This window comes from Paralichthys olivaceus, chromosome 15, assembly GCF_024713975.1.
Source record: "Paralichthys olivaceus isolate ysfri-2021 chromosome 15, ASM2471397v2, whole genome shotgun sequence".
In the NCBI taxonomy this organism is placed as follows: domain Eukaryota; kingdom Metazoa; phylum Chordata; class Actinopteri; order Pleuronectiformes; family Paralichthyidae; genus Paralichthys; species Paralichthys olivaceus.
The window spans coordinates 23,672,961-23,745,049 of NC_091107.1; the positions used below are offsets into that span (position 1 = coordinate 23,672,961).

At 42.2% G+C, this 72,089-nt stretch overlaps 2 protein-coding genes across 2 annotated transcripts; both read left to right on the top strand.

Moving 5' to 3' along the window:
- Nucleotides 1-535: 535 nt before the first annotated feature.
- On the top strand, nt 536-4,486 carry LOC138404894 (uncharacterized). The gene is made up of 2 exons (XM_069510272.1): nt 536-3,361; nt 3,623-4,486. The coding sequence occupies exons 1-2, from the start codon at nt 1,139-1,141 to the stop codon at nt 3,953-3,955; spliced, it is 2,556 nt and encodes an 851-aa protein (XP_069366373.1). The 5' UTR covers nt 536-1,138; the 3' UTR covers nt 3,956-4,486.
- Nucleotides 4,487-32,058: 27,572 nt separating this feature from the next.
- LOC138413837 (golgin subfamily A member 6-like protein 25) lies at nt 32,059-34,182 on the top strand. Its single transcript, XM_069539985.1, has 2 exons — nt 32,059-32,544; nt 32,624-34,182. Exons 1-2 carry the CDS (start codon nt 32,533-32,535, stop codon nt 33,764-33,766), a joined length of 1,155 nt encoding a protein of 384 aa, XP_069396086.1. The 5' UTR covers nt 32,059-32,532; the 3' UTR covers nt 33,767-34,182.
- Nucleotides 34,183-72,089: the final 37,907 nt, after the last annotated feature.

The following is a 72,089-nucleotide window of genomic DNA, read 5'->3' on the forward strand; positions in this document are numbered from 1 at the left end:
AAAGCATAAAATATCTTGGGGTAACCCTAACAAAACAGATAAGCCATCTTCAGAAGATAAATCCAGCCATGTTTTCATTGTGATCAGATTCATATACAAATTAAGAGGATATTGAGAAATGGTCGACCATTTCACTGGAGTTCAGTTCAAAGATTGACATTTTCCTGAGGCTGTTGTATTTCCTGAGGCTGTTGTATTTCTTGCAATCCCTTACTGTCAAGATACCGTTAGAAAGATTTAAAACCTGGGACAAATTCATATCGAGGTTCATTTGGAGTGGTAAAAAACCAAGAATAAAATATAGCATGCTGCAACTGGCTAAGAATCGGGGGGGTATGGCACTCCCAAATTTAAAGGATTATTATGAGGCAGCACAACTTGGTCAAGTGATGTGACAAGCATTATAACTCCAAATGGAAAGAGATTGAGATGAGGGTGGCTAACAAACCAGTGCAATCCCTTTTGGGCAACATTACATTGATAAAAACTACTCAAAGGTTCAATAGATCCAATAACTTCCCACACACTGACTGTCACAAAGTCCAAGGCTGAGATCTCCAAAGAGGAAACTCTAAAGATGGAGATGTGAGCACCTCCCACTGTTCCTCCCACTTTACAAATAGAGGCCCAGTTGAGGCCTTCCCCCTTTTCCTTTGTCTCCAGACTCTGTGTGTGTGCTGGTGGTGCTCACCTGAGTTTGCCATGCGTGTTTGACTTCATCTCATTGTAAGTAAATCTAAACTTATTTCAATGCATTAAGGTTAAGGTCAATGTCTAAGTTTCAAGTATTTTAACATGCCTAAGTTTAACGAGAATCTTTTGGTTTGATGTGTTAATGGATGATGAACTTAAAAGATTGATTGATTGTAGCCTATTCTAATTTAATAGTATTTCGTCATATTTATCAGGCATGAATTACTTTGTTTCCTTTCTTTCTTTCTTTGTTTAGAACCATGGCACTCGGTGACACCACCCCCCTCAATTCAAACGACAAACTAATAAACAGAGATTAAATACAAGCAACTTCTGTGTCCTGGTGGTTTGTGTGGCTCCAGTCTGAACCTTCATAACAAAATTTGGTCCTTCGAGCCGGAGACTGAGCCACACTCCACATGTCCACAGACTAGAGCAACTTCAAATGGCTGATTCAGCTGATTCAAAGGCTGTTGGCATTAACCCGGTTGATGGGCTGATCACTGATGAAGCGCAGGCTTCTCCTGAATTCACGGATGAACACCAAGGTGGACAAGACATAACCCAGCCTAACATGGATAAGGCTCCCCCTGTAATGTCTCAAACATCACCTCGGCCATCCTCATCCACTCAACACATAGAGCCTGCCCTTCCACCTGAACCATCAATTCCCCCTTTGCCATCAGCATCCTACACAATCCCTGAGAACCCACTCACAGAGCCCAGCGGCCAAGAGAGACCCAGGAGGCATAGACGCCCCCCTGACTATTACGGAGTCCATGTACTGCCACAACAAACATCTATAAAGTCCAATGGCCCACGCAGTGGTGCTTATAGTAAGACTGGCTCCAAGTCAGTTTCCAGTCTCCCCTCAGCCTCTCGAATTAGTAGGTTTTCCAGAGGAGACCCCAAAGAACTGACATTAGGTCTCCAATGGAACTGCCTGACAGACATGCTGAGCTACAAAACTAAATCAATCACCTACCATCAACCTACAATAAGGAATATATACAGAGTGCTGGCAAGTCAATATGATCCTCTGGGCTATCTGACTCCCTTCATAACCCGAGCAAAGATCCTGGTTCAAGACCTATGGAAACAGGAAAGAGGATGGGATAACATCATCAAAACAGAAAGCCTGTTGAAGCAATGGCAAGCATGGGAGCTGGAACTGAATAATCTCCCTGACATTCACTTCCCCCGCTGTTATCTACCCACCTGCATCAACTCGGCCACATCAGATTCCCAAATGCATGTGTTCTGCGACGCTTCAGAGCGCGTCTATGGCGCAGTTGCCTACCTTCGGGTTGAGGACAATGTTGAGAACATTCATGTCAGCTTCATCATGGCCAGGTCTCGCATAGCCCCTAAACGCCAGCTTTCCATCCCTCGTCTTGAACTGTGTGCAGCTCTAGCAGGTGCCCAGCTGGCTCATCTTCTCAGTGCTGAGCTCACTATTCCCCAACAGTCTGTGACACTCTGGACTGATTCAACAACAGTCTTGTCCTGGTTGACCTCTGACTCCTGCCGTTACAAGGTGTTTGTTGGGACCAGAATAGCTGAGATTCAGACCCTGACTGACACCAGGAGCTGGAGGTATGTTGACTCAAAGAATAACCCAGCTGATGATGTAACACGGGGTAAAACCCTCCTGGAGCTCTCTCAGCAACACAGATGGAGTCAAGGCCCACCATTCCTCATCTTAACTGCTGACTGCTGGCCAACCAGTCCACTTGTACCAGCTGAACCAGAACCAGTTGAGGAAATAAGGAAGTCAATGTTCTGTGGAACAATGATGTCAACTGGCATAAACCTTCCTGATTTTAAGAAGTATGGCAGCTGGGATGACTTAATAGAGGAAACAAAGACTATGCTTTATGGGGCGGCGGATCACAGTTCAAACATAGCCCAATGTTACATCGACTCAGAGAAGCACCTTCTGCAAAGAGCTCAATCAGAGTGTTTCCCCGAGGAGATAAACGCCCTTAAAGGTGGGAAATCTATTCCAAGGAATAGCAAACTACTCCCCCTGTCTCCTGAATATGACCGTGAACTCGGCCTAATCCGAGTGGGAGGCCGACTCCGAAGAGCAGAAACCCTTGACCACGACACCATTCACCCAATTGTCTTAGATCCCAGACATTATGTCACAAGACTCATTATTAAGCATTATGATGAAAAACTACTGCACCCAGGCCCTGAGCGCGTCCTGGGAGAAATGAGACGGAGGTACTGGATTCTGCGTGGTCGTCAAGCCATTCGCCAGCATCAACATCAATGTCAAGACTGTCAGAAATGGAGAGCCAAACCAGTTATTCCCAAAATGGCCGATCTTCCTCCAGCCCGCCTTCGATTGTCAAAGCCCCCATTCTGGTCCACAGGCATGGACTGTTTTGGGCCTTTCACAGTAAAAATCGGCCGCCGCACAGAAAAAAGGTGGGGCATACTCTTTAAATGTTTAACAACACGCTGTGTACATCTTGAGCTACTTAACAGTATGGATGCAGATACATTTCTGATGGCCTTCAGAAGATTTGTCTCACGCAGGGGAAAACCCTTTGAACTCCTCTCTGATTGTGGAACAAATTTCAGAGCAGGAGAGTCAGAGCTAAGAAATGCTTTCCAGGCTATGGCGTCGGATTTGAGGCAGAAATTAGCCCACACACAGGTGAGATTCCAATTCAATCCTCCATCTGCCCCACATTTTGGTGGGAGCTGGGAACGTGAAATAAGATCAGTTAAAACAGCCCTCTATGTTGCATTGGGGAAGCAAACAACAACAGACACAGTCCTGCACACAGTACTGGTTGAAGTTGAAGGCATCCTTAATTCAAAGCCCCTTGGATACGTCTCCTCTGACCTTGCCGATCCAGATCCAGTAACACCAAATATGTTGCTCATGGGGCGGCTTGACTCCTCTCTTCCTCAGGCAATCTACTGCTCAAGTGAACTCCTTGGCCGAAGGACATGGCGTCACAGCCAGATCTTGGCAGATCGTTTCTGGACAACATTCATTCACTACTATCTCCCTACATTACAGACCAGACAAAAATGGAAGTCGGACAAGGACAACCTGGATTTAGGTCAGGTCGTACTGATTGTTGACCCCCAATACCCTCGAGCATCATGGCCCGTAGGAAGAATAACTGAAGTGTACCCTGGACAGGATGGTAAGGTTCGCAGCGCCAAGGTCAGGATGCAGGGAAGAGAATACGTACGACCTGTTGCTAGATTGATCCCACTTCCCGGGATCACAGATTGAAGAAAATGTACGTATTTGCTGCACAAATACGGGGGCGGCTGTCACAAAGTCCAAGGCTGAGATCTCCAAAGAGGAAACTCTAAAGATGGAGATGTGAGCACCTCCCACTGTTCCTCCCACTTTACAAATAGAGGCCCAGTTGAGGCCTTCCCCCTTTTCCTTTGTCTCCAGACTCTGTGTGTGTGCTGGTGGTGCTCACCTGAGTTTGCCATGCGTGTTTGACTTCATCTCATTGTAAGTAAATCTAAACTTATTTCAATGCATTAAGGTTAAGGTCAATGTCTAAGTTTCAAGTATTTTAACATGCCTAAGTTTAACGAGAATCTTTTGGTTTGATGTGTTAATGGATGATGAACTTAAAAGATTGATTGATTGTAGCCTATTCTAATTTAATAGTATTTCGTCATATTTATCAGGCATGAATTACTTTGTTTCCTTTCTTTCTTTCTTTGTTTAGAACCATGGCACTCGGTGACACCACCCCCCTCAATTCAAACGACAAACTAATAAACAGAGATTAAATACAAGCAACTTCTGTGTCCTGGTGGTTTGTGTGGCTCCAGTCTGAACCTTCATAACACTGACTATCTGGGCTGATTTCAATAAAAGGCATAGATTGGAAAAGAAAGTGAGATTGTTGAGCTGGATTGCATATGATGAAAGATTCAAGCCAAACTTGAGTGACCTGACGTAAAGGAACTGGGAGAGGAAGGGAATCACTGCCATGTGTACAATACTAAAGAATGGAAACATAATGTCTTTTCAGGACCTTAGAGAAATGTATGGATTAAAAAATTAGGATTTTTTTTTTAAAGATAACTACAGCTAAGGGATTATATTATAAGGGAAATAGAGAGCGCAAAAATATTAAACGGAGTGATAGATGTACTAATGCGAGTATATAATGGGTCAAAAATCAAGGTGGTATCTGTGTTATATAAAAACCTCAGAGACTGTACAAGTGCTTCAACTGATTACATTAGGGCTAGATGGGAGACGGAGCTGGTCCTGCAGTCAGGCCCCAAGTTCAGCCAGGCAGGGCCTCACAACCAGACACAGGTTAGGTACTAACTATAGGTTAGAGAGCGATTCAGAGGAACTTTATCAATACCTGTATCAAGAAAGATACTTATTAATGGAGGAGGTCGTAATTCATGATTACTCAGAGTAGTGAACCTGACTGAGTATAGAGACTTATTATAATGGCCCAGAAAAGTATATGAGTTGCTTATGGGCTAGGCAGTTATGTGATCCTGTAAGATAACTATAGAATAGATGTTTTTATTTGTATCTGAAAGAACATAGTTCCAAAGAAATCAGGTGTAATGATGACAGTGGATGTATAGTATAGAGTATATAGAAGCATAGGAAGTGTCCATATCTCCATTTAGCTCAAATAACAGTGAAAAAATATCACAACAAAACAGCTTCTAAATAAAAGTATTAGATTCTTGTGTAACCCAGGTTAAAAATCTGTATTAAAAACAATAAATTTGTTGATTGAATGAAGAAAAGTGAAATTCATGGTGGAAAAATCAATTCATTAAATACTACGTTTTGGTTAATAATAAAAAACAGATGTTTATCTAAAAGGAGAGATAGAACCATAATAAAATAATTTATAGAGAGTTTTAGTTTGAAGGAGACGGGTTGGAGACGGTCTGTCACCCAATCAGAAAAGAAGCCCCGCCCATTGAGCTGATCGGAGCAGGTTCACTTCCTCTGAAGATGCCGGGAAGAGAGAGAGCAAGGCGCATTAAACAGACACTCACCATAGGAAGATAAAACAAGAAAAGTGGATCAGACTCGGAAAAGCTGCCGAAGAAATCTCCCGGGACGACCAGGACCTGTGTGAGCACCGTCGGAGGAACCTCTCGGGAAGAGAAACGCATCGGTGAGCGGCCGTCTTGATGTGCTAGGCTAATAGCTAATGCAACGAGTTAAACCGTTAGCATAGGAGCTAACATCAGAGCACTAGCTCCGGTGCTGATTGGCGCGAGAGAGACACACTACGACACACCACACATTAATGCTGAAGCCCTGATCCGACATTTTAAAGGTGCAATGTGAGACATTTGTTTGCTCCTTTGTTGCACATAGAGCTGTATTATGTGTGTGTTTAGCACCTTATTTGTGCATTCTAAGCTCATCCAGCCATATTTTATTAGCTGTGCACATTACATGTTTTTCTTTCTAGATGATTGATATTGTTTTATGTGCTAATTACGATGTAAAGAGCACAGGATATTTTGATACTGTTGACTTGGAGTGAGGAAGATTATTCAATAACATAATCTGATATTTTGAGTGTTGCTTATTTTATTACTGAACATTGTGATAGCATGTTGCAACAGTAATTGAGTAAAATTGTTATTCTCTATTAGGCCTGGGACGATAACAAATTTAGCTGGACTATATATTGTCCCACGAATTATTGCCGATAAATGAAATGATTGTCAACATGATAATATATCATAATAATGCACACCCTTTCAAATACAATAAACTTTTATTTTTCAGTAATTTTTTACCATCGTAATTGTAATTTCAGGAATGTTGAAATATCCTAAATAAATAAAACAAACAAAGAATAAAATGGACTCTCAGTCTCTGTTAGCAAAAACAGCACTCAAATATAAAACCACACACAACCAAGACAATAAATAAAATGGCTTATCAAGTCTCGATTAACAAAATTGCACTTCAATAAATACTGAACATTTAGGCTGTTTGTGACATGTATTTTCTCGCAGGCAATTCGTTCTGTCTGTCAAACGTTTGCAGCATCTCTCTCAATGCTCGTTTTTCAACTGTACTAAAGGGCAGCATTTCTTTTGCGATGCAGCGAACTACCATTTTTGCTCCATTTATATTTACTTTGTCGACCAAACGCCTCAGTGAGTGTTGACTTTCGGGACGAAGGCTCTGCATCTTGAGGTGCACTTTTTTTCCCCCAGCTGGGAACACTGGGTTGGGTGGTTGTGCTTTAGGTGGGCATGCGAGTTTGTTGTGTTGCTTTTTTTTGTTGCCACCACTTTTGAACTGGCTCGTCCATGTTGATGGGCTCACCTTGCTCATTCGGTTATTACAGATGTGGTAGAAAGACATTTTTTTGTACAATGTTTATTTTTTTTAGTACATCAGTTTGGCTGAAATCTGTGGTGCTTCCACCTGCTGAACACAGAATAAACTATAAGTACCAGTCTTGGCTGCTTAACACAGCTGATATTACATGTGTAAAAAATATTGTAGGCTATTGTATTGTACAGTATCTGTAAATAATCGTGTTTCTCCTCTGTTCCTTAATATCTACAGATATGACAATGATTTCAGCATAAAATATCCTTTAACGTGACTTTTTTCATTTCATTACATGAAGCACTGCAACACCTGATGTCCTCTGAATCCACTGTGGCAGCAGCAACAAGGTGGAGATCGGCAGCTTCATGCTGGTCAACATGTTAATAATATTGAGTCAATTTCTATATCCATTATGGTTGGTAAAATGAACACTGTTATCACAACAATGTTCATCTTTTACTTTCTGATTTGATAAACTTTAGATAAAAAGTCTTTTCTTTTTTGTCATAAGAGACAGAACACGGTCAGCACAGCTGTGTCCCTCAGGTTCGTCCGTCCCTAATAAAATGACAGGAAACATAAAAGTATGGCATTATTGCCGAGATAAGTGTTACTTTCAAACAAAGTCTATGTCCTTACATTCTGTGGATATTCAACTATTTATTTGAATATGGTTTGGGATTAAACAGTGTACTACAATGAATGTGCAGTATGGAGTTCTTTCACATTAAAAGTATTGCATTTATAATGTAATGCATCATGTGCAATCATTTGCTTTAATTGTTAGTAAGTTATGAAAACAGGTCTATACCTGGTAGGTAAACTGTTCATTCATAAATAAAGTCCAGCTCAACAAGTTTCACACTGCAGCAGCTGCACTAACGTTATTTCTGAACCAATAATCTAATAAAACATTATTACTGAAGTTACCCACAGTAACATAGTCAAGCCAAATAGGTTGGGGAGCTGAACAACTTTACATAACGTTAAATATCTTACTTGGTGGAGCATTCACTAAACACACAGTCGCCTTCAGTTTAAAAGATTTATCACCATAAACTCTAACGCTCCTCTCTCCGCTGTGTGAACCGCTTCATGTCATGCCGCTTCATGTCATGCCGCTTCATGTCATGCCGCTCCCGTTAGCATTGCCATTACTGCTGGTATGTTGCCTGGAGGTTAGCGGAGCTAAGCTAACCAGCCAGGTACAGAGACAATGATACCTGCTCATCACTACTGACACGTAAATAAAAGGCAGTACTTTACACACCACAGACACTTCTCCGTCAGGACAATCAGCCGAACAACAAACGATAATATTCACATGTGAGTGAAAACTCCTCCCCAGACCCGGTCGCGTTCGGTGACGGTGATTAGCCTGTTAGCTCAGGTGAAGCCGAGCAGACCACAGGCTAACAGCCAGAGTGACGAGCTAACGGTGACGTCACGTGTCAATCAAGTGATAATTATTCACAATTTCAAACCTCTGTATTATCTAAACAGATAATACATAGTTGTCATGAAGGAAGAACTTACTGATTGAGTCTAAAACCGTATTTTGAACCAGGCTGTAAACAGGTTTAATTCTGCTCTAAAGTCTGGCGTTTTAACATGGGAGTCAATTCCCATTGACTCCCTCTTGGAGCCAGCCTCAAGTGGCCACCCAGTGAACTGCAGTTTTTTGCACTTCCGCAGTGGCCTCAGCGCTCAGCCCGGGATGTTGCCGCTTGGTGTGGAGCCAATGCTAGCGGCCCTGCCTCCCCCCACAGAGACAAAGAGACTGGATGACTGACAAGAGGGTTCACTCTGTTCATTCCGCTATGGAACAAACGCCCCCAGGTGCTGAGACCGAGCTCAGAGTGAACCCTCTTGTCATCCAGCCTGCTTGGAGGCGAGAGAAGAGGAAAACAAACGCGCATGCACATGGCAATAAATCGAGGCGGGAAAAATTATCGAGTTCATTTTAATTTATCGTGCGATTAATTGATTTATTGATTATCGGCCCAGGCCTATTCTCTATTGATAAAGAGTTTATGTAGATTTAACATGATTAATGTACTATAATTCATTTTTTGAGATTTGAGAAAATTAAGATGAATGCTCTGATCCAACTTATCGTAGGTCAGGTTTTTTGATGGACCCATTGAGAGTTTGACCTACCTGGATGTTGGAGCCAGTCAAAGTTTGATGGCGAGCCAGACCCCGGAGGATACTTAGAGATACTACGCCGTGGAACCTGAATCCTTTTACACTTTACATACACACACACCATCCACGCAACAGTGCGGTGGGACTGATTTTCCACCTTCACGGTGTTGACTGAACAGTGACTGAAAACAGGTGAACTGAACTTTAGAAAAAACGCAGCTGTAAAACTTTATTTTATTTTCTATACTTACCCGGGTAAGAGTTGTGATAATTTGTCTGATTGATGTTTTTATTCATCCTTCCCATCCTGTAATAAATAGGGAAGCGTTATTGTTTCTTAAGGAGTATACTGAGTTTGTCTCATTCCTGCGTCATCGTTTGATCAATCCTGGGCTCCATAGTCGATCTTAGAACTTCTGATTTCACTGGTTATTGAACCTAGTTACTATTTTTCAGTACTATTCTCTTTTCCTCTCAGAAGGGTTACACTTGTTTAGTTTTATTTCATAATACATTGGTTCATTCATTTGTATTTATCAGCATGTAAGCTTGTTGCAGTGTCTCAAACCCAGTTTTTCATCAATGTCACAGAAGAACAACAATGAAATGGACGGCTACACACCAGAATTGTATGGACCTGAGGGCAGAAAGTGACCTTACTTTGGAGGAGATGGACAACAAGGAGTTGTTGGACATGATCTGGGCAGTGGTCAACAAACTGTCAGAGGACACAAATAACCATCCACTTCCTCAAGATGTCCCTGCTCAGGAATGGCATGACTTGTTCAACTGGACTGGTTCTGATGACGACCCCCCCCCCCCCCAATAGCATCACCTCTCAGCTTGGAGCAGCATCCTCCTGAAACCCAATGGTGAACTGTCTGCTGCCATAAACCACCAGCAGCTAAGTGTCCTGCAGTCAGGCCCTGTGTTCAGCCAGGCAGGGCCTCACATCCAGACACAGGTAAGGTACTAACTATAGGTTAGAGAGCGATTCAGAGGAACTTTATCAATACCTGTATCAAGAAAGATACTTATTAATGGAGGAGGGGGTAATTCATGAGTACTCAGAGTAGTGAACCTGACTGAGTATAGAGACGTTTACATTGGTAGAAACCTCCCGTTTGGCACGAAGAAATTCTTCTTTCATTAAATTGTAAAAACTGTGCATGATTGATTTCTTCTGTGATTGATTAAAGAATCAGTGGTGTCAGTGATAGTGCTGTGCTTTAGAGTTCTGGGAAACACCACAGAGCAACTACAGGTTACAGATATTATTCATCTTTGGTTCATCATGTTCAGGAGGACAATATTAAGATCAGGACAGAGATTATACAAGGCTGGGTTAGGTATAAATGTGTGTGGTGGTGGTTTTAACTCTCTGACACCAAGGGGACAGATGACACAGAGGATGCAGGTTGTCTTATCTCTTATTTTGTGTCTGTTCTTGTCTCCAGTTCAACAATGTGCCATCAGGGAAGCTGACCAAACACCTGGAGGTGAGGCTGGCTCCTGTTGGATTATTGTAAGTATCGTACACATTAATGCAAACACACACAAACACACCTCTGAGCTACTGTTTCTATTTGTCTTCTTATGTGTCTGATTGTGTTTATGTAGCAAAGGAAAGGGGGTTTACGGGGCTCCAGGAGACAGACTTCCTTTTCCCGTGAACAACCGCCACTCACAGTAAGTCTGCCTGACTAGTTCACAGTCACCTTTTCTGTCATGAATTTATATTTCTTTGATTGAGATGCTTTCATGTTCTTTTCTTTCCTCACAGTTTTAAACATTGGTAATTCATGCTTTCTGTGTTTTTTCTGTTTTTCCACAGAAAGAGAAAATGTGAGAGCTAGCAGGATGATGACATGCCGTATGTCAAGCTTTCGAAGACGGAACAGACACTAAACGCTGTTGCTGAGCTCGAAACTCCTGACTGTGCAGTCGTTGAGCCCAACGTTGAAAAGAGAGTATGTGTCTTTGCTTTGTAGGTTTGAGACTCTGTGTCACACAAACCTCATCCAGCTGTGTCTATGACCACACTTCTAAAACTGTTCTCTAACTATAATTCTTGACATCATGACACATCTATATATCCAGATTTAACTTGTGCAAAACAAGAAAGACACCAGTTCATTGTTGATATGCATTATGATACATACCAAATAGATATTATAAATATAATAAAACAAATGATTTACCAAAATAAAATTAAAATCGCATTTATAAAAATACTATATATATTTATATATATATATACATACATACATATACATACATACATACAGATATACATGCAGATATACATGCATTTATACTTCTGACCAAATGTATTTATGCAAATATTTTAATGACCTATTTTTCTTATAGTAGAGTAGGTTTTAATAATGTGACTTTACTTTTACTTTTGTTAATATAAAGTATTCTGTTACATTTCATTACTGGATGAATAAGAAGTATTTAAGTGGGCAGAGAAGAGACGGGGACTTTGATACTGATTATAAAGGCTCGGTATAGTGTATGACTTGCTTATGAATGAGGCACTGATACAATCCTGAAAACTATTATAACTAACAGGTTGTGGTTTTAACTCTCTGACACCAAGGGGACAGATGACACAGATGATGCAGGTTGTCTTATCTCTTATTTTGTGTCTGTTCTTGTCTCCAGTTCAACAATGTGCCATCAGGGAAGCTGACCAAACACCTGGAGGTGAGGCTGGCTCCTGTTGGATTATTGTAAGTATCACACACATTAATGCAAACACACACACACACACACCTACCTCTGAGCCTCCGTTTGTATCTGTCTTCTAATGTGTCTGATTGTGTTCATGTAGCAAAGGAAAGGTGATTTACGGGGCTTCAGGAGACAGAGTTCCTTCTCCCTGTCCAGACACAGGAGGCTCTGGAAGAGATGGCAGCTGACATTGTCGCTGCTGTCCAGACACAGGAGGCTCTGGAAGAGATGGCAGCTGACACTGTCGCTGCTGTCCAGACACAGGAGGCTCTGGAAGAGATGGCAGCTGCCGTTGCTGTCGAGGCACAGGGGGCTCAGGAGAAGATGGCAATGGAATTGAATGCTGCAAGAAACAGCTCTCTGTCAGCTCTCCTGTTTTCTACTATGGATTATCCAATGCATCTAGTTGAGGACAATCTTCTTCTCCAAAATTCAGTTAAAATAAAAAAAAAAAGATTACAATGGTACTTCAAGCTCCTGAAGTTTGTTACATTCTCCTATTTGTTTTAACCTGTAATGGAAATTACATTTAATTGCATGAGCGGACAATGGTTGACCAAATTGTTAATCTAAAAAGGGTAACCTTAAGGTTTATGATGGTGGCTTAAGAGACACAGAAATTGCCACCACAATATCCAACCAGATGTTTTTTCATTTATCCGACCACCTCTCGTTTATTCGACCGGACGTCGTTGCTCCGGTCAGGTTTCTCATTTATCCAATCACATGTTGTATATCCAACCAGATATTTTGTCATTTATCTGACCACCTCTCGTTTAAAAAAATGAGAAACCTTGGTGAGACAAACAAGGGGTGTTTGGATAAATTTATGAAGTGGGATGATTCAGATCTGTACGGACATTTTAAGGTCCTCATCAGTGCATAAAAGCAGAAGAGATCATTCTGTGCTTGGTTTCTCCTCAGAAACAGATCTCTGTCTGCTCGACAAGCTTTAAAATGATGGAGTACATGACAGTGGTTGTCCGATGGTGCCGTGTGCCCCAGCCTCACATCAATTAACCCACATCAGGTCTTGGTGGTACATGAGCAGGTGGAACTGTACAGAAAATGAGACCCAGCATTTGAGAGTTATTTGCGCTTACCTATCCAGCGCTGGTGTTTGGAGTTATATAGCCAAACTGTTCTCTACAATGAAGAAGCTATGGGCAGACCCAAGGTTTAATCTATTGGGCTCTGGAGCTTTTGAGTTATTGTTGACAGATAAACAACCATTGACTGAAATTGTCAACCAATATATTGTCACATACACTGAGATTCAGCCAGGAGTTAGCTTCTACGAAAATGTCATTAAGACAGTAGCATTGGTGAAAGCGTGCAGTCGGACCCTAAGAAAAGAGCTGACCGTTGCAGACCATAGGATGATGTTTAAGCTATCCTGCAGACATGTAAGTACTGAGCACATCCTCTCTTAAACTTTTTTTTTCTCAAAAAAAAAAAGAAAAGTTTATATACTCCTTTTCCACAAATCGTTTGTTTGTTTCATGTCACCCTGACAGGAACCCCACAGCCTGGTAGTATTGCCACCTGGGTCTGCCACCAACATGATCACAGTGCGATGCACTAAGCCCCAGACGATATATGACCTTATGCCGAAGCATGGCTTACATTGCTCCTGTAATGGAAATTTTTACATTTGTGTATGTTTAATTGCATGATGTATGTATGTGAATGACTGACCAAAGAGTTGACCAAATTGTTAATCTAAAAGGGTAACCGTAAGGATTATGATGGTGGCTTAAGAGACTTGAGTTTTATGGCCTCGAGAAACCACAACTTTATGGTATCTCTTGGTATCTCTGATTGGGATCTCACACTGAACACTGATTCTCCTATGTTCTTTGCTCATTTGTGCATGTCATTCAGATGATGTGTACTGATGAGTCCATCTGCAGATGCTGAATTAAACTTTCAGAAAGAAGTGTTTGACTTTGTGCTTGTTTCACAGAAATTGCCACCACAATTTTGGTGTTGTCGGCAGGATCACTCTTGTGAGAAGACACTCTGGATCTCAGGGCTGAAAGGTAAAACTGCGCAGGGAGTCTGGGACTCTGACCTCAACCTCCCTGAGAAAAGAAGGTAGAGACGTGAGGGCCTGATGCCTGAAAACCAAAGAGTGCTCTCACTGCTGTGATCCAGTGGACCACTTAGCACAAAGACACTGTCTTTCTGGGAAGACAAATTCAGAAGGGAAACGGTTCTCTCACAGGGTGAGTGACAGACGTGTCGGCATGGCAAGGTTTGGAACCGATGTAGAATCAAGGAAGCTCCAGGTGATCTTGGAGATCACGGGTGGTCTTGGAGACCACAGAGTTAATATAGAATAAGCCTGTTGGTGATCTTAGAGAAGGTCACATAGTTAATTGGGAACTAATGAGTATGGTATTAGAATAAGCAGGTTGGTGATCCGAGAGGAGGTCACAGAGTTAAGGAGTATTGATATATACAAGATATAATAATAGGAATATACGGAGTGTTTGTTGATTTTAATAAACTTGTTATATTGGGTTCTGACGTCGAGTTCATGATTTAACAAACTATGATATAATATAGTAAATAGAGTTTTGCACTGGAGATGGGACTGAGACCTGAGCCAGGATCATCTCGACACTGCGATGAATCTGCTTTAAGAGAAGTTCTCAACCCCCAAAGGTAAGTAAAGGTAAGTACATTTAAGTAAACTTAAGTATATTATGGGTCTAATTGGCTTTTTGAGGTTATGTCACGCACACTGGTGCTGGCAAGGGAGAACCCAAAAGCACGCCAACAGACAGTCTTAGTGTGGGCAACGTGGTTTATTCACCGACAGGCAGAGAAAAGACAGGCAGAGGTCAAAACCAGGATATCAGTCAGTACAGCAAACAAATCCGAAGGGGCAGGCAAGAAGGGAATCCAAAAATCCAAGCAGGGTAGCAGTCAGGTCAGGAACAGGCAGGCAAGAACACAGAATATAACGCGGGATAGCTAGGCAAGAACACACTAGACAATCTGGCAGGGAGCGAGTGAAAATGACTGGTATTTATACTGAGGAACTAATGAGCAAATGAACTGCAGGTGAGGAGGTGGGCGGGGAAAACCACGTGAGGGAAATGACGTGATAGCAAGGCAGGAAGAAGGGCAGGCCCTGAAATGACAGGAGAGTTAGTGATGAGACATGGAACCAAACAAAAAAAAACCAAAACAAACTAAGTGTTAGTGTGACTACGTTACAGAACCCCCCCCTCTAGGGACGGCCCCTGCCGTCCCACCCGGTTGCTCAGGATGAGCCCGGTGGAAGTCTATGATGAGAGCTGGATCCAGGATGCTGCGAGCAGGGACCCAGGAGCGTTCTTCGGGGCCGTAACCCTCCCAGTCAACCAGATACTGCACTCCCCTACCACGTCGCCTGGATTTGATGAGACGACGGACAGTGTACGCAGGTGCCCCGTCAGTGAGCCGGGGGGGTGGTGGGGGTTTGGAGGAGGGCTGAAGTGGACTCTCCTTGACAGGTTTGACCTTGGAAACATGGAATGTGGGGTTAATCCTCATGGAAGATGGAAGACGAAGACGGACAGCCGCAGGATTAACTATTTTAGAGATCCGGAACGGGCCGACAAAACGGGGAGCCAACTTCTTGGATTCTACTCGGAGGGGAAGATCCCGTGTCGACAGCCAGACGCGCTGTCCTGGAGTGTACCGGGGTGCAGGATTGCGATGTCGATTGGCCGATCGCTGGTAACGGTCGGAAGAGCGCAGGAGTGTGGTGCGGGCCTGCATCCAAGTGCGCCGACACCGTCGGACATATGCCTGCACTGAGGGAACGCTGGCTTCACGTTCCTGTTCTGGAAAGAGTGGTGGTTGGTACCCCCGGGAGCATTGGAAGGGTGAAAGACCAGTGGCTGAACTGGGCAGGGTATTATGAGCGTACTCAATCCACAGGAGCTGCTCAGACCAGGAGGAGGGGTTGTGGGAAGTAAGGCAGCGCAGAGCTGTCTCCATTTCCTGATTCATGCGTTCTGCTTGACCATTGGATTGTGGGTGGAAACCAGATGACAAACTGACAGTAGCCCCCAACATCCTGCAAAACTCGGACCAAAAGTGGGATGTGAATTGTGGTCCCCGGTCAGAGACCACATCAGATGGGAGGCCATGCAGCCGGAACACATGTTGCAACAAAACTTCAGCCATTTCCTTGGCGGTAGGTAATTTGGGTAATGGAATGAGCATGGCAGCTTTGGAAAAGCGATCAATAACAGTGAGTATAACTGTGTTACCGTTTGAAGGTGGTAAGCCGGTGACAAAATCCAAAGAAATGTGAGACCAGGGACGGCGAGGAACTGGCAGAGGATGAAGGAGACCGGATGGAGCTTGGTGAGAGCTCTTTTGTTCAGAGCAGACACGGCAAGCAGCAACAAACTCCTTGGTGTCCCTTTCCATGCAAGACCACCAGAAGCGCTGTCGAAGCAGGGCCAAAGTGCGTCTCACCCCGGGATGGCAAGCCAGACGAGAAGAGTGCCCCCACTGGAGGACTTCAGAACGAAGACTGTCTGGAACAAACAACCGGTTCTCTGGACAAGCACTAGGAGTAGGGTGTTCGATGTTGGAGCGTTTTACCTTATTCTCCACCTCCCAGGTTACCGCCCCGATGACGCATGCAGAGGAGAGGATACCTTCAGGCTGGGATGGAGAATCCTCTGACTGGAACTGACGGGACAGAGCATCGGGCTTGACATTTTTGGAACCTGGTCTGTATGATAGGGAGAAATCAAAACGGTTGAAGAAGAGAGCCCACCTAGCCTGACGAGAGTTCAGTCTCTTGGCCGATCGGATATATTCAAGGTTTTTGTGGTCAGTCCAAACCACAAATGGTTGCTCTGCCCCCTCCAACCAATGTCTCCATTCCTCTAATGCAAGTTTTACTGCCAACAGCTCCCGGTTCCCAATGTCATAATTCCTTTCTGCTGGATCTAGTTTTCGGGAGAAGAAAGCACATGGGTGAACTTTAGATCCACCTGACCAAGACCCAGCTTGGAGGCAAGAGTCCTGTCCAACAAGCTTTCATCTGCGCCGGAGTCAATGAGGGCTGAGACAGTCTGATAATTTCCGGAACAGAACAGCTTGACCTGAACCAAAGACCGAGAGGGCATTTCAGAGTTCATAATCCGGCTCACCAGCGCCCTCGGGATGACTGGTGAGCCATGTCTTTTACTGGACAAGAAGAGGCGAAATGGCCGTCCTGGCCGCAGTACAGACACCTGTTCTCCTTTAGGCGGCGCTGTCGTTCTGCTGTAGACAGCCGTGTCCTGCCCAGCTGCATCGGCTCAGAAGCGTCACCAGGAGCGTTCGTGTGCTGCTCAGAAGGACGCCCCGGAGGATAGGATGGCTGGTTGACCCGCGCAGGTGAAGCAGCGGACCGAACCCTCTCCCTCCGCCGCTCCCGCAGACGACCGTCTATGCGTATAGAGAGAGAGACCAGTGCGTCCAAATCAACGGGAAGATCACGAGCCGCCAGCTCGTCTTTGATGTCGTCTGAGAGACCGTTGTAGAAAGCATCAAAGAGCGAGGCAGCGTTCCAGTTACTTTCAGCTGCTACGGTCCGGAACTCGATTGAGTAATCGGACACGGACCTCCCTCCCTGTGTCAGGTTAAACAAACCCCGAGCGACCTCTCTTCCTGGTGTAACATGGTCGAAAACTTTCCGCAGCTCGTCGGAGAACAGTTTGACAGATGAGCAGATGGCGGATTGCTTCTCCCACTCTGCGGTTCCCCAATCTCTAGCTCTGCCGGTAAGCAGAGAGACGATATACGCCACCCTGGACCTCTCGCTGGGAAAGGCGGAAGGCTGGAGTTCAAAGATGAGGGAACACTGTACGAGGATTGGCCGGCAGGGACCCGGAGCTCCGGAATAACGTTCTGGAGGAGGCAAACGAGCATCCGACATCGGGGGAGACTGGAGATGAGGACTGACAGAGGATGCAGGATCCCGACCGCGTTCCGACAGAGAGAGCCTTTGGAGATGTTCCTGAATGCTGTCCATGCTCCTCTCATGACGAGCCGCCATCTCCTGCAGACCGCCTGAAATGGAGGTAAATTTTTCGTCGTGTCGCTGAAGAGCGCTGGCCTGCGCTCTCAGCTCATTGCGCATTGAGTCTGCGTCGGCTGGGTTCATAGTGGCCAGATTGTTCTGTCACGCACACTGGTGCTGGCAAGGGAGAACCCAAAAGCACGCCAACAGACAGTCTTAGTGTGGGCAACATGGTTTATTCACCGACAGGCAGAGAAAAGACAGGCAGAGGTCAAAACCAGGATATCAGTCAGTACAGCAAACAAATCCGAAGGGGCAGGCAAGAAGGGAATCCAAAAATCCAAGCAGGGTAGCAGTCAGGTCAGGAACAGGCAGGCAAGAACACAGAATATAACGCGGGATAGCTAGGCAAGAACACACTAGACAATCTGGCAGGGAGCGAGTGAAAATGACTGGTATTTATACTGAGGAACTAATGAGCAAATGAACTGCAGGTGAGGAGGTGGGCGGGGAAAATCACGTGAGGGAAATGACGTGATAGCAAGGCAGGAAGAAGGGCAGGCCCTGAAATGACAGGAGAGTTAGTGATGAGACATGGAACCAAACAAAAAAAAAACAAAACAAACTAAGTGTTAGTGTGACTACGTTACAGGTTATTAAGAAAGACTTAAATCCTAAAATTAAAATCCTAACAACAAATTTTTAACAAAAGTAAATTAAAAAGAACGGATTAAAATAAATTAGGGAATTTCTAAATGTCTTTTCCCATATCAGCATAACTTTGGTCCTCCAAATTTTGTATTTTGTTGAACAAATGGGGAGTTTAAATTGATAAATAAGAGTTATGTTAAAACTGCTGAGACAACCTATTAGAGAAATGGGTTTAAACATTGGTAAAGGAAAGAAAGATGAGGATAATGCTAATCCACTTTCTTTTCTTAATGTTCAGTATATGTTAATAAGTGATGGTAAGCGTAGAGTTAGAGAGGAACGAGTTAGTGAGGACAAATTATAAGGGAAAAAGAAATGTAGGGATATTTGTACTGGAGCGTGTGAATTTTGGTTAACTGAAGTGAATATCAGGGACAGTTTACAGAAGGTAGGGATTGAACTAATCTCCAAGTCTCAGTGTGTCCGACTAGACCCTGATCTGGACTCAGCTCCACCGAGAGGACAACTACAGCCAGCAGCGGTGCAGTGTCCCTAACCTCCATCCAGACCTCGACCTTGTTGCAGCAGAGGAGGTGGATAGGCCTCCATCATGCACCACTCACATACTCCACGGCGAACCAGGAAGGAGGCAATTTATGATTTGAATGCAACCCTGCAAGGACTGATGGTGGAGGTGGCTGCAGGAGATGGAAACACTCAGCTGATCTCCAGACCATGGACATTCACCAGTATGAAAGAACCTACCATTTGATCTCTCCCACAAGTGTTAAGTGGGGGAGTGGTATGCAGTGCAACTGGAACCAGCACTGAACAGCAGAGACTGCTGATGACTGAGATGGGGACTCAGTATTCGAAAGTGGCAAGATCCGTCTCTGCACAGGAGTGGAGAATGGTGAATCCAGCATGGGGTCATGCTGATCATGCAGAAAAACTCTTGAACAGCAAGAAAAAGAAAAAGGACAGCTGGCAGCATATCAAAACCAAGTCTGCGGGCACAAGAAAGGTCATGGACGGAGAGGAAGGGGACGTGGAAGAACTGACGCTTGTTTCAAATGTGGCAAAATTGGACATTAGATCAGGGATTGTCCTGAGAACCAATACACATAGTGCGATTGAGTAGCGGTGGAGCTGGGGACAGTATATAGAGAGATACACTGTACCATTGTTTTGTTAAAATGAGGTTAAGGAAATTTTAAACATTAATTTTTGTTGTCACCACGCTGGCTGATAGATTTTATTGGTAGAGATTTGATGTGTTCATTGAGTAATATGCTAATTTTAACATCACAAGGTGTAGATGTAACTAGAGGATTTGATATATGCATATCAATGGAAGATTCTTAACTCTTCCCTCACCTCTGTAAGTAACACTTTCTTGTGTGTTCAATCACTGTGTTGTCTCAGTAGCTTAGATTGATTCACTGGAAAGGTATCAAATTCTGATCTCCATGTTCTATTAGGCAAAGGAGAACAAAAACAATTGGTATTGAAAGTTTTGGAACTTTGGACCAAAAGGGGTTATGGGAAGGGAAAAAACATCTGATCCCAATAATAATAATAATTTAATCAGAGGTTTAGAGGTAAATCACAAAAGATTTCTGCAGTGATAAATGCAATTATCTTAAAACAGTTCTTAAAACAGATCAGATCATTATAGCAGGTGATTTCAATATTCATGTAGATGTTGCCAATGACAGCCTTAGTTCAGCATTTAAATCAATAATAGACTCGATTGGTTTCACTCAACATGTGAATCAACCGACCCACTGCCTGAATCACACTCTTGATCTTGTCCTGACATATGGCATTGACATAGAAAATATAACTATTCCAACAGAACCCTCTTCTGTCTGACCATTTTTTTACTTACATTTGAATTCAGAATTGTTAATTACGTCAATTCTGGACGGAAATTCTATTATAGTCGATGTCTATCCGACAAAACTGTTCACAAATTTAAAGAACTGCTCCCCTCTTCCCTTCCCTCTCAGCCATGTGTCAGTACAATACAAGAAGATTATCAAAACCTTACTCCCACACTAGTTGATAACTTTGTAAATAGTACTGCAGCCTCACTAAAAACAGCACTTGAAGCTGTCGCCCCATTAAAAAAGAAGAAAGTAAGTCAGAGGAGATTAGCTCCATGGTATAATTCCCAAACGCACGTTCTAAAACGGACATCGCGGAAGCCAGAAAGGAAGTGGCGTTCCACCACTCGCCAAGACTTCCACCTAGCCTGGAAGAATAGCCTTATAAATTACAAAAAAGCACTTAGAAATGCCCGAACCTCTTAATATTCATTACTAATAGATGAAAATAGGAACAACCCCAGGTTCCTCTTCAGCACTGTAGCCAGGCTGACAGAAAGTCACACCTCTACTGACCCATCTATTCCTCTAGATCTGAGAAGCAATGACTTCATGAGCTTCTTCAATAAAATTACAACCATCAGGGATAAAATCCACCACCTCCTCTCAGTGAATAACACTGATACATTGTCTGGTCCTGAAACCATAGCACCAGATTTATGTCTAAACAAATTTTACTCTATTGATCTTCCTGAACTGACCTCGTTAGTTTCATCATCTAAACCAACTACTTGTCAGCTGTTCCAACTAGACTTTTTAAAGAAGTCCTCCCCCTAATTGACCGTTCCATTTTAAATCAGATTAATATGTCTTTGCTAACCTGCTACGTACCACAGGCTTTTAAGGTAGCCGTTATTAAACCTCTGCTTAAAAAGCCTACGCTTGATCCAGAGGTTTTAGCTAACTCTAGACCCATATCCAACCTGCCCTTCATTTCCAAAATCCTAGAAAAAGCCGTTGCTAACCAGCTGTGTGGTTACTTAGATACTTAGATAGTAACGGTTTATTGGAAAAATTTCAGTCAGGATTTAGAACCTATCACAGCACAGAAACAGCACTATTGAAAGTCACTAATGACCTTCTTATGGCATCAGATGATGGACTTGTCTCTGTCCTCGTCTTGTTGGACCTTAGTGCAGCATTTGACACAATAGATCATAAGATTCTGCTACAGAGATTAGAACAACATATAGGAATTAAAGGAACAGCACTACACCGGTTTAAATCATATTTATCAGATAGATTCCAATTTGTTAACGTTAACAATGACTCCTCCATGCACATGCAAGTTAATCATGGAGTTCCACAAGGCTCTGTCCTTGGACCAATACTCTTCACCTTATATATGCTCCCCTTAGGCAACATTATTAGACAGCACCACAGCAGACTGCTGGGGGAACTCCCATCATGCACTGAGCACTTCATCACTTCCCTCTGTCTCTCTGCCCCCCCACACCAGTTTATTTATTTATTTATTTTAACATGTCATCATGTCAAAGTGTCACTTTGTCCTCCCATAGTCCCTCTGGCTCTTCTCTCTCTCTCGTTTCAGATAACTCTGGCTGCAGGACAAAAACGACTACCATCACCATTGTTATCATTAATTACAATAACTCAGTAATTGATTAATATATATAATCCTGTTGTAGATCACTACATTGTTATTGTTATAATCAGCCCTGATACTGATGGTGCCCAATTGTTCCCGGTCTCTCTCTCTCCACCTCATCTCTCTATTCTCTCCCCCGCTTTCCACCCATCTCTCCTTTCCTCCCCCTTCCTTTTCTTTCCTCACCCCAACCGGTCGAGGCAGATGACCGCCCACATTGAGCCTGGTTCTGCCAGAGGTTTCTCCCTGTTAATGAGGGAGTGTTTCCTCTCCACAGTCGCCTGTGCTTGCTCATTGTCGGAACTGTTGGGTTTCTCTACGTTAATATTGTTTTAAGGCCTTGACCTTTAAATGTAAAGTGCCTTGAGATAATGTAAATTATGAATTGGCGCTATATAAATAAAATTGAATTGAATTGAATTCATGTCCCACGGAAATAACATTAACTTTATAACCTTACAGTAAAGTTTTGTTGTGGTGTTGCTAAGTTAAGCTCACGCTACTTTATACTGTATATGCAGTAGGAACAGAAAAGCACACATATCGATGTTATTATATATAAAATGCAAAGACTTTCCCTAAGACAATGTGACATACATATCTGTCAATTATGTTACTATGCTTCCCTGCAGACTCTAAACTTCCTGGCCCTTACCGAGACCTGGATCACTCCAGAAAACACTGCCTGAGCTGCTCCCCTGACGATGGCACACCGCTCGTTGTCCTGGGTGATTTCAACATCCCCCAGAGAAGCTGCGCTCCTCTGAATTCATTGACTTCTTCTCCACATTTGACCTCACCCTCTTCCCCTCTCCACCGACCCACCGGGCTGGGAACCAACTCGATCTTGTCTTCACAAGATCCTGAAGTACCTCGCCACCCTCTGTTACCCCACTCACTGTGTCTGACCACCACGCTGTCACTTTCTCTCTCCCCTTAAAATTCACCACCTCCCTCGCCCCCAGGCCTCACACAGTCATTACCCGCTGCAATCTGAAATCCCTCTCTCCCTCTGCTCTCTCCTCTACTGTTCTTTCCTCACTACCATCTACAGACCAATTTTCACTAATGTCCACTGAGGAAGCCTCCTCCACTCTGCTATCCTCCCTCTTGTCCTCTTTAGATGCTCTATATCCTCTCACCTACCTACCGGCACGATCACCCCCCCCTTCCCTGGCTGTCTGAATCTCTGCGAACCAATAGATCGGTGCTACGAGCAGCAGAGAGAAAATGGAGAAAATCACATCATCCTGATGACCTTGCCCATTAGCACCACATCCTCTCTGACTTCACCTCAACAGTATCAGCAGCTAAATCTGCCTTCTACCTGTCAAAGATCAACTCCTCTGCCTCCAACCCCAGGAAACTATTCTGCTTATTCTCTTCTCTCCTCACCCCTCCTTCTCCTCACCCTCCTTCCTCCCTCACTGCTGATGACTTTCCAACTTACTTTACCAAGAAAGTAAAAGACATCAGCTCCTCATTTACTCCTATGCCCATCCAGAAAGCACCTCCCCCAAACCTCACCTCTGATGGCCTTACCTGCTTCAGCCCTCTCTCCTCTGAAGATGTTCTCACGCTAGTGACGTCTAACCGTGCCACCACCTGTTCCCTTGACCCGATTCCCTCCTCCCTTCTCCAAGACATCTCTCATGACATCCTGCCATTCCTCACCACTCCGATCAACTCCTCCCTCACTTCAGGCATTATTCCAGCTCCTTTCAAGACAGCCATGGTAAAGCCACTCCTAAAGAAACCCACCCTAGACTCAGCTGACATCTGAAACTACAGACCTGTATCTCTTCTTTCATTCCTCTCTATAACACTGGAACATGCAGTCTAAGACCAACTGTCCTCCTATCTTTCAGAAAATGACTTCCTTTACCCTAATCAGTCAGGCTACAGGACTGGTCACTCCACTGAGACGGCCCTCCTCACAGTGACTGAGTTTCTCGGTGCTGCCAGAGCCTCGTCCGACTCGTCAGTCCTCATTCTCCTTGACTTATCCTCTGCGTTTGACTCAGTCAACTACCAAATCCTCCTCTCCACTCTGGCTGAACTTGGCATTGCTGACTCTGCTCTGACCTGGTTCACATCATACCTGACAAATCGCACCTTTCAGGTCACATGGAATGGCTCCTTGTCCAATCCCTGCCTTCTGGAAACTGGTGTCCCTCAAAGCTCAGTATTAGGACCACTTCTGTTTTCACTATACACTCGATCGCTAGGCTCTGCAATCACATCGCATGGATTCTCTTACCACTGTTATGCTGACGACACCCAACTGTTCCTCTCTCTTCCCACATCCTCCTCCAGCACCCACGTTGTGACGTGCATCTCGGAATGTCTGGCAGGCATCTCCGCTTGGACAGCTACGCATCACCTCAAACTCAACCTTAGACAACTGAACTGCTCTTCATCGCGGGGAAATACTGCCCTCATATGGACCTGTAAGTCACTGTCGAGGATGTCACGGTACCATCTTCGTCGACGGCAAGGAACCTGGGCATAATCCTAGACGATGGACTGTCCTGCGCCCCCCAACATCACTGCTGTGGCCCGATCCTGCAGGTCTGCCCTCTACAAATGTTGCCTAATGATAGGCAACATTATCAGACAGCACCACATACAATTCCACTGCTATGCAGACGACACCCAATTGTATATTTCCATGAAGCATGATGAATCTAATCGCCTAGTTCAACTTCAGGAATGTCTCAAAGATATCAAGGCCTGGATGACCCAAAATGTTCTACTTTTAAACTCAGTTGTAATTGGCCCTAAACATCTCAAAGAAACACTGTTTGACCAGATAGTCACTTTGGATGGTGTCAGTCTGGCTTCCAGCTCCACTGTGAGGAACCTTGGAGTGTTGTTCGACCAAGACATGTCATTTGACCCCCATATTAAACTAGTGTCTAGGACGGCTTTCTTCCATCTGCGCAATATTACCAAAATTAGAAACATCCTGTCTAAGCAGGATGCTGAAAAACTAGTCCACGCGTTTGTAACCTCTAGATTAGATTACTGCAACTCTCTATTAGCAGGATGCTCCATGAAGACTGTTAAAAGTCTCCAGTTGGTCCAAAATGCTGCAGCACGAGTGCTGACAGGAACTAGAAGGAGAGATCATATCACTCCTGTCTTAGCTTCCTTACATTGGCTCCCGGTAAAATTTAGAATAGAATTCAAGATCCTGTTCCTCACTTTTAAAGCCCTCAACAATCACGCCCCCTCATATATCAAAGAGCTGATAACACCTTATTATCCAAGTAGCTCACTTCGTTCCCAAAACACAGGGTCTCTAGTGGTTCCAAGAGTCTGTAAGAGTAGAGCAGGAGGTAGAACATTTAGCTATCAGGCTCCTCTCCTGTGGAACCAGCTCCCACTCTGGATTCGGGAGGCAGACACTGTCCCAGCATTTAAAGTAAAACTAAAAACCTTCCTCTTTGACAAAGCCTATAGTAAGGGCTGGATCAGGTGAGTCCTGAACCATCCCTTAGTTGTGCTGCTATAGGTTTAGACTGCTGGGGGAACTCCCATTATGCACTGAGCACTTCTTCACTTCCCTCTGTCTCTCTGCCCCCCCCACACCTGTTTATTTATTTATTTATTAGTTTTAACATGTCATCATGTCAAAGTGTCACTTTGTCCTCCCATAGTCCCTCTGGCTCTTCTCTCTATCTCGTTTCAGATAACTCCGGCACCGGGACTGCAGGACAACAACGACTACCATCACCATTGTCATCATTTATTACAATAACTCAGTAATTCATTCATATATCTAATCCTGTTGTAGATCACTACATTGTTATTGTTATATTCAGCCTTGATACTGATGGTGCCAAATTGTTCCCGGTCTCTCTCTCTCCACCTCATCTCTCTCTTCTCTCCCCCACTTTCCACCCATCTCTCCTTTCCTCCCCCTTACTTTTCTTTCCTCACCCCAACCGGTCGAGGCAGATGACCGCCCACATTGAGCCTGGTTCTGCCAGAGGTTTCTCCCTGTTAATGAGGGAGTTTTTCCTCTCCACAGTCGCCTGTGCTTGCTCATTGTGGGAACTGTTGGGTTTCTCTATGTTAATATTGTTTTAAGTTCTTGACCTTTAAATGTAAAGTGCCTTGAGATAATGTAAATCATGAATTGGCGCTATATAAATAAAATTGAATTGAATTGAACTCCCTCTTGGCTGGACTCCCAGCCTCTGCAGCTAAACCGTTGCAGCGTATCCAGAACGCTGCAGCGCGCCTCGTTTACAATCTTCCCAAATTGTCCCATGTGACCCCCCTCCTCCGTGACCTCCACTGGCTTCCTGTTGGGGCCAGCATCCGATTCAAGATGATGGTGCTGGCCTTCAAGGCCGTCAATGCAACTGCACCTGTCTACCTCCAAACACTAGTCAGACCACATGCCCCAGCGAGAGCACTTTGCTCATCTACATCAGCTGGTCGACTGGTACCCCCATCACTGAGAGCAAACAAAGCCCGCTCAGCGAAGTTGCGACCCTTCTCTGTTTTAGCACATCAGTGGTGGAACAAACTCCCGACCAATGTCAGGACAGCGGAATCGCATTCCATCTTCCGCAAAAGACTCAAGACTCATTTGTTCAGACTTCACCTCGACCCTGACTCCTGAGAACTGGAGATGAAGCTGAAACAGCGCCAAAATTTTCAGTGACATTAAGGGAGGGGCATTACGTCTATAGTAGTTTAGCACTACCATAGACAACGAATGGGAATGTGTTTAGGGCCGTTTAGCTAAACAATCCACGGCTGCTGCGCGGGAGACAGGGGTCGATTCCCTGATGGAGAGGAACATATTTTTTACATAAAATGTCGAGAATTTCCTGTGAAAGTGAAAAAAAATTAAAAAACTGAATCCACACCTGCATCCACATTAAATGGGTTCCTCCCCTTCCATTCATCAAGTTTGCACAGGATCTAGAAAAGAGGGATTGTAGAGGAGGAAAAGATGTTCTCCATCTCATACATTATTATCTATTTGCTCAGGGTACTTTGTAAAAGACGAATAGAAGAAATATCATCTGAAAGAGGACAACAGTTTTGCTCTACTTCCACTGAATGTTGCTTGGTCAGAACCACTTCTTCCAACTGTCTGATTAAGGTTTTCATGACTTTTTCAGCATAATTTATATAAATAATATATAGATATAGATATATAAATTGTGTAGATAATATCAATATACCTCTAGTACTGGGTTAAAGAAGACTGTGACTGTGTTGCTCCTCTTCATAGGAGGGATGAACACAAGAACAGCGAGATACTGTAGGACGAGGACGCTGAGCCAGTGAGGGACGGCACTGTACTGACTGGCCCTGAACTGGATGTTAGTGATGTGCACCGTCTCCAACAGACTGACCACCATCAGGATGAGACTGATGCAGAAGAAAACGTCTGCAGGACACAACATACGACAGTTCAGTCAACTTTTCAATAACATCATGTATCTTAGCTATGATCTTGTGTTGGAAATGATGTTTACAATAAAACTCGAGGAACCTGTTGTTCACAATAAATTAAACAAATTAATAATTTCTTTTAAAGTCACACTGTCCCGTTGACCAAATAATTGACACACTTTTCAGTGGAACTACTTTCTACCAAGAAATGTTCCCTTTCCAGCATCACAGGGGTCGGACACTCACTGATGAGAGGCGTCCCCCTGGTGATGGGCAGCAGGTTGTTCATGATGAGCAGGATGAGGGTCATCTTGAAGGAGGAGCGGTTTGGGGCCCAATGATACTCAAGATTAACCGTATGATACATCTTACTGTGTGGTTGTTCAGGTATATGAGGGGCAGAGGAGATCTCAGCATGTAGATTCCTGAAAAGATCAATGGTTCAGTTACAACCAGTATACTACTGTTTACTTCCTCTATTTACTTTGTATTCTATTTACATGCTGAAAAACACATATGGGTCACAGTGTAGAAATTGTTAAATAAAACTTTTGACTGTCCTTTCACTTTGCTGGGGACAGTGGAGGGGGCTGAGGCCTTAAGACAACAAGACAACAATAGACTTTATTTGTACACATTCACATGGATAGATATAATCTTTTTTTCTTTTTTAGAGTTTATTAGTCTAAGCCAAGAAATATATCCTATATATCATCAAAAATCATGTACAAATACAGTTACAGAAAATCACAGAGATGGATCTAATTTAATATAGAAAACAAAGAGACACTGTGACACATACATTTGCCCGTCATTTATCTGGTCTTTAATCAAACAGTCTCTTACCTTTGCTGAATAAAGCACCTCACATGTGTAAAGTAGTTGTAGAGCAACATCTGCTGTAGTTTGTTGTTCTTCAGTCACGGAAGTTGAAGGAAAAGTCGAGGAAGAGAGACAGAGATGAAGCTGAAACAGCGCCATAATGTTCAGTCGCCGGGAGGGGCATTATGTCCTTAGCACTACCATAGAGAATGAATGGGAATGTGTAAGGGACGTTTAGCGCAGAAGGCCTGTGTTCGATTCCCGGCAATAGACTATTATTAGCCAATTTTTTGTATTTCGAAAGTTGAGCAGATGTAATGTCAGCATGTACTTCTGGAATTGGTTTATTTGTGTAACAGACAATGAAAACCATTTGAAACTTTTTTCTTGAAATATCACTTTTGTAATAATAAGATAGTAAAGTGGGCCTTTTCATGTTTTGAAAAATTTGTGGCAATGACATTGACTTGAAATTGAGAGCAGGCACTGCAAGTCAGAACTGTTCATCAATAGGAAACACAAGCATAGCATTCTGTTTACACGGTATATTTTAGAAGCTCATAGAATCAAGACTGTTCCCTTCAAGTCTAAATCACTTTTGTATTGGGTCTGTTGTTTGCATTAGGGGCCAGCTGGGCTTTTAGCCCCACCCTGCCCGAGGTGTGAGTTGTTGGGCCATGAAGAGGTATATTGTTATCGTGGTAAAAGGCTCAAAGTTAACTAGAAAGTGATTCTGAGATTTACACACTTCCAGCACTACCAGTAATTCTTTCAAAATGACTTTACAAGCGTGGATACGTCATGAGCCATAGTCATCCATAGTTATGCTGCTATAGGCCTAGACGGCTGGGGGATCACCCATCAGGCACCAGAAACCAGCACCTTCCCTCTTCTCTCTCTGCCTTGTTTATTTTATCGTATCTTATTACATGTCTCTAATTCCTTGGGTCTTCTCCTCCCCTCCTTGGTCCATGCTGTGCGGCTCTCCGGAACCCATCCTGGCTCGGGTCCTGATGAGGGATGGACCTAGTGAGGTCACCGGTTTGTCGCAGGGCTAACGTGGAGGGTCATGCAACCACCAGCACTCTCACCTGAGGACCTCTCACCTTTGGAGCCATGTTCACTACTACTACTGCACATGTTGGACCATGAGGGAGGTAGGAGTGCCCGGAGGGACCAACGCGCCCTTGGAAGACCATGCCAACATCCAGGTGGTGATTCCCGGGCTGGATTCAAGCCCATGACCAGAGACTGTGACTCCACCCCCCCTTTATTTCCTTTTGTTCCCCTATATATATTTTTTTTCTCCACTCACCCCAACCAGTCCTGGCAGAGGCCGTTGATAGATACATGTAGGGAAAGTAGATTTAGTTCTCGTGGCCAATGTGTTTGATGTGCAAGTGCTGTCAAATATATACAGAATATATCCTTGCTGGCCCATCCACTGCAGACAGAGAGGGGAAAGCTGACATGGAGCTCCGGGATCCCCTCCCTCACCTGTTTATAATGCATGAAAATCTAACTTAAGTGATTAAAGCTTTTGACAAGACCAGTTGATGCAGTCGTAGATGCCGGTTTTTTGCCGCCGACTTGTTGATGCCTTTTGAGTACCTGTAGAGGGCTCCGATATGGATGATACCTCATCCTGTTGCCCCTCCATAGGTGTTTCTTTAGTTGTCTGGAGATATTAATGACAGATATCAGACTGATGAAATCAAGTAAAAATAAATGTTCTAATATAGTCAATATCTTTCATGTGTGCATGTGGCAGTGTAGATGTATTTCACTAAATCTAAATGAATTTGAATTACTGTATTTAATGCAGTATAAAGATGGACTTTATGTTTATGTATGTGAATTTTTGTATGGTAAGAGCATGTCCTTTATGAGAACTATCAGTTATACAAAGAATCATTTTGACCACCTTGCATTTCCACGGCCAGTCTGATTCACCATAATTATAGGTGATCTCCTCTCCTGGACTTATGTCACGTTTTGCAAACAAACACAGATGGGGCTTCCCTATCACTGTAAAGTACTTCATCTTGGCATTGGGATTCATATGGTTGTCATTTACGAGCCTTCCAAGTGACCCATCCTCTTTTGCTGCATCAACACTACAAAAGCAAAGATAACACATTATTACAAATTGTAATTTGGCAATATAAATTTGCCTGACTTAGAAGCCTTCCCTCAACAATATAGTCTGAAAACTGGCTTACTGCCATTCCAACTGGCACGTGCATGGTCAATTGCAATCACCGATGTCTCAGCGTGCAAGAGAGCAGCATTAGGCCATGTCACAATAACTTGAGCTGAGTCTTGCAGCATATAAAATAACTCCCGCAAAATTCCACCCCCCCAACCGAACTCCACTCCTCGCCCGCTCTCCGCTTCCCCAACGGGTGCATTTATCAGACTCGTTGTGCCCCGGCTGCTTTGGTGACACTAGATGACCTCGAACTGATCGCTGGCCCTCGTGGTGGCGACGTCTCATTCGAATGTCTGCCAACTTTCAATGGTACTTTTTGTGCCTACAGGGTTCGATTCCGGAGAGGGAGTCTGAGATAAATTATTATTAAATTATTGATGACCATATACGACAAAGAATGACATAATGTGCCACACTCACGGTTGATGAAGGCATGTTGAGGGTCAATGAATTGTGTGAGATGTGTCAAATCTGTTGGTTATTATTTTTGTTCATTATCATATGTAAACAAATGGAGGCAAGATTTTTAAAATATATTTTGCATTGAAGAAATAATTGTCTGCATTCAGATTGAGCTCTATATCATCAAATCAGTAATGATTGGATGACTAATGTGCATAACAAAGACATAAATATTACATTAAAAAATCCTTTTAGCCCAGTATTAAGTGGAACATAGTAAATTAAGTTAAATGGAAACAGTCAAACACATCTGCAGATGCATTGACAATTGTATTGATTTAATATACACACATACAAATATTAATAATATGCATTTTCATTAATATTTTATGCCAGTGACAGTATTCGACCAACACTCACAAAGCACTGCTCAATAGCCATGAATCTATGAATGAAATTAAAATATGAAACCTTTATTTGCAGTGTCAAATCACATTGAACACATGAACAACACACAACAATACAATGCTTAATCACAGAATGTCAGTGCCTGTGTTGTGCATCAATAGCTCTCACACACTAAAATCACATAGATCAACATGTAAATATACATCCTCTCAATTATTTCGCATCAGTTTTAGAAACCAGCCAGCATCAAGGTCCACACTTTCCTGACACACAAACACACACACACATTTTTTACAAACACGAATCCAAACATGCTGCAGAAATGCACAATTCCCCATGCTCTCAGTGACACACAATGCAAAAATTAGTTTGCAAAAATGTACCCACTTTCCGGTGATGGTAAAGTAGTTGACTACAGCTGCTCTACAGTGTTTTCCATTTTCATTATTTTATTTTCATCCTACTACATTTATTTTATAATGCTTGTGCTGTTAAGATTTCACACTATGTACTTACTGACACATAGACTTATATTTTGTTGATGCTTATGTACATATCTACATACTTAATTTAACACTTCATAGCATATTTCATTTATTCCCTCAAGCATATCACACATTATCTAATGGATCTGAAATCCTTGATTGATTTTCTTCATTTGGTCAAGAGACTAACCTCAGTCTCAGACAGGGATCACTGTAGCTATCAGTGCAACATGTGTATAGTAGCCGCCTAGCTCAGGATTTGTGTATGCTCCGCAGTGATGTGCATCATATAGAAGTCAACCTGATAAACCCCCAGGGGCCGCCATGTTGTGGAGTTATAAAAATTGCCATGGAAACAGTTGCTTCTTAAAAATCTTCTTTGATGATTGATGAGGGGCCAACCATCAAAGGGATTGCTGGCCTGCATATCCTTATCAAATCCAATCAAAGAACCAAAAACTCTAGACATTAAAGGATATTTCTTTGGTCCTCTGAACTAGCAAACATAAATAACAAGTTCCCTTGCTTCAAGTTATTAGCTTGTGAAAATAACAGACCGTCAACTGAGAAGACCACAGTCCTCATTAGTGAAGACAACAATCCTGCCTACGGAGACAACCGCTGATTTGTTCAGTAAAAATTCATCAAGAAGACACTGCTCTCATAACTACAAATCCCCTTTACCAAAATGGACATCCTGGTAAGAATTTTTTTTTTTTTAGAAATGTATGTTCAGGTTCAGGTCTTTTAATAATGAATTCCATGTTTCCATTTTTCAGACATGTGGAACAATGCAGTCTGAGATTAAGGCTCTGAAAGAGAAGCTCAAACTGAATGATGAGCTTCTGATAAGGGAGCAGGAGAAAATGACAGCTCGCTCTAAAGCCCACATTGGTGTCCTGGCTGAACTGGCTGTACAGAGCAACAAGGTGAAGGCTCTGGAAGACAAGCTCAAAGAGAACGATGAGCTTCTGATGAGGGAGAAGGAGAAAATGACAGCTCACTCTAAAGCCCACAATGGCAAACTGGCTGAACTGGCTGTACAGAGCAACAAGGTGAAGGCTCTGGAAGAGAAGCTCAAACAGAAGGATGAGCTTCTGATTAGGGAGAAGGAGAAAATGACAGCTCACTCTAAAGCCCACAATGGTAAACTGGCTGAACTTGCTGTACAGAGCAACAAGGTGAAGGCTCTGGAAGAGAAGCTCAAACAGAACGATGAGCTTCTGATTCGGGAGAAGGAGAAAATGACAGCTCACTCTAAAGCCCACAATGGCAAACTGGCTGTACAAAGCAACAAGGTGAAGGCTCTGGAAGAGGACAATGTGGCTCTGAAGGAGAAGGTGGCCCTTTTGAAAAGGGATTTGAGCAGGGTTGAGCTTGTGGTGACAGAGATGGAGGAAAGGCAAGCTCACAGCCAAAAGATTGACTCCATGGACAAGGAGACTCAAACCAGCGATCTGCTTCAGGATGAGAATAATGCTCTTCAAGAAGAGCTGATGAAGCTCAGAGCTTCTTATCATGAGGTCTGTCTGAATCAGACTACCAACCAGGAGAAGTTCGACACTGAGCTCCAGGAGGAGAAGCAGGAAAAGAACGTTCTCCAAGAAGAGCTGATGAAGCTCAGAGATTCTTATCATGAGGTCTGTCAAAATCAGACTACCAACCAGGAGAAGTTCAACACTGAGCTCCAGGAGAAGAAGGTTCTCCAAGAAGAGCTGATGAAGCTCAAAGCTTCTTACAATGTGGTCTGCCACTGTCATGAAGCTGAAGTTTCCAGTCGGGAGCTCAATGGAGAGAATAAGGATGATGTCACTGAGGAGAAGTCTCTCTCCAGTGTTCTCCCTGAGAAACCAAAGAAGACTTCACTCTGGAAGAGAATCCGCCACGCTCTGGGGTTGAGAAAACCACAGTGTTGGAAGTAGTCAGCAGCGCCCATCCAACAGCACCTGAGCTGACCTTACCCAGTGTTGTAATGTAACGAAGTACAAATACTTCTTTACATTTCTACTTAAGTAGAAATTTCACATATCTGTCCTTTACTTTGTTATTTTTATTTCTGACAACTTTCACTTTTACTCCACTATATTTCCCAAGTAAAATGTGTACTTTTACTCCAATACATTTCTCCTAACCATCTTCGTTACTCATTACTACAAATTAAAATCAGAAGAAATTTGAGTTGGTGACGTAATGCCGGAAACTTTTTGTGGTATATACGTGTGCCTGCAATATATATTATGCCAGTGGGTGGCAGTGTCACTCGATGTACCCCATGAAGAAGAGAGTGACTGTGACTGGTACCTGAATAAGAAAGAGTAAAGTTTGTTCCTCTGAATTAGCTTGCCTGTTAGCTTCTTTTTTCATTTACACTACACAACACATTCGTTGTCATGTCAACCGCCAAGCACGAAGAAGAAGAAGTTCCGCTTGTCTGGGTGTTGTGGTGAAAAACTAAGTTCCACTCGTGGTTCAAAAATTCCAAAAATTCAGTCAAATAAAAAAGCAGTAGAAGTCAACTTAAAAGCCGCAGAGTTTTATTGTCGACAACAAAACCTGAGAGCATTCAGTAGCGAGCCGGAGCTGCACCAGAAGAACTCTGACTAACAGTGGTTTTGCTCCGCTTTATCTATCCTTAAGGGCCACACCTGTTACGACCTTCCCCCTGGAAAGTCTCCAAGCACCGGGGTTACTTGCGTACGTTGGACTTGAATTTACCCCTGGAAAGCCTCCAAACACCTGGGTTGCTTTGGCCTTGGAGCTGGGACTTTCCCTCTGGAGAGCCCCTACCGTACCATGATGAGTCTCTTTTTCTTTTACACAGTTTTTCTTACTCTTGACACCATTATATCTGTCCAAACCATTTGCTATTTTTTAAAAGATATTTGTCTCTGATTTTACACCATAATATCAGACTGCCTTTAAAAAAAAAAAAGATTATCATTTCTTCACACAAGTTATACATACACTACATACTGATTGTTACACATAGAGTATATTGTTTGATTCGTTTGATGATTCGTAATATATGTCTTAAACTTATTGTAATCATTAGCAATTTATGTTATAATCACTCCTCAGTTTGCAGTGCAGATTAAAGGTACATAGTGACATTCATATGTGACACAGTGTAATGAACAGAAATTTTACTGCACGGGCATGTCACATTATTGATGCCATCATGGAAGCACTTGCTGCCGGCTCTGCTGCTAACGTTAATGCTCCAGTAGCAGATGACAAGCATCTCGACTAAAGTGGTGAAACTAGGTGAACTCCGTGGTGGTGATGAAGATAACGTTACACCGGCCGTATTTTCAAGAAATATTTTCGTAAGTTGGAGTGAAAGATTCTTCCTACCGGATTAAGTGCCTGTTATGCCTACAGAGAGTGACTGAAATATTGGCATTCAAAAACTCCCCGTCCAACCTGAAGAAGCACATCGAGATAGGTTAAATACATTTTCATTCAATGAAGCCATAATGTCATGTTGGGACCTGGTATCTGTGAACCATAGTTGGGCCTACATGTGTAGTCAAAAGCCTGACCGCATGTCTCCTTTGCTCTGGAGACAAAGGAGAGCTTCCAGAACTCAGTCTCCCAGGGTGCTTCATCTTCACATATAGGTGGTAAAACTGCTCCTGAAGACAACTCTCAACCACTATTGGTCACTGTGTGCCCCATGACCCATGAGGTCACAAGGCCAATATAAGCCGAGTTTCCTAGCTCTCTTCTCTGTTCTGCCTCTTCCCCTGCTGACCGCTCCTGGTGGAGTAGGTTCTGGCCCTGCTCTCCCAGCCAGGGAGACTTCCTCCCTACACAAGCTCCTCAACTTCCAGCAGGCCTGCCTGGAGCAGACTGCTAAAACATTCCAAAGGCAGTGACGCAAGAGCCTGCCTAAGAACTTCAGCACAATTGGCCACGACACAAGGTCTGACCAGCAGATGCACAACAGGAGCCACCAACCAACAAGACCACTTCACTCGACTTCAAACAGCACATCCAAAAAGGACCTTTCCCTCTTTTTCATGGACGGGTAACACAACTGGGCTCTATTATTACGCTAGGCTAAGCAAAGGACTGTTTAGTCCTATTTCTATTTCATGTGATGTTTATAAGTTTGAATTGTGTTGTTGTGATATTTGGTAATATGTTATTTGAAAGTTAATGTTAGTTCTGTTATACTGATCAGTTTCTTTGCATGCATCTAACTACTTTCTTTAACCTGGCACCAACACCTCACACACTCATTTCCACAAACTTAACACATACATGTGATCTCAGCCACATGGTCTCACAACTCCATCTTCATTAATGTTGCGTAAGTGTGAATTTTGCCAACCTCTACACTGTCAAGAACTCCATATCCTTCAACTTTGCTAGCTATTGATGTGGTAATTTTGGTTATAGTTATTTATTTAATTATTAATCAGAGTTCCAAATTTGTAGTCAGTAAGACTTATTTCTTAAATTGGCTATCTTTTCCCTTCCTTTGAAGGGTGGTGCCCCGATTTATCCTTTATCAGTTTAATATTAATATTTTTAATATTAATATTTAATATTTCTCTGATAGCCACATTTATTGAATGCCCAAAAGCACACCATTTAATGGTGCCCCGCATGAAGGAAAGTACATAATCGTACCCCGCGCAAGGGAAAGTACATAATCACAACATTTTTGGTGCTCTGTGTGAGGCAAAGTCATGAATAATAACATTATTTTGACTCCTCGTGGAGCACAGCACAACAGTCAAAGTTATTTAAGTGATCGCTGCTGATGACGGGCTCTCCATCTCCTCTTTAGTCGCATCCATTTTTTTTGCCTAAATATGGATTTATCCTCACCCAAAAGGCAGAGCATATTCTCCAGTCCCTGCAAAGGCTTTGTTCTCACATGTGAACTGGTCAACGCACCCCTCCAGCCAGCCACGTCAGATGAAGATTCAGAGAGACTGCATGGAGAGGACACTGTGATGGGAGAATCTCCAAGAGTAGTCACACCACTGGGGCTGTGAGGTGGCCACCTTTTGTGTTTTCCTCCTGTGGATGACTGCTCTTCAGGGTAGGACAATTTCTCTTCCAGGAGTCTTTGGAGCTATTATATATGGATTGTTGGACAGAGCTGGAATTAGTGATACTGTGGCTTAATTGTTCATTTCTTCTTTTACCACAGGCACAGCAGCAGTGCAGCACGGCTAATCTCCAATTGGGACATGATGTTGCAACTTATCACCTAACTAATACTATTTCCAATAATGTGACTATGCCACGGAAATAATTCAGAAAAGAAAGGAGTATGCGGGAATTAAGAAAGTTTTAAAAGAGAGAGGAATCCGTTTCTAGACACCTATGGCCAGAATGAGGATACACTGGGACACCGGCCCATGGCCATGGCAACAGGTAGGAAACAAAGAGGACACCGCAACACGAGCAAAACATAAACTACAGAAATACAGAGGAATGGACAAATAAAGTATGTAAGTGCATCTAAATGAATAAGTAAGTGAAAGATAACACATGTTAGACACTGAAGACAAATAGTCTAAGAGATTGTATATAGGTCTTCAGTCTTCACTGTTAGGACTGATCGGACGCTGTATGTGTGAGCTATAATGATCACTTCATTCCCAAAACACAGGCTCTCTAGTGGTTCCAAGAGTCTGTAAGAGTAGAGCAGGAGGTCGAACTTTTAGTTATCAGGCTCCTCTCCTATGGAACCAGCTCCCAATCTGGGTTCGGGAGGCAGACACTGTCCCAGCATTTAAAGTAAAACTAAAAACCTTCCTCTTTGACAAAGCCTATAGTTAGGGCTGGATCAGGTGAGTCCTGAACCATCCCTTAGTTGTGCTGCTATAGGTTTAAACTGCTGGGGGAACTCCCATTATGCACTGAGCACTTCATCACTTCCCTCTGTCTCTCTGTCTCTCTGCCCCCCCACACCTGTTTATTTATTTATTTATTTATTTATTTTAACATGTCATCATGTCAAAGTGTCACTTTGTCCTCCCATAGTCCCTCTGGCTCTTCTCTCTCTCTCGTTTCAGATAACTCTGGCACCGGGACTGCAGGACAACAACGACTACCATCACCATTGTTATCATTAATTACAATAACTCAGTAATTCATTAATATATATAATCCTGTTGTAGATCACTACATTGTTATTGTTATCTCTCTCTTCTCTCCCCCGCTTTCCACCCATCTCTCCTTTCCTCCCCCCTTACGTTTCTTTCCTCACCCCAACCGGTCGAGGCAGATGACCCCCCACATTGAGCCTGGTTCTGCCAGAGGTTTCTCCCTGTTAATGAGGGAGTTTTTCCTCCCCACAGTGCTTGCTCATTGTGGGAACTGTTGGGTTTCTCTACGTTAATATTGTTTCAAGGTTTTGACTTTTAAATGTAAAGTGCCTTGAGATAATGTAAAATATGAATTGGCGCTATATAAAAAAAATTGAATTGAATTGAATTAATGAGACAGATGCTCAAGAGAATCTGGATAACAAGAATGGACCTCACTAAGGAGGGGCCCCCATATTTCATCTGAATTTCCCCTCAACCCACGGGGGAAACGTGGGGGGCAAGTGCCTACTGTTGTATTCTTAGTTCGATTTTTTTTTTATTGCTGAGTTGCTCAATGTTCTTTGGGCTATTGTTTGTTCTCATGGTATATAATATATATATATATATATATATGTATATATATATCATGGAGTATAATGCCATTTTCCAAAGCTATAAATGAACAGCATATCGTTAGTGTCGTTAAATGTTAATGGTTTAAATAATCCAATTAAAAGGACTAAGATAATTTTGAAAATGAGAAAACTTAAGGCTCAAGTTATCTTCATGCAGGAAACACACCTTTCCCAGGAAGAGCATGAAAAGCTGAAGAAATTTGGTTTTAGAAACACCTATTACAGTACTTGTAAGCAAAGCTAAATTTGAATGTCTAAAAGAAATCAAGGATACAGAAGGACGATATATTATAGTGAAGGGGAAACTACAGGAAGAGACGGTTACGTTAATTAATGTATATGCCCCTCCAGAGAGTACTAAACAATTCTTTAAATCATTATTCCCAGTCATGGCCTTAAAATCTGAAGGTATAGTGATATGTGCTGGTGATTTTAATATGATAATGGATCATAGGGTAGACACAACAAGTATAAAAAGAAATAAGACACATATATCTAAATTTGTAAACATGTCGTTGAAGGAACATGGACTGGTTGATGTATGGCGTGAACTGCATCCGAAGGAAAAAGACTATACACATTACTCTACTTTATATGACACCCCTCGCCCGGGGAGTAACTCAATGTAGAACCGCCACTGCCCTTAAGGAAGGTGGATTGCCACCCTCATGTAATGAAGCAATCATATCTGTAATCCCCAAGGAGGGTAAAGACGCAGAATATTGTAACAATTACAGACCCATTTCTATGCTCAATGTAGATTACAACATATACACATCCATTATAGCAAGGAGATATCAGAATTTCATGACAGAATTAATTGATGAGGACCAAACTGGATTTACTACAGGACGACAAACATTAGCGAACATAAGAAGGACCCTGCAAATAGTAAACTCGATACAAATGAAGGAAACTAAGGCTATATTGCTGAGTCTTGATGGCGAAAAGGCTTTTGATGGCGTAAATTGGATATTTGTATATTTAACATTAGAATGTTTTGGATTTAACAAAGAAGCCATTAAATGCATCAATACAATATACCAGAATGCTATAGCTAGAATAAAAATGAATGGTAGTCTAACAAAAAGCATAAAGCTACAGAGGGGAACATACCAAGGATGTTGCCTGTCCCCTCTCCTCTTTGACTTATACATTGAACCTCTGGCGCAGGCTATAAGACAGTGTGAGGAAATAAAGGGAATACATATTAAAAAACCAAAACATGTAATAAGTCTGTTTGCAGACAATGTAATAATATATTTAGAAAGACCTGATACAAACCTAACACATTTAAGTATATAAGTATATACGGAGACCACTCATTATATAAAACAAATGTGAATAAAACACAGATTCTGGCTTTTAATTATACCCCTTCCCAAGAAATTACAAATGCTTATAAATGGAAATGGAAGTCATAAAGCATAAAATATCTTGGGGTAACCCTAACAAAACAGATAAGCCATCTTCAGAAGATAAATCCAGCCATGTTTTCATTGTGATCAGATTCATATACAAATTAAGAGGATATTGAGAGATGGTCAACCATATCACTGGAGGTCAGTTCAAAGATTGACATTATTAAAATGAACATTTTCCTGATGCTGTTGTATTTCTTCCAATCCCTTACTGTCAAGATACAGTTAGAAAGATTTAAAACCTGGGACAAAATGATATCGAGGTTCATTTGGAGTGGTAAAAAACCAAGAATAAAATATAGCACGCTACAACTGGCTAAGAATCGGGGGGGATTCCCATGGCACTCCCAAATTTAAAGGATTATTATGAGGCAGCACAACTTGGTCAAGTGGTGTGACAAGCATTATAACTCCAAATGGAAAGAGATTGAGATGAGGGTGGCTAGCAAACCAGTGCAATCCCTTTTGGGCAACATTACATTGATAAAAACTACTCAAAGGTTCAATAGATCCAATAACCTCCCACACACTGACTATCTGGGCTGATTTCAATAAAAGGCATAGATTGGAAAAGAAAGTGAGATTGTTGAGCTGGATTGCATATGATGAAAGATTCAAGCCAAACTTGAGTGACCTGACATACAGGAACTGGGAGAGGAAGGGAATCACTGCCATGTGTACAATACTAAAGAATGGAAACAACATGTCTTTTCAGGACCTTAGAGAAATGTATGGATTAAAAAATTAGGATTTTTTTTAGATAACTACAGCTAAGGGATTATATTATAAGGGAAATAGGGAGCGCAAAAATATTAAACGGAGTGATAGATGTACTAATGCGAGTATATAATGGGTCAAAAATCAAGGTGGTATCTGTGTTATATAAAAACCTCAGAGACTGTACGAGTGCTTCAACTGATTACATTAGGGCTAGATGGGAGACGGAGCTGGTCCTGCAGTCAGGCCCCCAGTTTAGCCAGGCAGGGCCTCACAACCAGTCACAGGTTAGGTACTAACTATAGGTTAGAGAGCGATTCAGAGGAACTTTATCAATACCTGTATCAAGAAAGATACTTATTAATGGAGGAGGTCGTAATTCATGATTACTCAGAGTAGTGAACCTGACTGAGTATAGAGACGTTTACATTGGTAGAAACCTCCCGTTTGGCACGAAGAAATTCTTCTTTCATTAAATTGTAAAAACTGTGCATGATTGATTTCTTCTGTGGTTGTTTAAAGAATCAGTGGTGTCAGTGATAGTGCTGTGCTTTAGAGTTCTGGGAAACACCACAGAGCAACTACAGGTTACAGATATTATTCATCTTTGGTTCATCATGTTCAGGAGGACAATATTAAGATCAGGACAGAGATTATACAAGGCTGGGTTAGGTATAAATGTGTGTGGTAAAGTATATGAGTTGCTTATGGACGAGGCAGTTATGTGATCCTGTAAGATAACTATAGAATAGATTTTTTTATTTGTATCTGAAAGAACATAGTTCCAAAGAAATCAGGTGTAATCATGACAGTGGATGTATAGTATATAGTATATAGTATATAGAAGCATAGGAAGTGTCCATATCTCCATTTAGCTCAAAATCACAGTGAAAAAATATCACAACAAAACAGCTTCTAAATAAAAGTATTAGATTCTTGTGTGACCCAGGTTAAAAATCTGTATTAAAAACAATAAATTAGTTGATTGAATGACGACAAGTGAAACTCATGGTGGAAAAATCAATTCATTAATACTACGTTTTGGTTAATAATAAAAAACAGATGTTTATCTAAAAGGAGAGATAGAACCATAATAAAATAATTTATAGAGAGTTTTAGTTTGAAGGAGACGGGTTGGAGACGGTCTGTCACCCAATCAGAAAAGAAGCCCCGCCCATTGAGCTGATCGGAGCAGGTTCACTTCCTCTGAAGTTGCCGGGAAGAGAGAGAGCAAGGCGCATTAAACAGACACTCACCATAGGAAGATAAAACAAGAAAAGTGGATCACACTCGGAAAAGCTGCCGAAGAAATCTCCCGGGACGACCAGGACCTGTGTGAGCACAGTCGGAGGAACCTGTCGGGAAGAGAAACGCATCGGTGAGCGGCCGTCTTGATGTGCTAGGCTAATAGCTAATGCAATGAGTTAACCGTTAGCATAGGAGCTAACATCAGAGCACTAACTCCGGTGCTGATTGGCGCGAGAGAGACACACTACGACACACCACACATTAATGCTGAAGCCCTGATCCGACATTTTAAAGGTGCATTGTGAGACATTTGTTTGCTCCTTTGTTGCACATAGAGCTGTATTATGTGTGTGTTTAGCACCTTATTTGTGCATTCTAAGCTCATCCAGCCATATTTTATTAGCTGTGCACATTACATGTTTTTCTTTCTAGATGATTGATATTGTTTTATGTGCTAATTACGATGTAAAGAGCACAGGATATTTTGATACTGTTGATTTGGAGTGAGGAAGATTAGTTCAATAACATAATCTGATATTTTGAGTGTTGCTTATTTTATTACTGAACATTGTGATAGCATGTTGCAACAGTAATTGAGTAAAATTGTTATTCTCTATTAGGCCTGGGACGATAACAAATTTTGCTGGACGATATATTGTCCCACGAATTATTGCCGATAAACGATATTATTGTCAACATGATAATATATCATAATAATGCACACCCTTTCAAATACAATAAACTTTTATTTTTCAGTAATTTTTTACCATCGTAATTGTAATTTCAGGAACGTTGAAATATCCTAAATAAATAAAACAAACAAAGAATAAAATGGACTCTCAGTCTCTGTTAGCAAAAACAGCACTCAAATATAAAACCACACACAACCAAGACAATAAATAAAATAGCTTATCAAGTCTCGATTAACAAAATTGCACTTCAATAAATATTGAACATTTAGGCCGTTTGTGACATGTATTTTCTTGCAGGCAATTCGTTCTGTCTGTCAAACGTTTGCAGCATCTCTCTCAATGCTGGTTTTTCAACTGTACTAAAGGGCAGCATTTCTTTTGCGATGCAGTGAACTACCATTTTTGCTCCATTTATATTTACTTTGTCGACCAAACGCCTCAGTGAGTGTTGACTTTCGGGACGAAGGCTCGGCATCTTGAGGTGCACTTTTTTTTCCCCAGCTGGGAACACTGGGTTGGGTGGTTGTGCTTTAGGTGGGCATGCAACTTTGTTGTGTTGCTTTTTTTTGTTGACACCACTTTTGAACTGGCTCGTCCGTGTTGATGGGCTCACCTTGCTCATTCGGTGAGCAGATGTGGTAGAAATAACTATTTTTGTACAATGTTTATTTTTTTAGTACATCAGTTTGGCTGAAATCTGTGGTGCTTCCACCTGCTGAACACAGAATAAACTATAAGTACCAGTCTTGGCTGATTAACACAGCTCATATTACATGTGTAAAAATTATTGTAGGCTATTGTATTGTACAGTATCTGTAAATAATCGTGTTTCTCTTCTGTTCCTTAATATCTACAGATATGACAATGATTTCAGCATAAAATATCCTTTAACATGACTTTTTTCATTTCATTACATGAAGCACTGCAACACCTGATGTCCTCTGAATCCACTGTGGCAGCAGCAACAAGGTGGAGATCGGCAGCTTCAGGCTGGTCAACATGTTAATAATATTGAGTAAATTTCTATATCCATTATGGTTGGTAAAATGAACACTGTTATCACAACAATGTTCATCTTTTACTTTCTGATTTGATAAACTTTAGATAAAATGTCTTTTCTTTTTTGTCATAAGAGACAGAACACGGTCAGCACAGCTGTGTCCCTCAGGTTCGACCGTCCCTAATAAAATGACAGGAAACATAAAAGTATGGCATTATTGCTGAGATAAGTGTTACTTTCAAACAAAGTCTGTCCTTATATTCTGTGGATATTCAACTATGTATTTGAATATGGTTTGGGATTAAACAGTGTACTACAATGAATGTGCAGTCTGGAGTTCTTTCACATTAAAAGTATTGCATTTATAATGTAATGCATCATGTGCAATCATTTGCTTTAATTGTTAGTAAGTTATGAAAACAGGTCTATACCTGGTAGGTAAACTGTTCATTCATAAATAAAGTCCAGCTCAACAAGTTTCACACTGCAGCAGCTGCACTAACGTTATTTCTGAACCAATAATCTAATAAAACATTATTACTGAAGTTACCCACAGTAACGTAGTCAAGCCAAATAGGTTGGGGAGCTGAACAACTTTACATAACGTTAAATATCTAACTTGGTGGAGCTCATTCACTAAACACACAGTCGCCTTCAGTTTAAAAGATTTATCACCATAAACTGTAATGCTCCTCTCTCCACTGTGTGAACCGCTTCATGTCGGTTTAATAACCCCCGTCACTCCCGTTAGCATTGCCATTACTGCTGGTATGTTGCCTGGAGGTTAGCGGAGCTAAGCTAACCAGCCAGGTACAGAGACAATGATACCTGCTCATCACTACTGACACGTAAATAAAAGGCAGTACTTTACACACCACAGACACTTCTCCGTCAGGACAATCAGCCGAACAACAAACGATAATATTCACATGTGAATGAAAACTCCTCCCCAGACCCGGTCGCGTTCGGTGACGGGAATTAGCCTGGAATTAGCCCCCCCTCCCCCCCCAGAGTTGTTACGAAGGAAGAACTTACTGATTGAGTCTAAAACTGTATTTTGAACCAGGCTGTAAACAGGTTTAATTCTGCTCTAAAGTCTGGCGTTTTAACATGGGAGTCAATTCCCATTGACTCCCTCTTGGAGCCAGCCTCAAGTGGCCACCCAGTGAACTGCAGTTTTTTGCACTTCCGCAGTGGCCTCAGCGCTCAGCCCGGGATGTTGCCGCTTGGTGTGGAGCCAATGCTAGCGGCCCTGCCTCCCCCCACAGAGACAAAGAGACTGGATGACTGACAAGAGGGTTCACTCTGTTCATTCCGCTATGGAACAAACGCCCCCAGGTGCTGAGACCGAGCTCAGAGTGAACCCTCTTGTCATCCAGCCTGCTTGGAGGCGAGAGAAGAGGAAAACAAACACGCATGCACATGGCAATAAATTGAGGCGGGAAAAATTATCGAGTTCATTTTAATTTATCGTGCGATTAATTGATTTATTGATTATCGGCCCAGGCCTATTCTCTATTGATAAAGAGTTTATGTAGATTTAACATGATTAATGTACTATAATTCATTTTTTGAGATTTGAGAAAATTAAGATGAATGCTCTGATCCAACTTATCGTAGGTCAGGTTTTTTGATGGACCCATTGAGAGTTTGACCTACCTGGATGTTCGAGCCAGTCAAAGTTTGATGGCGAGCCAGACCCCGGAGGATACTTAGAGATACTACGCCGTGGAACCTGAATCCTTTTACACTTTACATACACACACACACACACACCATCCACGCAACAGTGCGGTGGGACTGATTTTCCACCTTCACGGTGTTGACTGAACAGTGACTGAAAACAGGTGAACTGAACTTTAGAAAAAACGCAGCTGCAAAACTTTATTTTATTTTTTATTTTCTATACTTACCCGGGTAAGAGTTGTGATAATTTGTGTGATTGATGTTTTTATTCATCCTTCCCATCCTGTAATAAATAGGGAAGCGTATACTCCTGCGTCATCGTTTGATCAATCCTGGGCTCCATAGTCGATCTTAGAACTTCTGATTTCACTGGTTATTGAACCTAGTTACTATTTTTCAGTACTATTCTCTTTTCCTCTCAGAAGGGTTACACTTGTTTAGTTTTATTTCATAATACATGATAATATTGGATCATTCATTTGTATTTATCAGCATGTAAGCTTGTTGCAGTGTCTCAAACCCAGTTTTTCATCAATGTCACAGAAGAACAACAATGAAATGGACGGCTACACACCAGAATTGTATGGACCTGAGGGCAGAAAGTGACCTTACTTTGGAGGAGATGGATGACAAGGAGTTGTTGGACATGGTCTGGGCAGTGGTCAACAAATTGTCAGAGGGCACAAATAACCATCCACTTCCTCAAGATGTCCCTGCTCAGGAATGGCATGACTTGTTCAACTGGACTGGTTCTGATGAGGACCCCCCACCTAATAGCATCACCTCTCAGCTTGGAGCAGCATCCTCCTGAAACCCAATGGTGAACTGGCTGCTGCCATAAATCACCAGCAAGTGTCCTGCAGTCAGGCCCCGTGTTCAGCCAGGCAGGGCCTCACATCCAGACACAGGTAAGGTACTAACTATAGGTTAGAGAGCGATTCAGAGGAACTTTATCAATACCTGTATCAAGAAAGATACTTATTAATGGAGGAGGGGGTAATTCATGAGTACTCAGAGTAGTGAACCTGACCGAGTATAGAAACGTTTACATTGGTAGAAACCTCCCGTTTGGCACGAAGAAATTCTTCTTTCATTAAATTGTAAAAACTGTGCATGATTGATTTCTTCTGTGGTTGATTAAAGAATCAGTGGTGTCAGTGATAGTGCTGTGCTTTAGAGTTCTGGGAAACACCACAGAGCAACTACAGGTTACAGATATTATTCATCTTTGGTTCATCATGTTCAGGAGGACAATATTAAGATCAGGACAGAGATTATACAAGGCTGGGTTAGGTATAAATGTGTGTGGTGGTGGTTTTAACTCTCTGACACCAAGGGGACAGATGACACAGAGGATGCAGGTTGTCTTATCTCTTATTTTGTGTCTGTTCTTGTCTCCAGTTCAACAATGTGCCATCAGGGAAGCTGACCAAACACCTGGAGGTGAGGCTGGCTCCTGTTGGATTATTGTAAGTATCGCACACATTAATGCAAACACACACAAACACACCTCTGAGCTACTGTTTCTATTTGTCTTCTTATGTGTCTGATTGTGTTTATGTAGCAAAGGAAAGGGGGTTTACGGGGCTCCAGGAGACAGACTTCCTTTTCCCGTGACCAACCGCCACTCACAGTAAGTCTGCCTGACTAGTTCACAGTCACCTTGTCTGTCATGAATTTATATTTCTTTGATTGAGATGCTTTCATGTTCTTTTCTTTCCTCACACTTTTAAACATTGGTAATTCATGCTTTCTGTGTTTTTTCTGTTTTTCCACAGAAAGAGAAAATGTGAGAGCTAGCAGGATGATGACATGCCGTATGTCAAGCTTTCGAAGACGGAACAGACACTAAACGCTGTTGCTGAGCTCGAAACTCCTGACTGTGCAGTCGTTGAGCCCAACGTTGAAAAGAGAGTATGTGTCTTTGCTTTGTAGGTTTGAGACTCTGTGTCACACAAACCTCATCCAGCTGTGTCTATGACCACACTTCTAAAACCGTTCTCTAACTATAATTCTTGACATCATGACACATCTATATACCCAGATTTAACTTGTGCAAAACAAGAAAGACACCAGTTCATTGTTGATATGCATTATGATACATACCAAATAGATATTAGAAATATAATAAAACAAATGATTTACCAAAATAAAATTAAAATCGCGTTTATAAAAATACTATATATATATACATATACATACATACAGATATACATGCAGATATACATGCATTTATACTTCTGACCAAATGTATTTATGCAAATATTTTAATGACCTATTTTTCTTATAGTAGAGTAGGTTTTAATAATGTGACTTTACTTTTACTTTTGTTAATATAAAGTATTCTACTAAAGTATTTCATTACTGGATGAATAAGAAGTATTTAAGTGGGTAGAGAAGAGACGGGGACTTTGATACTGATTATAAAGGCTCAGTATAGTGTATGACTTGCTTATGGATGAGGCACTGATACAATCCTGGATGAAAACTATTATAACTAACAGGTTGTGGTTTTAACTCTCTGACACCAAGGGGACAGATGACACAGAGGATGCAGGTTGTCTTATCTCTTATTTTGTGTCTGTTCTTGTCTCCAGTTCAACAATGTGCCAGCAGTGAAGCTGACCAAACACCTGGAGGTGAAGCTGGCTCCTGTTGGATTATTGTAAGTATCACACACATTAATGCAAACACACACACACACACACACACCTACCTCTGAGCCTCCGTTTGTATCTGTCTTCTAATGTGTCTGATTGTGTTCATGTAGCAAAGGAAAGGTGATTTATGGGGCTCCAGGAGACAGAGTTCCTTCTCCCTGTCCAGACACAGGAGGCTCTGGAAGAGATGGCAGCTGACACTGTCGCTGCTGTCCAGACACAGGAGGCTCTGGAAGAGATGGCAGCTGCCGTTGCTGTCGAGGCACAGGGGGCTCAGGAGAAGATTGCAATGGAATTGAATGCTGCAAGAAACAGCTCTCTGTCAGCTCTCCTGTTTTCTACTATGGATTATCCAATGCATCTAGTTGAGGACAATCTTCTTCTCCAAAATTCAGTTAAAATAAAAAAAAAAAGATTACAATGGTACTTCAAGCTCCTGAAGTTTGTTACATTCTCCTATGTGTTTTAACCTGTAATGGAAATTACATTTAATTGCATGAGCGGACAATGGTTGACCAAATTGTTAATCTAAAAAGGGTAACCTTAAGGTTTATGATGGTGGCTTAAGAGACACAGAAATTGCCACCACAATATCCAACCAGATGTTTTTTCATTTATCCGACCACCTCTCGTTTATTCGACCGGACGTCGTTGCTCCGGTCAGGTTTCTCATTTATCCAATCACATGTTGTATATCCAACCAGATATTTTGTCATTTATCTGACCACCTCTCGTTTATCCAACCGGACATTGTTGCTCCGACCAGGTTTCTCATTTATCCAATCACATGTTGTATATCCAACCAGATATTTTGTAATTTATCCAACCACCTTTCGTTTAAAAAAATGAGAAACCTTGGTGAGACAAACAAGGGGTGTTTGGATAAATTTATGAAGTGGGATGATTCAGATCCGTACGGACATTTTAAGGTCCTCATCAGTGCATAAAAGCAGAAGAGATCATTCTGTGCTTGGTTTCTCCTCAGAAACAGATCTCTGTCTGCTCGACAAGCTTTAAAATGATGGAGTACATGACAGTGGTTGTCCGATGGTGCCGTGTGCCACAGCCTCACATCAATTAACCCACATCAGGTCTTGGTGGTACATGAGCAGGTGGAACTGTACAGAAAATGAGACCCAGCATTTGAGAGTTATTTGCGCTCACCTATCCAGCGCTGGTGTTTGGAGCTATATAGCCAAACTGTTCTCTACAATGAAGAAGCTATGGGCAGACCCGACGTTTAATCTATTGGGCTCTGGAGCTTTTGAGTTATTGTTGACAGATAAACAACCATTGACTGAAATTGTCAACCAATATAGTGTCACATACACTGAGATTCAGCCAGGAGTTAGCTTCTACGAAAATGTCATGAAGACAGTAGCATTGGTGAAAGCGTGCAGTATGTTTAATTGCATGAGCAGACATGTATGTGAATGACTGACCAAAGAGTTGACCAAATTGTTAATCTAAAAGGGTAACCTTAAGGTTTATGATGGTGGCTTAAGAGACTTGAGTTTTATGGCCTCGAGAAACCACAACTTTATGGTATCTCTTGGTATCTCTGATTGGGATCTCACACCTGGGGTCTCACAGGGGGGTCATCCACAGAACATGTAAACAAATGGACAGGATATCTCCTCCACTGAGAGAAACTACAGGAGGGTAATAAATACCTTTGCATGCTTAGTGGGAGGGGGCTGCGAGTTATAGGAACACTGATTCTCCTATGTTCTTTTCTCATTTGTGCATGCCATTCAGGTGATGTGTACTGATGAGTCCATCTGCAGATGCTGAATTAAACTTTCAGAAAGAAGTGTTTGACTTTGTGCTTGTTTCACAGAAATTGCCACCACAATTTTGGTGTTGTCGGCAGGATCACTCTTGTGAGAAGACACTCTGGATCTCAGGGCTGAAAGGTAAAACTGCGCAGGGAGTCTGGGACTCTGACCTCAACCTCCCTGACAAAAGAAGGTAGAGACATGAGGGCCTGATGCCTGAGAACCAAAGAGTGCTCTCACTGCTGTGATCCAGCGGACCAATTAGCACAAAGACACTGTCTTTCTGGGAAGACAAATTCAGAAGGGAAACGGTTCTCTCACAGGGTGAGTGACAGACGTGTCTGCATGGCAAGGTTTGGAACCAATGTAGAATCAAGGAAGCTTCGGGTGTTCTTGGAGATCATGGGTGGTCTTGTAGACCACAGAGTTAATATAGAATAAGCCTGTTGGTGATCTTAGAGAAGGTCACATAGTTAATTGGGAACTAATGAGTATGGTATTAGAATAAGCAGGTTGGTGATCTGAGAGGAGGTCACAGAGTTAAGGAGTATGGATATATACAAGATATAATAATAGGGATTGAAGGTAGGGATTGAACTAATCTCCAAGTCTCAGTGTGTCCGACTAGACCCTGATCTGGACTCAGCTCCACCGAGAGGACAACTACAGCCAGCAGCGGTGCAGTGTGATGACCAGCAGGACACTCAGCTGCTACCGGTGCAGAGGGCGCAGGCGGCAGCTCCAGCTGTCCCTAACCTCCATCCAGACCTCGACCTTGTTGCAGCAGAGGAGGTGGATAGGCCTCCATCATGCACCACTCACATACTCCACGGCGAACTGGGAAGGAGGCAATTTATGATTTGAATGCAACCCTGCAAGCACCGATAGTGGAGGTGGCTGCAGGAGATGGAAACACTCAGCTGATCTCCAGACCATGGACATTCACCAATATGAAAGAACCTACCATTTCATCTCTCCCACAAGTGTTAAGTGGGGGAGCGGTATGCAGTGCAACTGGAACCAGCACTGAACAGCAGAGACTGCTGATGTCTGAGATGGGGACTCAGTATTCGAAAGTGGCAAGATCTGTCTCTGCACAGGAGCGGTGAATGGTGAATCCAGCATGGGGTCATGCTGATCATGCAGGAAAACTCTTGAACAGCAAGACAAAGAAAAAGGACAGCTGGCAGCATATCAAAACCAAGTCTGCGGGCACAAGAAAGGTCATGGACGGAGAGGAAGGGGACGTGGAAGAACTGACGCTTGTTTCAAATGTGGCAAAATTGGACATTAGATCAGGGATTGTCCTGAGAACCAATACACATAGTGTGATTGAGTAGCGTTGGAGCTGGGGACAGTATATAGAGAGATACACTGTACCATTGTTTTGTTAAAATGAGGTTAAGGAAATTTTAAACATTAATTTTTGTTGTCACCACGCTGGCTGATAGATTTTATTGGTAGAGATTTGATGTGTTCATTGAGTAATATGCTAATTTTAACATCACAAGGCGTAGATGTAACTAGAGGATTTGATACATGCATATCAATGGAAGATTCTGAACTCTTCCCTCACCTCTGTAAGTAACACTTTTCTTGTGTGTTCAATCACTGTGTTGTCTCAGTAGCTTAGATTGATTCACTGGAAAGGTATCAAATTCTGATCTCCATGTTCTATTAGGCAAAGGAGAACAAAAACAATTAGTATTGAAGGTTTTGGAACTTTGGACCAAAAGGGGTTATGGGAAGGGAAAAAACATCTGATCCCAATAATAATAATAATTTGATCAGAGGTTTAGAGGTAAATCACAAAAGATTTCTGCAGTGATAAATGCAATTATCTTAAAACAGTTCTTAAAACAGATCAGATCATTATAGCAGGTGATTTCAATATTCATGTAGATGTTGCCAATGACAGCCTTAGTTCAGCATTTAAATCAATAATAGACTCGATTGGTTTCACTCAACATGTGAATCAACCGACCCACTGCCTGAATCACACTCTTGATCTTGCCCTGACATATGGCATTGACATAGAAAATATAACTATTCCAACAGAACCCTCTTCTGTCTGACCATTTTTTACTTACATTTGAATTCAGAATTGTTAATTACGTCAATTCTGGACGGAAATTCTATTATAGTCGATGTCTATCCGACAAAACTGTTCACAAATTTAAAGAACTGCTCCCCTCTTCCCTTCCCTCTCAGCCATGTGTCAGTACTATACAAGAAGATTATCAAGACCTTACTCCCACACTAGTTGATAACTTTGTTAATAGTACTGCAGCCTCACTAAAAACAGCACTTGAAGCTGTCGCCCCATTAAAAAAGAAGAAAGTAAGTCAGAGGAGATTAGCTCCATGGTATAATTCCCAAACGCGTGTTCTAAAACAGACATCGCGGAAGCTAGAAAGGAAGTGGCGTTCCACCAATCACCAAGACTTCCATCTAGCCTGGAAGAATAGCCTTATAAATTACAAAAAAGCACTTAGAAATGCCCGAACCTCTTATTATTCATTATTAATAGATGAAAATAGGAACAACCCCAGGTTCCTCTTCAGCACTGTAGCCAGGCTGACAGAAAGTCACACCTCTACTGACCCATCTATTCCTCTAGATCTGAGAAGCAATGACTTCATGAGCTTCTTCACTAATAAAATTACAACCATCAGGGATAAAATCCACCACCTCCTCCAAGTGAATAACACTGATACATTGTCTGGTCCTGAAACCATAGCACCAGATTTATGTCTAAACAAATTTTACTCTATTGATCTTCCTGAACTGACCTCGTTAGTTTCATCATCTAAACCAACTACTTGTCAGCTGTTCCAACTAGACTTTTTAAAGAAGTCCTCCCCCTAATTGACCGTTCCATTTTAAATCAGATTAATATGTCTTTGCTAACCTGCTACGTACCACAGGCTTTTAAGGTAGCCGTTATTAAACCTCTGCTTAAAAAGCCTACGCTTGATCCAGAGGTTTTAGCTAACTATAGACCCATATCCAACCTGCTCTTCATTTCCACAATCCGAGAAAAAGCCATTGCTAACCAGCTTTGTGGTTACTTAGATAGTAACGGTTTATTGGAAAAATTTCAGTCAGGATTTAGAACCCATCACAGCACAGAAACAGCACTATTGAAAGTCACCAATGACCTTCTTATGGCATCAGATGATGGACTTGTCTCTGTCCTCGTCTTGTTGGACCTTAGTGCAGCCTTTGACACAATAGATCATAAGATTCTGCTACAGAGATTAGAACAACATATAGGAATTAAAGGAACAGCACTACACCGGTTTAAATCATATTTATCAGATAGATTCCAATTTGTTAACGTTAACAATGACTCCTCCATGCACATGCAAGTTAATCATGGAGTTCCACAAGGTTCTGTCCTTGGACCAATACTCTTCACCTTATATATGCTCCCTTTAGGCAACATTATTAGACAGCACCACAGCAGACAGCTGGGGGAACTCCCATCATGCACTGAGCACTTCATCACTTCCCTCTGTCTCTCTGCCCCCCCACACCTGTTTATTTATTTATTTATTTATTTTAACATGTCATCATGTCAAAGTGTCACTTTGTCCTCCCATAGTCCCTCTGGCTCTTCTCTCTCTCTCGTTTCAGATAACTCTGGCTGCAGGACAAAAACGACTACCATCACCATTGTTATCATTAATTACAATAACTCAGTAATTCATTAATATATGTAATCCTGTTGTAGATCACTACATTGTTATTATGGGTGCCTTGCCAGCTGGGGGCGAAGCCCCATGCAATGCATTGGCACTTATATTATTATTCCTCGGGTTTATTATGGGTGCCTTGCGAAGCCCCATGCAATGCATTGGCACTTATATTATTATTCCTCGAACATTCCACGTTTATTATGGGTGCCTTGCCAGCTGGGGGCTCCGCCCCCAGCTGGCAATGCATTGCATGGGGCGAAGCCCCATGCAATGCATTGGCACTTATATTATTATTCCTCGGGTTATTCCTCGGGTTTATTATTATGGGTGCCTTATTATGGGTGCCTTGCCAATGCATTTATTATTATGGGTGCCTTGCCAATGCATTGCATGGGGCGAAGCCCCATGCAATGCATTGGCACTTATATTATTATTCCTCGAACATTTTACGTTTATTATGGGTGCCTTGCCAGCTGGGGGCAGAGCCCCCAGCTGGCAATGCATTGCATGGGGCTTCGCCCCATGCAATGCATTGGCACTTATATTATTATTCCTCGGGTTTATTATTATGGGTGCCTTGCCAGCTGGGGGCTCCGCCCCAGCTGGCAATGCATTGCATGGGGCTTCGCCCCATGCAATGCATTGGCACTTATATTATTATTCCTCGAACATTTTGCGTTTATTATGGGTGCCTTGCCAGCTGGGGGCGGAGCCCCCAGCTGGCAATGCATTGCATGGGGCGAAGCCCCATGCAATGCATTGGCACTTATATTATTATTCCTCGAACATTCCGGGTTTATTATTCTTAGTTCTTCTTCCGTAAATTTTCGTCCCGCTACTCCTCCCACAGATTTTGTCGCACATACTCGAGACCTATAAAAAAACATGCGGAATTACGTCGAATGGTGTGCTATGACTTTTCTAAGAATTTCGTCCAATAATTCGCTCAAAAATCGCGGAAACGTGGCCAAAACCGACGAATGGGACTCAAGGTCTCTCGCCCTAAAGAGAGAATCGGCAAAAACGGGCGTTTTTCAGCCACTTTTTTTGTCTTTAAACACTTCTCCTAGCCACAAACGGAGTCCGACAGACATGATTTTTACATCTGGTGAAAGTAGAGTTTGTTTCCTACGCACACATGCCACTCTGACATCTCTCGGTCCAGTAGTTTAGGCTGAGTCAATTTACCGAGAAATCTTTTCCGGTCTCACCTCTCCATTGACTCCCATGTTAATTTTTGGAAAAAAGTCCGAAAAGGAGAAATACGAAGAAAAATTTCTAACTCGCTCCCACGGTCTCATTTCTGAACCCTTTCTCGCCAAAACATATCTGTACGTTCGTGGAAGTCTTGGGATTCTCACAATGTTTTCATTTCTTAGATAGGACCTATAGTTTTTGAGTTACAAGCATTTGTTTGAAGAGTGGCGCTAGAGCAGCGCCCTCTACCGTTTTCATTGACTTCAATGGAGATCTCCAAAAAAGATTCCTGATGAGAAAACTAAATTTCTAAATCGCTCTTACGGTCTCATTTCTTAACTCTTATGAAATATAAACATATGTGGACGTCGGCCAAAGTCTTGTGATTCTCACAATGTGTTCATTTCTCAGATACGACTTATAGATTTTGAGTTAGAAGCTTTTGTTTGAGGGTTGGTGTGAAACCAGTTTTTGTCTCCAAAGTGTGCGCGCAGCAGGTGTTCCTCATCTAATCAGTGAGTAACCATAGCAACCCCATAGACTGTCAGAGGTCAAGTCTCCTCTATAAATTTACTAGATTCAAAGTTTTTGCCACCATCCGCTTTGGCCCAGTGGTTAAGGCACTCGGATCATGTGACGTGAGTCTGGGTTCGAATCCGGGTGAGGGTGGTGGTTTTTGCTAAATTTTGGAGCATATAAATAAAAGTACAAATAAGCCCCCCCACCCCCCCCATAGTAACTGGATATTACCAGGAACATGTAATGGGACTTTATTTTGAAAATAAGCTCCCCCCCATTATAACAGAATGTTACTAGGAAGTCTATACAGAGCCTATATTTTGAATATAAAAATAAACAACCCTCCCCCATTGTAATAGAATGTTATCAGGAAGTCTGTACAAAGCCTTTATTTTGAAAATAAGCCCCCCACCCCCCCATATTACAAGGAAACATGTACAGAGCCTATGTTTAAGCGTATAAATAAGCCCCCCCATCCCCCCCATAGTAACTGAATATTACCAGGAAACATGTAATGAGCCTTTATTTTGAAAATAGCCCCCCCCCTCCCATTATAATAGAATGTTACCAGCAAACATGTAATGAGCCTTTATTTTGAAAATAAGCCCCCCCCCCCCCCCCCCATTATAATAGAATGTTACCAGCAAACATGTAATGAGCCTTTATTTTGAATATAAAAATAAACAACCCTCCCCCATTGTAATAGAATGTTATCAGGAAGTCTGTACAAAGCCTTTATTTTGAAAATAAGCCCCCCCCCACCCCCCATATTAAAAGGAATCATGTACATAGCGTATGTTTAAGCGTATAAATAAGCCCCCACACCCCCCCCATAGTAACTGGATATTACCAGGAAACAGGTAATGAGCCTTTATTTTGAAAATAGCCCCCCCCCCCATTGTAATAGAATGTTACCAGGAAGTCTGTACAAAGCCTTTATTTTGAAATAAGCCCCCCCATAGTAATAGAATGCTACCAGGAAAGCTGTACAGAGCCTGGTTTTTCAAAATAAAACCCCCAGATGGTTACAGGATGTTCCCAGGGAGCTGGAAAAATAGTGGATTTTCAAAATAAAACTCCCAAATAGTTACAGGATGTTCCTAGGAAGAGTAAAAAAAAGCTAGAATTTCAAAATAAAATCCCCAAATTGTTAAGGAATGTTTCTAAGAAGCCTAAAAAAAGCTGGACTTTCAAAATAAAATGCCCAAATAGTTACAGAATGTTCCCAGGGAGCCGGAAAAAAAGTGGATTTTCAAAATAAAACCCCCAAATATTTACAGAATGTTTCAAGGAAGCCTGAAAGACACTGGATTTTCAAAATAAAAACCCCAGATGGTTACAGGATGTTCCCAGGGAGCCGGAAAAAGAGTGGACTTTCAAAATAAAACTCCCAAATAGTAACAGAATGTTCCCAGGAAGCCTGAAAGATGGTGGATTTTCAAAATAAAAACCCCAAATAGTTACAGAATGTTTCAAGGAAGCCTGAAAGACACTGGATTTTCAAAATAAAACTCCCAAATAGTTACAGGATGTTCCGAAGAAGCCTGAAGGAGGGGGAATTTTAAAAATGAAATGCCATGGATGGTGATAAGACCTTACATCATGGTTTCTCTCTGTCTCTCTGAAATTGGTCAAGTCTCTCACTCACCTGGATCATATATGTTTATAAAATCAAGCAGCTTTTGGTAATGTCTCTCTCTCTCTCTCTTAAACGTAATGTCTCTCTGAAATCGGATGTCATGTAAACCTGGATAATATATGTCTCTCTGTCCTTCGTCTTAAAGGATGTGTCTCTCTGTACGCGAGCATCGGCGACGAGCACAAGGCACCCATTCAAAATGTCTCGGCAGGAGAGATTTTCTAGTTTTTCTTAGTTCTTCTTCCGTAAATTTTCGTCCCGCTACTCCTCCCACAGATTTCATCGCACATACTCGAGACCTATAAAAAAACATGCGGAATTACGTCGAATCCTGTGCTATGACTTTTCTAAGAATTTCGTCCAATAATTCGCTCAAAAATCGCGAAAACGTGGCCGAAATCGACGAATGGGACTCAAGGTCTCTCGCCCTAAAGAGAGAATCGGCCAAAACTGGCGTTTTTCAGCTACTTTTTCTCTGTTTAAACACTTCTCCTAGCCACAAACGGAGTCCGACAGACATGATTTTTACATCTGGTGAAAGTAGAGTTTGTTTCCTACGCACACATGCCACTCTGACATCTCTCGGTCCAGTAGTTTAGGCTGAGTCAATTTACCGAGAAATCTTTTCCGGTCTCACCTCTCCATAGACTCCCATGTTAATTTTGGGAAAAAAAGTCAGAAAGGAGAAATACAGAAAAAAATTTCTAACTCGCTCCCACGGCCTCATTTCTGAACTCTCTCCCGCCAAAACATATCTGTACGTTCGGGGAAGTCTTGGGATTCTCACAATGTTTTCATTTCTTAGATAGGACCTATAGTTTTTGAGTTACAAGCATTTGTTTGAAGAGTGGTGCTAGAGCAGCACCCTCTAACTTTTGAATGGACTTCAATGGAGATCACCAAAAAAGATTCCTGATGAGAAAACTAAATTTCTAAATCGCTCTTACAGTCTCATTTCTTAACTCTTATTAAATATAAACATATGTGGACGTCGGCCAAAGTCTTGTGATTCTCACAATGTGTTCATTTCTCAGATACGACTTATAGATTTTGAGTTAGAAGCTTTTGTTTGAGGGTTGGTGTGAAACCAGTTTTTGTCTCCAAAGTGTGCGCGCAGCAGGTGTTCCTCATCTAATCAGTGAGTAACCATAGCAACCCCATAGACTGTCAGAGGTCAAGTCTCCTCTATAAATTTACTAGATTCAAAGTTTTTGCCACCATCCGCTTTGGCCCAGTGGTTAAGGCACTTGGATCATGTGACGTGAGTCTGGGTTCGAATCCGGGTGAGGGTGGTGGTTTTTGCTAAATTTTGGAGCATATAAAGAAAAGTAAAAACAAGCCCCCCCACCCCCCCATAGTAACTGGATATTACCAGGAACATGTAATGGGCCTTTATTTTGAAAATAAGCCCCCCCCCCATTATAATAGAATGTTACCAGCAAACATGTAATGAGCCTTTATTTTGAATATAAAAATAAACAACCCTCCCCCATTGGAATAGAATGTTATCAGGAAGTCTGTATAAAGCCTTTATTTTGAAAATAAGCCCCCCCACCCCCCCATATTACAAGGAAACATGGACAGAGCTTATGTTTAAGTGTATAAATAAGCCTCCCCATCCCCCCCCATAGTAACTGGATATTACCAGAAAACATGTAATGGGCTTTTATTTTGAATATAAAAATAAACAACCCTCCCCCATTGTAATAGAATGTTATCAGGAAGTCTGTTCAAAGCCTTTATTTTGAAATAAGCCCCCCCATAGTAATAGAATGCTACCAGGAAAGCTGTACAGAGCCTGGTTTTTCAAAATATAACCCCCAGATGGTTACAGGATGTTCCCAGGGACCTGGAAAAATATTGGATTTTCAAAATAAAACTCCCAAATAGTTACAGGATGTTCCCAGGGAGCCGGAAAAAGAGTGGACTTTCAAAATAAAACCCCCAAATAGTTACAGAATGTTCCCAGGGAGCCTGACAGATGCTGGATTTTCAAAATAAAACCCCCAAATAGTTACAGAATGTTTCCAGGAAGCCTGAAAGACACTGGATTTTCAAAATAAAACCCCCAGATGGTTACAGGATGTTCCCAGGGAGCCGGAAAAAGAGTGGACTTTCAAAATAAAACTCCCAAATAGTTAAAGAATGTTTCAAGGAAGCCTAAAAGATGCTGGTTTTTCAAAAGAAAACCCCCGGATGGTTACAGGATGTTCTGAGGGAGCCGGAAAAAGAGTGGACTTTCAAAATAAAATCCACAAATAGTTACAGAATGTTCCCAGGAAGCCTGAAAGACGCTGGATTTTCAAAATAAAACCCCCAAATAGTTACAGAATGTTTCCAGGAAGCCTGAAAGACACTGGATTTTCAAAATAAAACCCCCAGATGGTTACAGGATGTTCCCAGGGAGCCGGAAAAAGAGTGGACTTTCAAAATAAAACTCCCAAATAGTTAAAGAATGTTTCAAGGAAGCCTAAAAGATGCTGGTTTTTCAAAAGAAAACCCCCGGATGGTTACAGGATGTTCTGAGGGAGCCGGAAAAAGAGTGGACTTTCAAAATAAAATCCACAAATAGTTACAGAATGTTCCCAGGAAGCCTGAAAGACGCTGGATTTTCAAAATAAAACCCCCAAATAGTTACAGAATGTTTCCAGGAAGCCTGAAAGACACTGGTTTTATAAAATAAACCCCCCAGATGGTTACAGGATGTACCGAAGAAGCCTGAAGGAGGGGGAATTTAAAAAATTAAATGCCATGGATGGTGATAAGACCTTACATCATGGTTTCTCTCTGTCTCTCTGAAATTGGTCAAGTCTCTCACTGACCTGGATCATGTATGTTTATAAAATCAAGCAGCTTTTGATAATGTCCCTCTCTCTCTCTCTCTTAAACGTAATGTCTCTCTGAAATCGGATGTCATGTAAACCTGGATAATATGCGTCTCTGTGTTCGAAGCAACGCCGGCATCGACGAGCACAAGGCACCCATTCAAAATGTCTCGGCAGGAGAGATTTTCTAGTTATGGGTGCCTTGCCAGCTGGGGGCTCCGCCCCCAGCTGGCAATGCATTGCATGGGGCGAAGCCCCATGCAATGCATTGGCACTTATATTATTATTCCTCGAACATTCCAGGTTTATTATTCTTAGTTCTTCTTCCGTAAATTTTCGTCCCGCTACTCCTCCCACAGATTTCGTCGCACATACTCGAGACCTATAAATAAACATGCGGAATTACGTCGAATGGTGTGCTATGACTTTTCTAAGAATTTCGTCCAGTAGTTCGCTCAAAAATCGCGAAAACGCGGCCAAAATCGACGAATGGGAGTCAATGCCGATCACCCAAAAGAGCGAGAGGCCAAAAACGGGCGTTTTTCAGCCACTTTTTTTGTCTTTAAACACTTCTCCTAGCCACAAACGGAGTCCGACAGACATGATTTTTACATCTGGTGAAAGTAGAGTTTGTTTCCTACGCACACATGCCACTCTGACATCTCTCGGTCCAGTAGTTTAGGCTGAGTCAATTTACCGAGAAATCTTTTCCGGTCTCACCTCTCCATTGACTCCAATGTTAATTTTTGGAAAAAAGTCAGAAAAGGAGAAATACGAAGAAAAATTTCTAACTCGCTCCCACGGTCTCATTTCTGAACTCTCACCAATAAAAACAGATCTGTACGTTCGTGGGAGTCTTGGGATTTTCAAAATGTTTTCATTTCTTAGATAGGACCTATAGTTTTTGAGTTACAAGCTTTTGTTTGAAGAGTGGCGCTAGAGCAGCACACTCTAACTTTTGAATGGACTTCAATGGAGATCACCAAAAAAGATTCCTGATGAGAAAACTAAATTTCTAAATCGCTCTTACGGTCTCATTTCTTAACTCTTATGAGATATAAACATATGTGGACGTCGGCCAAAGTCTTGTGATTCTCACAATGTGTTTATTTTTCAGATACGACTTATAGATTTTGAGTTAGAAGCTTTTGTTTGAGGGGTGGTCTGAAACCAGTTTTTGGCTCCAAAGTGTGCGCGCAGCAGGTGTTCCTCATCTAATCAGTGAGTAACCATAGCAACCCCATAGACTGTCAGAGGTCAAGTCTCCTCTATAAATTTACTAGATTCAAAGTTTTTGCCACCATCCGCTTTGGCCCAGTGGTTAAGGCACTCGGATCATGTGACGTGAGTCTGGGTTCGAATCCGGGTGAGGGTGGTGGTTTTTGCTAAATTTTGGAGCATTTAAATAAAAGTAAAAATAAGCCCCCCCACCCCCCCCATAGTAACTGGATGTTACCAAGAACATGTAATGGGCCTTTATTTTGAAAATAAGCCCCCCCCCCATTATAATAGAATGTTACTAGGAAGTCTATACAGAGCCTATATTTTGAATATAAAAATAAACAACCCTCCCCCATTGTAATAGAATGTCACAAGGAAGACTGTACAAAGCCTTTATTTTGAAATTAAGCCCCCCCCCCCCATTGTAATAGAATTTTACCAGGAAACATCTAATGAGCCTTTATTTTGAAAATAAGCCCCCCCAATAGTAACTGGATATTACCTGGAAGTATGTACAGAGCCTTTATTTTGAAAATAAGCCCCCCCCAATAGTAACTGGATATTACCTGGAAGTCTGTACAAAGCCTTTATTTTGGAAATAAGTGCCCCCATAGTAATAGAATGTTAGTAGGAAACATGTAATGAGCCTGGTTTTCCAAAATAAAACCCCAAGATGGTTACAGGATGTTCCCAGTTAGACGGAAAAAGAGTGGATTTTCAAAATAAAACTCCCAAATAGTTACAGGATGTTCCTAGGAAGTGTAAAAAAAAGCTTGATTTTCAAAATACAACCCCCAAATAGTTACAGAATATTCTGAGGAAGCCTAAAAGATGCTGGATTTTCAAAATAAACCCCCCAGATGTTTACAGGATGTCCCCAGGGAGCCGGAAAAAGAGTGGACTTTCAAAATAAAACTCCCAAATATTTACAGAATGTTCCCAGGAAGCCTAAAAGATGCTGGATTTTCAAAATAAAACCCCCAAATAGTTACAGAATGTTGCCAGGAAGCCTGAAAGACACTGGATTTTCAAAATAAAACCCCCAGATGGTTACAGGATGTCCCCAGGGAGCCGTAAAAAGAGTGGACTTTCAAAATAAAACTCCCAAATAGTTACAGAATGTTCCCAGGAAGCCTGAAAGATGCTGGATTTTCAAAATAAAACCTCCAAATAGTTAAAGGATGTTCCGGAGAAGCCTGAAGGAGGGGGTATTTTAACAATTAAATGCCATGGATGGTGATTAGACCTTACATCATGGTTTCTCTCTGTCTCTCTGAAATTGGTCTCTCACTGACCTGGATCATGTATGTTTACAAAATCAAGCAGCTTTTGGTAATGTCTTTCGCTCTCACCGTCTCTCTCTCTTAAACGTAATGTCTCTCTGAAATCGGATGTCATGTAAAGCTGGATAATATATGTCTCTCTGTCCTTCGTCTTAAAGGAAATGTCTCTGTGTTCGAAGCAACGCCGGCATCGACGAGCACAAGGCACCCATTCAAAATGTCTCGGCAGGAGAGATTTTCTAGTTATGGGTGCCTTGCCAGCTGGGGGCGGAGCCCCCAGCTGGCAATGCATTGCATGGGGCGAAGCCCCATGCAATGCATTGGCACTTATATTATTATTCCTCGAGGAATTTAGGGATATTATTCTTCGTTCTTCTTCCGTCATTTTTTCGTCCCGCTATTCCTCCCACAGATTTCGTCGCACATACTCGAGACCTAGAAAAATACATGCGGAATTACGTCGAATGGTGTGCTATGACTTTTCTAAGAATTTCGTCCAATAATTTGCTGAAAAATCGCGAAAACGCGGCCAAAACCGACGAATGGGACTCAAGGTCTAACGCCCAAAAGAGCGAGAGGGCAAAAACGGGCGTTTTTCAGCCACTTTTTCTCTGTTTAAACACTTCTCCTAGCCACAAACGGAGTCCGACAGACATGATTTTTACATCTGGTGAAAGTAGAGTTTGTTTCCTACGCACACATGCCACTCTGACATCTCTCGGTCCAGTAGTTTAGGCTGAGTCAATTTACCGAGAAATCTTTTCCGGTCTCACCTCTCCATTGACTCCCATGTTAATTTTGGGAAAAAAAGTCAGAAAGGAGAAATACAGAAAAAAATTTCTAACTCGCTCCCACGGTCTCATTTCTGAACCCTTTCTCGCCAAAACATATCTGTACGTTCGTGGAAGTCTTGGGATTCTCACAATGTTTTCATTTCTTAGATAGGACCTATAGTTTTTGAGTTACAAGCATTTGTTTGAAGAGTGGCGCTAGAGCAGCGCCCTCTACCGTTTTCATTGACTTCAATGGAGATCAACAAAAAAGATTCCTGATGAGAAAACTAAATTTCTAAATCGCTCTTACGGTCTCATTTCTTAACTCTTATAAAATATAAACATATGTGGACGTCGGCCAAAGTCTTGTGATTCTCACAATGTGTTTATTTTTCAGATACGACTTATAGATTTTGAGTTAGAAGCTTTTGTTTGAGGGTTGGTCTGAAACCAGTTTTTGTCTCCAAAGTGAGCGCGCAGCAGGTGTTCCTCATCTAATCAGTGAGTAACCATAGCAACCCCATAGACTGTCAGAGGTCAAGTCTCCTCTATAAATTTACTAGATTCAAAGTTTTTGCCACCATCCGCTTTGGCCCAGTGGTTAAGGCACTTGGATCATGTGACGTGAGTCTGGGTTCGAATCCGGGTGAGGGTGGTGGTTTTTGCTAAATTTTGGAGCATATGAATAAAAGTAAAAATAAGCCCCCCCACCCCCCCATAGTAACTGGATATTACCAGGAACATGTAATGGGCCTTTATTTTGAAAATAAGCCCCCCCCATTATAATAGAATGTTACTAGGAAGTCTATACAGAGCCTATATTTTGAATATAAAAATAAACAACCCTCCCCCATTGTAATAGAATGTCACAAGGAAGACTGTACAAAGCCTTTATTTTGAAAATAAGCCTCCCCACCCCCCCATGTTACAAGGAAACATGTACAGAGCCTATGTTTAAGCGTATAAATAAGCCCCCCCACCCCCCCCAATAGTAACTGGATATTACCAGGAACATGTAATGGGCCTTTATTTTGAAAATAAGCCCCCCCCCCCATTATAATAGAATGTTACCAGTAAACATCTAATGAGCCTTTATTTTGAAAATAAGCCCCCCCCAATAGTAACTGGATATTACCAGGAAGTCTGTACAGAGCCTTTATTTTGAAAATAAGCCCCCCCAATAGTAACTGGATATTACCAGGAAGTCTGTACAGAGCCTTCATTTTGAAAATAAGCCCCCCCAATAGTAACTGGATATTACCAGGAAGTCTGTACAGAGCCTTTATTTTGAAAATAAGCCCCCCTATAGTAGCTGGATGTTACCAGGAAGTCTGTACAAAGCCTTTATTTAGAAAATAAGCCCCCCCCCCCATAGTAATAGAATGTTACTAGGAAACATGTAATGAGCCTGGTTTTTCAAAATACAACCCCAAGATGGCTACAGGATGTTCCCAGGGAGACGGAAAAAGAGTGGATTTTCAAAATAAAACTCCCAAATAGTTACAGGATGTTCCTAGGAAGCGTAAAAAAAAGCTAGATTTTCAAGATACAACCCCCAAATAGTTACAGAATGTTTCCAGGAAGCCTGAAAGACACTGGATTTTCAAAATAAAATGCCCAGATGGTTACAGGATGTTCCCAGGGAGCCGGAAAAAGAGTGGACTTTCAAAATAAAACTCCCATATAGTTACAGAATGTTCCCAGGAAGCCTGAAAGACGCTGGGTTTTCAAAATAAAACCCCCAAATAGTTACAGAATGTTGCCAGGAAGCCTGCAAGACACTGGATTTTCAAAATAAAACCCCCAGATGGTTACAGAATGTTTCCAGGAAGCCTAAAAGATGCTGGTATTTCAAAATAAAAGTCCTGGATGATGACAAGACCTTACCAGGAAGCCCGAAGGAGTCTGGATTTTCAAAATAAAAACCCCAGATGGTTACAGGATGTTCCCAGGAAGCCTGAAGGAGGCTGAATTTTTTAAATGAAATCCCATGGATTGTGATTAGACCTTATAACATGGTTTCTCTCTGTCTCTGAAATTGGTCAAGTCTCTCAGTCACCACTCTGGATCATGTGATCAAAATGCAGCTTTTATACATGTCTTTCTCTCTCACTGTCTCCCTCTCTCTCCCAGGGTCTCTCTCCTTCCTCTCGAACTGTTACACTCTCTCTCTCTCTCTCTGTCTGAAATTGGTCAACTCTCAGGGTCTCTGTCCTTCGTCTTAAAGGAAATGTCTCTGTGTTCGAAGCAAACGCCGGCATCGACGAGCACAAGGCACCCATTCAAAATGTCTCGGCAGGAGAGATTTTCTAGTTTTTCTTATTTCTTCTTCCTAAAACTTTGTCCCGCTACTCCTCCCACAGATTTCGTCGCACATACTCGAGACCTATAAAATACGATGCGGAATTACGTCGAATCGTGTGCTATGACTTTTCTAAGAATTTCGTCCAATAATTCGCTCAAAAATCGCGAAAACGTGTCCGAAATCGATGAATGGGACTCAAGCTCGCTTTATCAAAAGAGCGAGTTTCCAAAAACGGGCGTTTTTCAGCCACTTTTTTTGTCTTTAAACACTTCTCCTAGCCACAAACGGAGTCCGACAGACATGATTTTTACATCTGGTGAAAGTAGAGTTTGTTTCCTACGCACACATGCCACTCTGACATCTCTCGGTCCAGTAGTTTAGGCTGAGTCAATTTACCGAGAAATCTTTTCCGGTCTCGCCTCTCCATTGACTCCCATGTTAATTTTAGGAAAAAAAGTCAGAAAGGAGAAATACAGGAAAAAATTTCTAACTCGCTCCCATGGCCTCATTTCTGAACTCTTTCTCGCCAAAACATATCTGTACGTTCGTGGAAGTCTTGGGATTCTCACAATGTTTTCATTTCTTAGATAGGACCTATAGTTTTTGAGTTACAAGCATTTGTTTGAAGAGTGGCGCTAGAGCAGCGCCCTCTACCGTTTTCATTGACTTCAATGGAGATCTCCAAAAAAGATTCCTGATGAGAAAACTAAATTTCTAAATCGCTCTTACGGTCTCATTTCTTAACTCTTATGAAATATAAACATATGTGGACGTCGGCCAAAGTCTTGTGATTCTCACAATGTGTTCATTTCTCAGATACGACTTATAGATTTTGAGTTAGAAGCTTTTGTTTGAGGGGTGGTCTGAAACCAGTTTTTGTCTCCAAAGTGTGCGCGCAGCAGGTGTTCCTCATCTAATCAGTGAGTAACCATAGCAACCCCATAGACTGTCAGAGGTCAAGTCTCCTCTATAAATTTACTAGATTCAAAGTTTTTGCCACCATCCGCTTTGGCCCAGTGGTTAAGGCACTTGGATCATGTGACGTGAGTCTGGGTTCGAATCCGGGTGAGGGTGGTGGTTTTTGCTAAATTTTGGAGCATATAAATTAAAGTAAAAATAAGCCCCCCCACCCCCCCATAGTAACTGGATATTACCAGGAACATGTAATGGGCCTTTATTTTGAAAATAAGCCCCCCCCCCATTATAATAGAATGTTACCAGCAAACATGTAATGAGCCTTTATTTTGAATATAAAAATAAACAACCCTCCCCCATTGTAATAGAATGTCACAAGGAAGACTGTACAAAGCCTTTATTTTGAAAATAAGCCCCCCCCCACCCCCCCATATTACAATGAAACATGTACAGAGCCTATGTTTGAGTGTATAAATAAGCCCCCCCATCCCCCCAATAGTAACTGGATATTACCAGGAAACATGTAATGAGCCTTTATTTTGAAAATAGCCCCCCCCATTGTAATAGAATGTTACCAGGAAGTCTGTACAGAGCCTTTATTTTGAAAATAAGCCCCCCCCATAGTAATAGAATGTTACTAGGAAACATGTAATGAGCCTGGTTTTTCAAAATAAAACCCCCAGATGGTTACAGGATGTTCCCAGGGAGCTGGAAAAATAGTGGATTTTCAAAATAAAACTCCCAAATAGTTACAGGATGTTTCTAAGAAGCCTAAAAAAAGCTGGACTTTCAAAATAAACCCCCCAGATGGTTACAGGATGGTCCCAGGGAGCCGGAAAAAGAGTGGACTTTCAAAATAAAACTCCCAAATAGTTACAGAATGTTCCCAGGATGCCTGAGTGATGCTGGATTTTCAAAATAAAACTCCTAAATAGTTACAAAATAGTCCCAGGAAGCCTAAAAGATGCTGTACCTTCAAAATAAAATCCCCAGATGGTTAAGGGATGTTCCTAAGAAGCCCAAAAAAGTCTGGACTTTCAAAATAAAACCCCCAGATAGTTGCGGGATGTTGTCAGGATGCTTGAAGGAGTCTGGATTTTCAAAATAAAATCCACAAATAGTTACAGAATGTTCCCAGGAAGCCTGAAAGTGGCTGATTTTTTAAGATTAAATGCCATGGATGGTGATCAGACCTTATAACATGGTTTCTCTCTGTCTCTGAAATTGGTACAGCCTCTCTGTCACCGACCTGGATTCATGCATGATTATAAAATCAAGCAACATTTGGAAATATCTTTCGCTCTCACCGTCTCTCATGTAAACCTGGATAATATGCGTCTCTGTGCGCGAGCATCGGCGACGAGCACAAGGCACCCATTCAAAATGTCTCGGCAGGAGAGATTTTCTAGTTGTTATAGTCAGCCCTGATACTGATGGTGTCCAATTGTTCCAGGTCTCTCTCTCTCCACCTCATCTCTCTCTTCTCTCCCCAGCTTTCCACCCATCTCTCCTTTCCTCCCCCTTCCTTTTCTTTCCTCACCCCAACCGGTCGAGGCAAATGACCGCCCACATTGAGCCTGGTTCTGCCAGAGGTTTCTCCCTGTTAATGAGGGAGTTTTTCCTCTCCACAGTCGCCTGTGCTTGCTCATTGTGGGAACTGTTGGGTTTCTCTACGTTAATATTGTTTTAAGGCCTTGACCTTTAAATGTAAAGTGCCTTGAGATAATGTAAATTATGAATTGGCGCTATATAAATAAAATTGAATTGAATTGAATTGAATTCATGTCCCACGGAAATAACATTAACTGTATAACCTTACAGTAAAGTTTTTTCGCGGTGTTGCTAAGTTAAGCTCACGCTACTTTATACTGTATATGCAGTAGGAACAGAAAAACAAAGATATCGATGTTATTCTATATAAAATGCAAAGACTTTCCCTAACACAACGTGACATACATATCTGTCAATTATGTTACTATGCTTCCCTGCAGACTCTTCACTTCGTGGCCCTTACCGAGACCTGGATCACTCCAGAAAACACTGCCACTCCAGCTGCCCTCTCATCTGCCTACTCCTTTTCACACTCCCCGAGACAAACAGGTCGAGAAGGAGGAACTGGTCTCCTCCTCTCCCCCATGTGGTCCTACCAGGTCCTTCCCCTGGACAACCGTTCCCAGATCTGCTTTTGAATTCCAGGCTGTCTCTGTCACACTTCCTTTCAAACTCAACATTGGTCACCATCACACGGTTACCACCCGCTGCAATCTGAAATCCCTCTCTCCCTCTGCTCTCTCCTCTACTGTTCTTTCCTCACTACCATCTACAGACCAATTTTCACTAATGTCTACTGAGGAAGCCTCCTCCACTCTGCTATCCTCCCTCTTGTCCTCTTTAGATGCTCTATATCCTCTCACCTACCTACTCCGATCAACTCCTCCCTCACTTCAGGCATTATTCCAGCTCCTTTCAAGACAGCCATGGTAAAGCCACTCCTAAAGAAACCCACCCTAGACTCAGCTGACATCTGAAACTACAGACCTGTATCTCTTCTTTCATTCCTCTCTATAACACTGGGACATGCAGTCTAAGACCAACTGTCCTCCTATCTTTCAGAAAATGACTTCCTTTACCCTAATCAGTCAGGCTTCAGGACTGGTCACTCCACTGAGACGGCCCTCCTCACAGTGACTGAGTTTCTCGGTGCCACCAGAGCCTCGTCCGACTCGTCAGTCCTCATTCTCCTTGACTTATCCTCTGCGTTTGACTCAGTCAACTACCAAATCCTCCTCTCCACTCTGGCTGATCTTGGCATTGCTGACTCTGCTCTGACCTGGTTCACATCATACCTGACAAATCGCACCTTTCAGGTCACATGGAATGGCTCCTTGTCCAATCCCTGCCTTCTGGAAACTGGTGTCCCTCAAAGCTCAGTATTAGGACCACTTCTGTTTTCACTATACACTAGATCGCTAGGCTCTGCAATCACATCGCATGGATTCTCTTACCACTGTTATGCTGACGACAACCCAACTGTTCCTCTCTCTTCCCACATCCTCCTCCAGCACCCACGTTGTGACGTGCATCTCGGAATGTCTGGCAGACATCTCCGCTTGGACAGCTACGCATCACCTCAACCTTAGAAAACTGAACTGTTCTTCATCGCGGGGAAATACTGCCCTCATATGGACCTGTAAGTCACTGTCGAGGATGTCACGGTACCATCTTCGTCGACGGCAAGGAACCTAGGCGTAATCCTAGACGACGGACTGTCCTGCGCCCCCCAACATCACTGCTGTGGCCCGATCCTGCAGGTCTTCCCTCTACAATATCCGCAGGATCCGGTCTTTCTTCACAAAAGACGCAACGCAACTCCTGGTCCAAGCGCTGGTCATCTCCTGCCTGGACTACTGCAACTCCCTCTTGGCTGGACTCCCAGCCTCTGCAGCTAAACCGTTGCAGCGTATCCAGAACGCTGCAGCGCGCCTTGTTTACAATCTTCCCAAATTCTCCCATGTGACCCCCCTCCTCCGTGACCTCCACTGGCTTCCTGTTGGGGCCAGCATCCGATTCAAGATGATGGTGCTGGCCTTTAAGGCCGTCAATGCAACTGCACCTGTCTACCTCCAACACTAGTCAGACCACATGCCCCAGTGAGAGCACTTTGCTCATCTACATCAGCTGGCCGACTGGTACCCCCATCACTGAGAGCAAACAAAGCCCGCTCAGCGAAGTTGCGACTCTTCTCTGTTTTAGCACATCAGTGGTGGAACAAACTCCCGACCAATGTCAGGACAGCGGAATCACATTCCATCTTCCGCAAAAGACTCAAGACTCATTTGTTCAGACTTCACCTCGACCCTGCATAGCATGACTCCCGAGAACCGGAGATGAAGCTGAAACAGCGCCAACATTTTCAGTGGCCGGGAGGGGCATTACGTCTATAGTAGTTTAGCACTACCATAGACAATGAATGGGAATGTGTTTAGGGCCGTTTAGCTAAACAATCCACGGCTGCTGCGTGGGAGACCGAGGTCGATTCCCAGATGGAGAGGAACATATTTTTTACATAAAATGTCGAGAATTTCCTGTGAAAGTGAAAAAAATAAAAAAAACTGAATCCACACCTGCATCCACATTAAATGGGTTCCTCCCCTTCCATTCATCAAGTTTGGTAGAAAAAGGTTAATTTATTTTTTTAGTAATCTGGCAAACAAATAAACCAATAAACAAACAGAGGTAATAAATGGATCTTTCCAGTTATCTTCATCTGGTGAAACACCTTCTGTCACCACCAGTTCAACCAGCGAAACACAGTTTAAGACTGGTCGATGTTTTCAGCAGAGGATCTAGAAAAGAGGGATTGTAGAGGAGGAAAAGATGTTCTCCATCTCATACATTATTATCTATTTGCTCAGGGTACTTTGTAAAAGACGAATAGAAGAAATATCATCTGAAAGAGGACAACAGTTTTGCTCTACTTCCACTGAATGTTGCTTGGTCAGAACCACTTCTTCCAACTGTCTGATTAAAGTTTTCATGACTTGTTCAGCATAATTTATATAAATCATATATAGATATAGATATATAAATTGTATAGATAATATCAATATACCTCTAGTAGCTGGGTTGAAGAAGACTGTGACTGTGTTGCTCCTCTTCATTGGAGGGATGAACACAAGAACAGCGAGATACTGTAGGACGAGGACGCTGAGCCAGTGAGGCACGGCACTGTACTGACTGGCCCTGAACTGGATGTTAGTGATGTGCACCGTCTCCAACAGACTGGCCACCATCAGGATGAGACTGATGCAGAAGAAAACGTCTGCAGGACACAACATACGACAGTTCAGTTAACTTTTCAATAACATCATGTATCTTAGCTATGATCTTGTGTTGGAAATGATGTTTACAATAAAACTCGAGGAACCTGTTGTTCACAATAAATTAAACAAATTAATAATTTCTTTTAAAGTCACACTGTCCCGTTGACCAAATAATTGACACACTTTTCAGTGGAACTACTTTCTACCAAGAAATGTTCCCTTTCCAGCATCACAGGGGTCGGACACTCACTGATGAGAGGCGTCCCCCTGGTGATGGGCAGCAGGTTGTTCATGATGAGCAGGATGAGGGTCATCTTGAAGGAGGAGCGGTTTGGGGCCCAATAATACTCAAGATTAACCGTATGATACATCTTACTGTGTGGTTGTTCACGTATATGAGGGGCAGAGGAGATCTCAGCATGTAGATTCCTGAAAAGATCAATGGTTCAGTTACAACCAGTATACTACTGTTTACTTCCTCTATTTACTTTGTATTCTATTTACATGCTGAAAAACACATATGGGTCACAGTGTAGAAATTGTTAAATAAAACTTTTGACTGTCCTTTCACTTTGCTGGGGACAGTGGAGAGGGCTGAGGCCTTAAGACAACAAGACAACAATAGACTTTATTTGTACACATTCACATGGATAGATATAATCTTTTTTTCTTTTTTAGAGTTTATTAGTCTAAGCCAAGAAATATATCCTATATATCATCAAAAATCATGTACAAATACAGTAACAGAAAATCACAGAGATGGATGTAATTTAATATAAAAAACAAAGAGACACTGTGACACATACATCTGCCCGTCATTTATCTGGTCTTTAGTCAAACAGTCTCTTACCTTTGCTGAATAAAACACCTCACATGTGTAAAGTAGTTGTAGAGCAACATCTGCTGTAGTTTGTTGTTCTTCAGTCACAGAAGTTGAAGGAAAAGTCGAGGAAGAGAGACAGAGATGAAGCTGAAACAGCGCCATAATGTTCAGTCGCCGGGAGGGGCATTACGTGCATAGTGATTTAACACTACCATAGAGAATGAATGGGAACGTGTAAGGGACGTTTAGCGCAGAAGGCCTGTGTTCGATACCCGGCAATAGACTATTATTAGCCAATTTTTTGTATTTCGAAAGTTGAGCAGATGTAATG

Bases quoted from the DNA above. Each gene is read 5' to 3' on its own strand.
- LOC138404894 (XM_069510272.1), top strand. From the start codon at position 1,139: ATGGCTGATTCAGCTGATTCAAAGGCTGTTGGCATTAACCCGGTTGAT. The intron at 3,362-3,622 runs GTGAGATTCCAA...TCTCTTCCTCAG, and splicing joins AGAAATTAGCCCACACACAG to GCAATCTACTGCTCAAGTGA.